At 42.8% G+C, this 72,089-nt stretch overlaps 3 protein-coding genes across 3 annotated transcripts; 2 read left to right on the forward strand and 1 right to left on the reverse strand.

Annotated features, from left to right (window-relative positions):
- Positions 1-5,604: 5,604 nt before the first annotated feature.
- On the forward strand, positions 5,605-17,228 carry LOC115178083 (gastrula zinc finger protein XlCGF26.1-like). The gene is made up of 2 exons (XM_029739121.1): positions 5,605-6,348; positions 15,442-17,228. The coding sequence occupies exons 1-2, from the start codon at positions 6,039-6,041 to the stop codon at positions 16,920-16,922; spliced, it is 1,791 nt and encodes a 596-aa protein (XP_029594981.1). The 5' UTR covers positions 5,605-6,038; the 3' UTR covers positions 16,923-17,228.
- A 3,822-nt stretch (positions 17,229-21,050) lies between these two features.
- LOC115178617 (gastrula zinc finger protein XlCGF57.1) lies at positions 21,051-34,706 on the forward strand. The gene is made up of 3 exons (XM_029739872.1): positions 21,051-21,067; positions 23,559-23,608; positions 32,724-34,706. Exons 1-3 carry the CDS (start codon positions 21,051-21,053, stop codon positions 34,406-34,408), a joined length of 1,752 nt encoding a protein of 583 aa, XP_029595732.1. The 3' UTR covers positions 34,409-34,706.
- A 14,473-nt stretch (positions 34,707-49,179) lies between these two features.
- On the reverse strand, positions 49,180-55,289 carry LOC115178084 (zinc finger protein 835). The gene is made up of 4 exons (XM_029739122.1): positions 55,156-55,289; positions 52,969-53,066; positions 52,085-52,277; positions 49,180-50,255 (listed from the first exon to the last, which is right to left on the reverse strand). The coding sequence occupies exons 2-4, from the start codon at positions 52,969-52,971 to the stop codon at positions 49,180-49,182; spliced, it is 1,272 nt and encodes a 423-aa protein (XP_029594982.1). The 5' UTR covers positions 52,972-53,066; positions 55,156-55,289.
- Positions 55,290-72,089: the final 16,800 nt, after the last annotated feature.

Raw genomic sequence — 72,089 nt, forward strand, 5'->3', positions numbered from 1 at the left:
GCGGGTAACTGAACCCTACTGTGATGGAATTTAGACCTCTATAATCAATGCACGGGCGCAAACCTCCATCCTTTTTCTTCACGAAAAAGAAACTCGAGGAGACGGGTGACATGGAGGGCCGTATATACCCCTGTCTCAGAGATTCCGTGACATATGTCTCCATAGCCAACGTATCCTCCTGTGACAATGGGTACACATGACTCCTGGGAAGTGCAGCGTTTACCTGGAGATTTATCACGCAATCCCCTCGTCGATGAGGTGGTAATCGGGTCGCCCTCTTTTTACAGAAGGCGATAGCCAAATCGGCATATTCTGAGGGAATGCGCACTGTGGAAACCTGGTCTGGACTCTCCACCGTCGTCGCACCGATGGAAACTCCCTTACACCTGCCTGAGCACTCCTCTGACCACCCTCTGAGAACCCCCTGTCTCCACGAAATATTGGGATTGTGATTGGCCAGCCAGGGAATCCCCAGCACCACTGGAAACGCAGGAGAATCAATGAGGAAGAGACTAATCCGTTCCCCATGATCCCCCTGCGTTACCATGTCCAGTGGCACCATGGCCTCCCTGACCAGTCCTGACCCTAATGGTCGGCTATCTAAGGAGTGCACGGGGAAAGGTTGGTCCAACGATACCAGGGGAATCCCTAGCCTTAATGCGAGCCCACGATCCATAAAGTTTCCAGCTGCGCCTGAATCGACTAGCGCCTTATGCTGGAAAGAGGGAGAAAACAAGGGGAAAGTTACTAAAACGAACATGTGACCAACAGGGGGCTCTGGGTGAGGTTGGTGCTTACTCACCTGAGATGGACGAGGAGTGCTCCGCCTTCCATCCCGATTCCCAGAGGAGCTCCCCCAGCACCGGTCGGTAGTGTGTCCTCTCCGACCACACTGGGGACAAGGGGAGCCTCCTCCTCCGGTTCCCTGGACGCGGCCCCCCCTAGCTCCATAGGTATGGGAGCTGGAGGACCTGGAGGTGGAACCAACAGGGCCCCGTCTGGACGCCCGCGCGCAGCCAGCAGATTGTCGAGACGAATGGACATGTCGATCAGTTCATCTAGTGACAGGGTAGTGTCCCGACAGGCTAGCTCACGGCAGACGTCCTCCCGGAGGCTACACCTATAGTGGTCCATCAGGGCCCTGTCGTTCCACCCCGCTCCAGCAGCCAAGGTCCGGAACTCCAGAGCAAAGTCCTGTGCGCTCCTCGTCTCCTGACGCAGGTGGAACAGCCGTTCACCCGCCGCCCGGCCTTCTGCTGGGTGGTCGAACACGGCCCGGAAACGGCGGGTGAACTCGGGGTAATGATCCCTTGCCGAGTCTGGGCCATACCACACTGCGTTGGCCCACTCCAGGGCACGTCCCGTTAACCTCTTACATCTAGGGGGCAGTAATTTCACGGCTGGATAAAAAACGTACCCGATTTAATCTGATTATTAGTCCTGCCCAGAAACTGGAATATGCATATAATTATTAGCTTTGGAGAGAAAACACTCCAAAGTTTCTGAAACTGTTTGAATGGTGTCTGTGAGTATAACAGAACTCCTATGGCAGGCAAAAACCTGAGATGCTTCTGTTCAGGAAGTACCCTGTCTGAACATTTCTTGCCCTTCTTGATTCTCTCTATCGTTTACAAAGGATCTCTGCTCTTACGTGACACTTCTCACGTCAACAATGGAGTCTCACAGCCCGGGAAAAACAGGAATGATGTCATTCAAAGCCCTGGCTGAAGCACACGAGAGCAAAAGCTGAGTGGTCAGTCAATGGACTAAGCCTTAGGCGCGTGACACGCCCCGCCCCCGGCTTTCGGTTTTTTCCTCAGTTTACAGACAGGCAGATTCCCGGTCGGAATATTATCGCTTCTCTACGAGATAAATTGCATAAATATTGGTTTTAAACAGCGGTTGACATGCTTCGAAGTACGGTAATGGAATATTTAGAAATTTTTTGTCATATTTTGCGTCATGCTCGTGGCCGAGATTTAGCGTTGGGATAGTGTCTAGAACGCACGAACAAAACGTCGCTGTTTGGATATAACGATGGATTATTTGGGACCAAACCTACATTTGTTATTGAAGTAGAAGTCCTGGCAGTGTATTCTGATGAAGAACAAGCAAGGTAAGAACATTTTTCTTATAGGAAATGTGATTTTGGTGAAGGCTAAACTTGCAGGGTGTCTAAATAGCTAGCCCTGTAACGCCGGGCTATGTACTTACATTATTGCAAAATGTGCTTCATCCGAAAAGCTATTTTAAAATCGGACATATCGAGTGCATAGAGGAGTTCTGTATCTATAATTCTTAAAATAATTGTTATGCTTTTTGTGAACGTTTATCGTGAGTAATTTAGTAAAATCACCGGAAGTGTTCGGTGGGAATGCTAGTTCTGAACGTCACATGCTAATGTAAAAAGCTGGTTTTTGATATAAATATGAACTTGATTGAACAGACATGCATGTATTGTATAACACAATGTCCTAGGTGTGTCATCTGATGAAGATCATCAAAGGTTAGTGCTGCATTTAGATATGGTTTGGGTTTATGTGACATGATATGCTAGCTTGAAAAATGGCTGTGTGATTATTCCTGGCTGGGTACTCTGCTGACATAATCTAATGTTTTGCTTTCGCTGTAAAGCCTTTTTGAAATCGGACAGTTTGGTTAGATAAAGGAGAGTCTTGTCTTTAAATAGCTGTAACATAGTCATATGTTTGAAAAGTGTAAGTTTTCGGATTTAGAGGAGTTTGAATTTCGCGCCCCGCCCATCATTGGATATTGGAGCAGACGTTCCGCTAGCGGAACGTGTAGATGTAAGAGGTTTTTAAGCAGGAGACGAGGACGCTTACGCTCTCCTCTCCCGAGGGAGCTGGATGAACGGTAGCCAGGTACAAATCCAACTGTAGCAGGAACCCCTGGCACCCAGCCGCCGCTCCATCGTACTCCCTGGGGAGAGCCAGGCGTAGGGCTCCGGGTCCGGACGTCGGTGGAGGGGTAGATGGTGGAGGGGGATTTGGGGCTGGGGATGCGGTAGGGAGGCCACTCCTCTCCCATCGGTCCATCCTTTCCATCATCTGCTCCATCGCTGAGCCGATTCGGTGGAGGATGGTGGTATGGTGAAGGACCCGTTCCTCCATCGATGGGAGAGGAGGGGAGGCTGCTCCTGCTGACTCCATAGCTGGTGCGGGATTCTGTCACAATGTTGCTAGGAGTGGTGGTAGGAGTCAGGCGCAGAGAGCAGAGGTACAGAACTTCGTGTTTATTTTGAACAAAAAAACAACACGATAAACGCCAACACAAACGGCGTGGGAAAATTGCCAAGTGCCCAAAACAGGTGCACAGCATGCAATTAATAATAAGTAATAAATCGCCAGCCCATCCAACGATCAAATACAACCTGACGCTAAAATAATCCCGCACAACACTGGGCGGGCTAACCAGGCTTAAATAACCAAAATCAAAAGACCAAATGAGGGACAGGTGCAAACAATAAGACATACCAAACGAAAAGGAAAAAGGGATCAGCGGCGGCTAGTAGGTCGGTGACGACGACCGCCGAGCGCCGCCCGAGCAGGCAGGGGAGCCACCTTCGGTGGGATTCGTGACAGATAATACAATAAAATACATTACAAACACCTACAGATGGATAATACATTAAAATACATTACAAACACCTACAGATGGATATTACATTAAAATACAGTGAAATACATCTGAAAACATCTCCATGGGCTCCTTTGAGATAAACTCCAAATAACTGTTTTCATAAACATCCCAATCAAATTAGAACACATCACCTGTTTCCAGATGTCTGGTACTATTCCATGTTAATCAGCATGGTAACACCACCGTGTCTGTTTCCATGGTAACACCACCGTGTCTGTTAATCAGTATGGTAACACCACCGTGTCTGTTTCCATGGTAACACCACCGTGTCTGTTTATCAGTATGGTAACACCACCGTGTCTGTTTCCATGGTAACACCACCGTGTCTGTTAATCAGTATGGTAACATCACCGTGTCTGTTTCCATGGTAACACCACCGTGTCTGTTTATCAGTATGGTAACACCACCGTGTCTGTTTCCATGGTAACATCACTGTGTCTGTTTCCATGGTAACACCACCGTGTCTGTTAATCAGTATGGTAACATCACCGTGTCTGTTTCCATGGTAACACCACCGTGTCTGTTTATCAGTATGGTAACACCACCGTGTCTGTTTCCATGGTAACATCACCGTGTCTGTTTCCATGGTAACACCACCGTGTCTGTTAATCAGTATGGTAACATCACCGTGTCTGTTTCCATGGTAACATCCCCGTGTCTGTTTCCATGGTAACACCACCGTGTCTGTTAATCAGTATGGTAACACCACCGTGTCTGTTTCCATGGTAACACCACCGTGTCGGTTTCCATGGTAACATCACCGTGTCTGTTAATCAGTATGGTAACACCACCGTGTCTGTTTCCATGGTGACATCATCGTGTCTGTTAATCAGTATTGTAACACCACTGTGTCTGTTAATCAGTATTGTAACATCACCGTGTCTGTTTCCATGGTAACACCACCGTGTCTGTTAATCAGTATGGTAACATCACCGTGTCTGTTTCCATGGTAACATCACAGTGTCTGTTAATCAGTATGGTAACATCACCGTGTCTGTTTCCATGGTAACATCACCGTGTCTGTTTCCATGGTAACATCACAGTGTCTGTTAATCAGTATGGTAACATCACCGTGTCTGTTTCCATGGTAACATAGAGCCGTGTCTGTTATTCAGTATGGTAACACCACCGTGTCTGTTTCCATGGTAACACCACCGTGTCTGTTAATCAGTATGGTAACATCACCGTGTCTGTTTCCATGGTAACATCACCGTGTCTGTTTCCATGGTAACATCACTGTGTCTGTTAATCACTATGGTAACACCACCGTGTCTGTTAATCAGTATGGTAACATCACCGCGTCTGTTTCTATGGTAACATCACCGTGTCTGTTAATCAGTATTGTAACACCACCGTGTCTGTTTCCATGGTAACACCACCGTGTCTGTTAATCAGTATTGTAACACCACCGTGTCTGTTTCCATGGTAACACCACCGTGTCTGTTAATCAGTATGGTAACACCACCGTGTCTGTTTCCATGGTAACACCACCGTGTCTGTTAATCAGTATTGTAACACCACCGTGTCTGTTTCCATGGTAACATCACCGTGTCTGTTAATCACTATGGTAACACCACTGTGTCTGTTAATCAGTATTGTAACATCACCGTGTCTGTTTCCATGGTAACATCACCATGTCTCTTAATCAGTATGGTAACACCACCGTGTCTGTTTCCATGGTAACACCACCGTGTGTGTGTGTGTGTGTGTGTGTGTGTGTGTGTGTGTGTGTGTGTGTGTGTGTGTGTGTGTGTGTGTGTGTGTGTGTGTTAATCAGTACGGTAACATCACCGTGTCTGTTTCCATGGTAACACCACCGTGTCTGTTAATGAAAGAAATGTAAATTAAAATAAAATGTTATCGAAATAAAATAAAACTTCTCTGAACTGCGTTAACCCCACTCCAGTCAACAGATGACGATGTGCGTCATTCAGGCGACGCTGCCAGAGTGTGACGTATAATCTAGTGGACGGAACGAGTCTTCAACAATAACAAGAACAGTTAGCCAGCCACCTCGGTAGCTTACTAGCCAACATAGCCGAAATATTGGAGCTCTTTAGAAGTTTTCGACGTATATATAAGCCACTGTGTTTTAAACATTAGTATTTATTTTGGTCATCACCCCCATTTAATGTAATATTTACGTTTTTAGACATCTAGCTAGCTGGTTAACTTAGCAGTAGGACTTGGCTAACGCTAACTAGCTAGCTAGCTAGCATCCCCCGAACATAAACTCACTAAGATACTCTCCCAGCTGCTAAAGAAGAGCTCAGCTGGACGGAGAAAGAAGGTTTCGTGAAAGAGGAGAAGGGAACAGGAGGCTGTTACAGTGAAAGAAGAATACGAGAAAGACGCTTTCAGAGTGAAAGAGGAGGAGGATGTTGACTACCGTGAAACAAGAGGAAGGTGCAGTTTTTGGCATAAAGGAAGAGGATGATATGACTGTCACAGTGAAAGAGGAGGGAGACGTTTTTGTAATGAAGGAGGAGGAAGGGGACATGACTGTCACAGTGAAAGAAGAGGGAGACGTTTTTGTAATGAAGGAGGAGGAAGGGGACATGACTGTCACAATGAAAGAGGAGGGAGACATTTTTGAAGAGAAGGATGAAGAGGGGGAGATTACTGTCACATTAGAGGAGGACGAAGAAGCACAGAAGACTGGAGATCTGATTAACACCAGTAAATACAGTGAGTACTATCTTACAAAACAGGGGCATTGATCTGATTAACACCAGTAAATACAGTGAGTACTATCTAATAAAACAGGGACATTGATCTGATTAACACCAGTAAATACAGTGAGTACTATCTAATAAAACAGGGACATTGATCTGATTAACACCAGTAAATACAGTGAGTACTATCTAATAAAACAGGGACATTGATATGATTAACACCAGTAAATTCAGTGAGTACTCTCTTAACAGGGGGACAAACTGCAGTTGTTGAACTAATGTGTGATTTTAAAAGGACATTATTGTCTTGGATATGTTGTTTCTGTACTGTAGGAATTGAAAAAGCTACAAAGAGTCAACAAAACGTTAATGGATCAAATGCTTTTATTTATTTTTAAACGTCTCTGAATATCTCTTTCTGTAGTGCTTTTGCTCAATATTACATGAGATAAAAGTTATTATTTAAAAAAAAAAACATGATTAAATATCAAAAAGTGTTTAGGTCCATAGTTGTTCAGTTATAATTTTCAGGCAGACTGACCTGATTTTAAACATCTATGATACCATATCATATATTACAGCCATCTCATGTCTGATTTCAAATGATGAAGAGGACAGAATCAAGACAAGGAGAGATCTGGAATGTTCTGTTAATGTTCTGGAATGTTCTGGAATGATCTGTTAATGTTCTAACACACTAAGGGCTGTTCTTAAGGATGACGTGGAGAGTTTCACAATAACATGGATTTGACTGTCTTCTTTCTTCATAAAACAGTTATATATATATATTTTTTAATTGTTTTAAAGATGAACAACATGTACGTCATGAACTTTTATTTTATTGAGTAAATGTATTTTATTCATCCTTCTATGACCGTTGTAGATTGCGTTGCGTTTTGATTGGGCCAACAGATGGACAAGAGACGTTGTTTCCAGAGGCAGTTTGGAACTCGGTAGTGAATGTTGCAACCGAGGACAGACTATTTTTTAGGGCGCTGCGAACTTTAGGACACCCAGACAGATTCCCTTCCTAGAGACACACAGGATAAATACAGGACCAATCAAACGTTTGGACACACCTACTCATTCAAGGGATTTTCTTTATTTTTGACTATTTTCTACATTGTAGAATAATAGTAGTGAAGACATCAAAACTACAGTGAGGGAAAAAAGTATTTGATCCCCTGCTGATTTTGTACGTTTGCCCACTGACAAAGAAATAATCAGTCTATAATTTTAATTGTAGGTTTATTTGAACAGTGAGAGACAGAAATACAACAACAAAAATCCAGAAAAACGCATGTCATTAATGTTATAAATTGATTTGCATTTTAATGAGGGAAATAAGTATTTGACCCCTCTGCAAAACATGACTTAGTACTTAATGGCAAAACCCTTGTCACTGTATGAAACACATGGAATCATGTAGTAACCAAAAAAGTGTTAAATCAAAATATATATTTTAGATTCTTCAAAGTAGCCACCCTTTGCCTTGATGACAGCTTTGAACACTCTTGGCATTCTCTCAACCAGCTTCATGAGGTAGTCACCTGAAAATGTTTTGGTTACTACATGAGTCCATATGTGTTATTTCATAGTGTTGATGTCTTCACTATTATTCTACAATGTAGAAAATAGTAAAGATAAAGAAAACCATTTAATGGTGTGTCCAAACGTTTGATTGGTACTGTATATATTCAGTACGGATAAGTATTCAGACCCCTTGACTTTTTCCACATTTTGTTATGTTACAGCCTTATTCTAAAATTGATTAAAAAAAAAAAATCCCCTCATCAATCTACACACAATATCCCATAATGATAATATTTCCAAATCTATTAAAATAAAAAACTGAAATATCACATTTTCATAAGTATTCAGACCCTTTACTGTTGGAGCATCTTTGGCAGTGATTACAGCCTGGAGTCTCCTTGGGTATGACGCTACAAGCCTGGCAGCGATTACAGCCTGGAGTCTCCTTGGGTATGACGCTACAAGCTTGGCACACCTGTATTTGTGGAGTTTCTCCCATTTCTTCTCTGCAGATCCTCTCAAACTCTGTCAGGTTGGATGGGGAGCGTCGCTGCACAGCTATTTTCAGGTCTCTCCAGAGATGTTCGATCGGGTTCAAGTCCGGGCTCTGTTTGCACTGTCTTGACTGTGTGCTTAGGGTTGTTGTCCTGTTGGAAGGTGACCCTTCACCCCAGTCTGAGGTCCTGAGCGCTCTGGAGCAGGTCTTTCATCAAGGATATCTTTGCACTTTGCTCCGTTCATCTTTCCCTCGATCCTGACTAGTCTCCCAGTCCCTGCTGCTGAAAAACATCCCCACAGCATGATGCTTCCACCAGAATCCTGTCTCGGAGCTCTACGGACAATTGCTTCGACCTCATGGTTTGGTTTTTGCTCTGACATGCACTGTAATCTGTGGGACCTTATATAGACAGGTGTGTGCCTTTCCAAAATCATGTCCAATCAATTGAATTTACCACAGGTGGACTCCAATCAAGTTGTAGAAACATCTCAAGGATGATCAATGGAAACAGGATGCACCTGAAAACGTGTTTTCTCTTTGTGTAGGGTTGCAAAGGGTCGGAAACTTTCCGGTAAATTTCCGGTATATTCTCCGGGAAGTTAAGCCCGGGAATTTGGGGAATTTTGCTTAAATTAATTTTAAAAAAGTTAGCTTATAACAAGTGAACCTTTTTTGTGGGATACACATAAGGCAATTCTAGGTCTTGTGGCATATTTTGGTTAAACTATCCCCAATTCAATGGAACTGCAACCCTCTGCATGCACAGTGCATTCTTCCATCACATGTACAGCGGATTCTCAAGATCTTGAACACTAATGAGATGCTATTGAGCCCACACTACTACACTGTCTGAGCCAAGGACTACATGCTTTCTGGTAAGTTTTGATTACTATACTGGGTGGGGTGAATATATTTTATAGGACATACATTATTTTTTGTTAACTAGTAAATAGTAGCCTGCAGCAAAATGTGTTTAAATCATTTCTAACTTTTTGCTAGTTAGTTTTTGTTACCATGTGGGTTTTAACTTGCTTGAGCCTGCTAACTGAGGAGTGTTAATTCACCTGTTTCCATACATGTTTCATTCTAAAACATTTATCTTACGAAGGAGTTGTTTAATCTAACTGCTTAACTATTTATCTGTACATGGAATTGTATTTGTTGTTTTTTTTACTCATTTTTGTCTTCATCTTTCCAGGAAAATGGCACGGGCCCCATCTGATGTGTGGAGACATTTCACTGCAGCTAATGTAGAAGGAAAAGCTGTGTACATCTGCAAATACTGCACCAAATCATATGTGAAGAATGCAACAAAGATGCAGAATCATCTGGCCAAGTGCATAAAGTTCCCTCAGCGCTCACAACAAGCAACCTCTGACAAAAGTCCCTCTACTTCTATTCGAGGTGAAAATGATGAATCAGACACCTTATCGATAGCAACAGCTCATGGTCCTCCTGGAATCAGATGTTTTTTTTGATTCAATGGAGGAACGCAGTCAGAGAAATGCTGATGAATGTCTTGCTCGAGCTGTGTATGCAACTGGTTCACCTCTGATGCTCACAGGCAATGTGTATTGGAAGAGATTTCTGAATGTTCTTCGTCCAGCAGACACCCCTCCAACCAGACATGCTTTATCTACTCATTTCCTGGATGCAGAGTTCAACAGAGTTCAAATGAAGGTCAAGCAAATCATAGAGAAAGCAGACTGTATTGCAGTCATCTCTGATGGGTGGTCGAATGTTCGTAGGTAAGGAATAATTAACTACATCATCTCCACCCCTCAACCAGTATTCTACAAGAGCACAGACACAAGGGACAACAGACACACCGGTCTCTACATTGCAGATGAGCTGAAGGCAAGTCAAAAGATCCAAGCAGAGGAAACTGCAGTTCTGAAATACCTCAGAAAGCGTGAAGACTTCTGCCTGAATCCCATACACGCCGCAGTGTACATGTTGGACCCCAGGTATGCTGGCAAGAGCCTCCTGTCTGGTGCAGAGATCAACAAGGCCTATGGTGTCATCACTACCGTGTCTCGCCACCTTGGCCTGGATGAGGGCAAGGTTCTTTATACTTCCAATCAAGGGCTTTGGGATGGAGATGCAATATGGCTGTCGTGCCAACATATTTCATCAGCCACCTGGTGGAAGGGACTTTGTGGATCGGAGGGTCTTTCCCATGTTGCCTCCATCATCCTCCAAATCCCACCAACATCAGCCGCCTCAGAGCGCAACTGGTCCTTGTTTGGGAACACACACACCAAATACCAATACAATGGTCGAAAAATGTGTGGCCATCCGGGCAAATTTGAGTCTTTTTGAGCCTGACAACGAGCCATCCTCAACAAGCTTGGAAAGTGACAGTGAAGATGAGGCCTTCAGAGTCTGATGTTCAAGAGGTGGACATTGAGGAGGTCCAGGGAGAAGACATGGAAGCCTGAGAGGAAGACAAGCAAAGATTTCTTTTCTAGACTATCGTTTTACAGCTGTATGTTGAAAATGTTTTTGGAGATGCGATGGATCATTGGGGATCATTCAATATTCCCTTTATTTTGTTGTTCAGTGAAATCATCCCAACTCATCTAATTAAAGTTCAATTTGTAACTAAATTGTTTTTTTGTTTTTTTCTATTGGAAGGATTTAATCATTTACAATTATGTCTACTTATGATAAGGTAAATGGTTTATGTTTCTGTCTCCATATGATATGGTAAATACACTGCTCAAAAAAATAAAGGGAACACTTAAACAACACAATGTAACTCCAAGTCAATCACACTTCTGTGAAATCAAACTGTCCACTTAGGAAGCAACACTGATTGACAATAAATTTCACATGCTGTTGTGCAAATGGAATAGACAACAGGTGGAAATTATAGGCAATTAGCAAGACACCCCCAATAAAGGAGTGGTTCTGCAGGTGGGGACCACAGACCACTTCTCAGATCCTATGCTTCCTGGCTGATGTTTTGGTCACTTTTGAATGCTGGCGGTGCTTTCACTCTAGTGGTAGCATGAGACGGAGTCTACAACCCACACAAGTGGCTCAGGTAGTGCAGCTCATCCAGGATGGCACATCAATGCGAGCTGTGGCAAGAAGGTTTGTTGTGTCTGTCAGCGTAGTGTCCAGAGCATGGAGGCGCTACCAGGAGACAGGCCAGTACATCAGGAGACGTGGAGGAGGCCGTAGGAGGGCAACAACCCAGCAGCAGGACCGCTACCTCCGCCTTTGTGCAAGGAGGAGCAGGAGGAGCACTGCCAGAGCCCTGCAAAATGACCTCCAGCAGGCCACAAATGTGCATGTGTCTGCTCAAACGGTCAGAAACAGACTCCATGAGGGTGGTATGAGGGCCCAACGTCCACAGGTGGGGGTTGTGCTTACAGCCCAACAACGTGCAAGACGTTTGGCATTTGCCAGAGAACACCAAGATTGGCAAATTTGCCACTGGCGCCCTGTGCTCTTCACAGATGAAAGCAGGTTCACACTGAGCACGTGACAGACGTGACAGAGTCTGGAGATGCCGTGGAGAACGTTCTGCTGCCTGCAACATCCTCCAGCATGACCGGTTTGGAGGTGGGTCAGTCATGGTGTGGGGTGGCATTTCTTTGGGGGGCCGCACAGCCCTCCATGTGCTCGCCAGAGGTAGCCTGACTGCCATTAAGTACCGAGATGAGATCCTCAGACCCCTTGTGAGACCATATGCTGGTGCGGTTGGCCCTGGGTTCCTCCTAATGCAAGACAATGCTAGACCTCATGTGGCTGAAGTGTGTCAGCAGTTCCTGCAAGAGGAAGGCATTGATGCTATGGACTGGCCCGCCCGTTCCCCAGACCTGAATCCAATTGAACACATCTGGGACATCATGTCTCGCTCCATCCACCAACGCCACGTTGCAGCACAGACTGTCCAGGAGTTGGTGGATGCTTTAGTCCACGTCTGGGAGGAGATCCCTCAGGAGACCATCCGCCACCTCATCAGGAGCATGCCCAGGCGTTGTAGGAAGGTCATACAGGCACGTGGAGGCCACACACACTACTGAGCCTCATTTTGACTTGTTTTAAGGACGTTTCATCAAAGTTGGATCAGCCTGTAGTGTGGTTTTCCACTTTAATTTTGAGTGTGACTCCAAATCCAGACCTCCATGGGTTGATAAATTGGATTTCCATTGATTATTTTTGTGTGATTTTGTTGTCAGCACATTCAACTATGTAAAGAAAAAAGTACTTAATAAGATTATTTCTTTCATTCAGATCTAGGATGTGTTGTTTAAGTGTTCCTTTATTTTTTTGAGCAGTATATATCAAATGCAAAAAAACATCTACATTTAAATAGTACAGTGCCTTGCAAAAGTATTCATCCCCCTTGGCGTTTTTCCTATTTAGTTGCACTACAACCTGTAATTTAAATTGATTTTTATTTGGATTTCATGTAATGGACAAAAACACAAAATAGTCTAAATTGGTGAAGTGAAATGAAAAGAAATAACTTGTTTCAAAATAAAAAGTGGTGCGTGTATATGTATTCACCCCCTTTGCTATGAAGCCCCTAAATAAGATCTGGTGCAACCAATTACCTTCAGAAGTCACATTATTAGTTAAATAAAGTCCACCTGTGTGCAATCTAAGTGTCACATGATCTCAGTATATATACACCTGTTCTGAAAGGCCCCAGAGTCTGCAACACCACTAAGCAAGGGGCACCACCAAGCAAGCGGCACTATGAAGACCAAGGATCTCTCCAAACAGGTCAGGGACAAAGTTGTGGGGAAGAACAGATCAGGGTTGGGTTATAAAAAATATACAAAACTTTGAACATCTCATGGAGCACCATTAAATCCATTATTAAAAAATTGAATGAATATGGCACCACAACAAACCTGCCAAGAGAGGGCTGCCCACCAAAACTCTCGGACCAGGCAAGGAGAGCATTAATCAGAGAGGCAACAAAGAGACCAAAGATAACCCTGAAGGAGCTGCAAAGCTCCACTGCGGAGATTGGAGTATCTGTCCATAGGACCACTTTAAGCCGTACACTCCACAGAGCTGGGCTTTACAGAAGAGTGGCCAGAAAAAAGCCATTGCTTAAAAATAAATAAAAGCAAACACGTTTGGTGTTTGCCAAAAGGTATGTGGAAGACTCCCCAAACATATGGAAGAAGGTACTCTGGTCAGATGAGACTAAAATTGAACTTTTTGGCCCTTAAGAAAAATATATGTATGGCGCAAACCCAACACCTCTCATCACCCCGAGAACACCATCCCCACAGTGAAGCATGGTGGTGAACCATGCTGGACTAGATGCACGGGGGGTAATAATGTCTAGATTATTTTGTCCAGTGGAGGTTAGTTTATAAATTGCCTGGCTTGGCTGTGGGACAGTGGAGATTAGTTTATAAATTGCCTGGCAGGGCTGTGGGACAGTGGAGATGAGTTTATAAATTGCCTGGCAGGGCTGTGGGACAGTGGAGATGAGTTCATGAATTTCATGGCAGGGCTGTGGGACAGTGGAGATTAGTTTATGAATTGCCTGGCAGGGCTGTGGGACAGTGGAGATGAGTTTATAAATTGCCTGGCTTGGCCTTGGGACAGTGGATGTATAGAGATAATTCAAATACAACTGTTAACTTTTTAGTGACAAGGGGCAGTATTCAGAAATTCAGGTGAATGACGTGCCAAAATTAAACTGCCTGCTTTCTCGGGCCCAGAAGGTAGGATATGCATATTATTAGTAGATTTGGATATCCAAATTCCCTATCCAGTATACAGTGACTTAGGGTTCATTTTGCACTTCCTAAGGCTTCCACTAGATGTCAACAGTCTTTAGAACCTTGTTTCATGCTTCTACTGTTACTGGGGAGAGAATAAGAGCTGACTCAACAAGTGGACTGCCTGAGGCCAATGAGTTGTTTACTGCGCAGGCACGCCATTCCTTCTTTTTCTTCAGTAATGAATACGCTATTGTCCGGTTGGAATATTATCGAATATTTATGTTAAAAAGACCCTAAGGATTGATTGTAAACATCGTTTGACATGTTTCTATGAACGGTAATGGAACATTTTGACTTTTCATCTAGGGTTTTGCGCTCGCTCATTTTGCCTTTGGATAGTGATCTGAACGCGCAAACAAAGGAGGTATTTGGACATAAATATGGAGTTTATCGAACAAAACAAACATTTCTTCTGGGAGTGCATTCCGACGATGATCAGCAAAGGTAAGTGAAGTTTTATAATACTATTTCTGACTTTAGTTGACTCCAGAACTTGGCGGGTAACTGTATAGCTTGCTTTGATGGATAAGCTCTGTACTCAGAATATTGAAAAATGTGCTTTCGCCGTAAAGCGATTTTGAAATCTGACACAGCGGTTGCATTAAGGAGAAGTGTATCTATAATTCTTTCAATAACTGTTGTAAATGTTATGATGAGTATTTTTCTAAATTGATGTGCTCATTCACCGGAAGTTTTGGAGGCAATACATTTTCTGAACATCATGCGCCAATGTAAAATGGGGTTTTTGGATATAAATATGAACTTTATCGAACAAAACATACATGTATTGTGTAACATTGAGTCCTGGGAGTGTCATCTGATGAAGATCGTCAAAGGTTAGTGATTAATTTTAGCTGTATTTCTGGTTATTGTGACGCCTCTCCTTGCTTGGAAAATGGCTGTGTGGTTTTTGTTGTCTCAGCGTTGTCCTAACATAATCTAATGTTATGCTTTCGCCGTAAAGCCTTTTTGAAATCGGACAATGTGGTTGGATTAATGAGAAGTGTATCTTTAAAATGGGATATAATAGTTGTATGTTTGAGAAATTTGAATTATGAGATTTTTGTTGTTTTGAATTTGCAGCCCTGCTATTTCGCTAGCGTCCCACATGTCCCAGAGAGTTTAACAGGCATTACCCAGGGTTCATCATGAATATCTAACGGCTATTAACCAATCAGTATCTACGATCCAAATGTACTGTTTTATAATGAGGGATCTAGTCTAGATTAAACCTCATAAGAAGACAGTTTTATTTAATGGAGGTTTCATTCAGGTCTCTGTTTAACTAGATACTGTTTGTCTTTGGCAGGAGAGAGACCAGACTCTCACTCTGACGGCAGGAAGAGTCCTTCAGAGGAAGGACAGAAGACAGGAGAGAAGACTTCACAATGTTCCCAATGTGGGAAGAGTTTTACACGGTTAGGGAACCTGAAAAGGCATGAGAGAATACACACAGGAGAGAAACCTTTCCAATGCTCCCAATGTGGAAAGAGTTTCACACGGTTAGGGAACTTGAAAGAACATAAAATAATACACACAGTAGAGAAACCTTTCCAATGCTCCCAGTGTGAAAAGGGCTTTAGGTGGTTAGGGAACCTGAAAAAGCATGAGAGAACACACACAGCAGAGAAACCGTTCCAATGCTCCCAGTGTGGGAATGGTTTTACACAGTTAGGGAGCTTGAAGGAGCATGAAAGGTTACACACAGGGGAGAAGCCTTTCCAATGTTCCCAGTGTGGAAATAGTTTTGCCCTGTTAGGGAGCCTGAAAAAGCATGAGAGAACACACACAGGAGAGAAGCCGTTCCAATGCACCCAGTGTGGGAAGGGTTTTACACGGTTAGGGAATCTGAAGGACCATGAAAGAGTACACACAGGAGAGAAACCTTTCCAATGCTCCCAGTGTGGAAATAATTTTACACGGTTACGGAGCCTGAACGAACATAAATTAGTACACACAGGAGAGAAACGTTTCCAATGTTCCCAGTGTGGAAAGGGTTTTACCCTGTTAGGAAGCCTGAAAAAGCATGAGAGAACACACACAGGAGAAAAGCCGTTCCAATGCTCCCACTGTGGAAAGATTTTTACACAGTTAAAGAGCTTGAAGGTGCATGAAAGGGCACACACAGGGGAGACATCTTACCATTGCTCTCTGTGTGGAAAGAATTTTACCAAGTTAGGGAACCTAAAAAAACATAAACAATTACACACCGGAGCGAAACCTTTCCAATGCTCCCAGTGTGGGAAGGGTTTTACACTGTTAGGGAACCTGAAGGATCATAAAAGAGTACACACAGGAGAGAAACGTTTCCAATGCTCCCAGTGTGGAATAGGTTTTACCCTGTTAGGGAACCTGAAAAAGCATGAGAAAATACACACAGGAGAGAAGTCTTTCCAATGTTCCCAGTGTGGAAATAGTTTTAAAAGTTTAGGGAGCTTGAAGGAGCATGAAATGATACACACATGGGAGACAGCTTACCATTGCTCTCTGTGTGGAAAGAATTTTACCAAGTTAGGGAACCTAAAAAAACATACAGAATTTCACACAGGAAAGAAGCCTTTCCAATGCTCCCAGTGTGGAAAGGGTTTTACACGGTTAGGGAATCTGAAGGACCATAAAAGAACACACACAAGAGAGAAACCTTTCCAATGCTCCCAATGTGGAAAGGGTTTTACCCTGTTACAGAACCTGAAAAGGCATGAGAGAACCCACACAGTTTTAACAATGACCCCAGGAGTTGGAACCAGTTCAGAAAACAGAACAGGAAACCGCATAAGAACAAAAAAATGAAGAAACAGAAGCCGAACCGGAAAGAAAGTGATCTCTACAGTTCTGGAACAGAACCTTTATTTTAAAAGTAACTGTCCGGTGGAAGATCTTATTAACTTTAAAAAGTGAATATTCTGTTAACTCATCGAAATAGCGTTGAGACATCCTATACTTGTATCTCAAACAGACTGTTTTAAAAAAAATACTATCTCCTCATAGAACATGTTATCTCCCTGCGGATGATGAGCTGGCCAATCTGTTGTTGGGGTACGACCCACACCATTCTGTTGTTGGGATACGACCCACACCATTCTGTTGTTGGGATACGACCCACACCATTCTGTTGTCGGGGTACGACCCACACCATTCTGTTGTTGGGATACGACCCACACCATTCTGTTGTTGGGGTACGACCCACACCATTCTGTTGTTGGGGTACGACCCACACCATTCTGTTGTTGGGGTACGACCCACACCATTCTGTTGTTGGGGTACGCCCACACCATTCTGTTGGGGTACGACCCACATCATTCTGTTGTTGGGGTACGACCCACGCCATTCTGTTGTTGGGATACGACCCACGCCATTCTGTTGTTGGGATACGCCCCACGCCATTCTGTTGTTGGGATACGACCCACACCATTCTGTTGTTGGGGTACGACCCACACCATTCTGTTGTTGGGGTACGACCCACACCATTCTGTTGTTGGGATACGACCCACACCATTCTGTTGTTGGGGTACGACCCACACCATTCTGTTGTTGGGGTACGACCCACACCATTCTGTTGTTGGGATACGACCCACACCATTCTGTTGTTGGGATACGACCCACACCATTCTGTTGTTGGGATACGACCCACACCATTCCTTTGTTGGGATACGACCCACACCATTCCTTTGTTGGGATACGACCCACACCATTCTGTTGTTGGGATAGGACCCACACCATTCTGTTGTTGGGGTACGCCCACACCATTCTGTTGGGGTACGACCCACACCATTCTGTTGTTGGGGTACGACCCACACCATTCTGTTGTTGGGGTATGACCCACACCATTCTGTTGTTTGGCTACGACCCACACCATTCTGTTGTTGGGGTACGACCCACAACATTCTGTTGTTGGGGAACGACCCACACCATTCTGTTGTTGGGATACGACCCACACCATTCTGTTGGGATACGACCCACACCATTCTGTTGTTGGGATACGACCCACACCTTTCTGTTGTTTGGGTACGACCCACACCATTCTGTTGTTGGGGTATGACCCACACCATTCTGTTGTTGGGGTACGACCCACACCATTCTGTTTTTAGGGTACGGGATACGCCCCATTCTGTTGTTGGGGTACGACCCACACCGTTCTGTTGTTGGGGTACGACCCACACCGTTCTGTTGTTGGGGTACGACCCACACCATTCTGTTGTTGGGGTACGACCCACACCATTCTGTTGTTGGGGTACAACCCACACCATTCTGTTGTTGGGATACGACCCACACCATTCTGTTGTTGGGATACGACCCACACCATTCTGTTGTTGGGATACGACCCACACCATTCTGTTGTTGGGATAGGACCCACACCATTCTGTTGTTGGGGTACGCCCACACCATTCTGTTGGGGTACGACCCACACCATTCTGTTGTTGGGGTACGACCCACACCATTCTGTTGTTGGGGTACGACCCACACCATTCTGTTGTTGGGGTATGACCCACACCATTCTGTTGTTTGGCTACGACCCACACCATTCTGTTGTTGGGGTACGACCCACAACATTCTGTTGTTGGGGATCGACCCACACCATTCTGTTGTTGGGATACGAGCCACACCATTCTGTTGGGATACGACCCACACCATTCTGTTGTTGGGATACGACCCACACCTTTCTGTTGTTTGGGTACGACCCACACCATTCTGTTGTTGGGGTATGACCCACACCATTCTGTTGTTGGGGTACGACCCACACCATTCTGTTGTTGGGGTACGGGATACGCCCCATTCTGTTGTTGGGGGTACGACCCACACCGTTCTGTTGTTGGGGTACGACCCACAGCATTCTGTTGTTGGGGTACGACCCACAGCATTCTGTTGTTGGGATACGACCCACACCATTCTGTTGTTGGGATACGACCCACACCATTCTGTTGTTGGGATACGACCCACACCATTCTGTTGTTGGGATACGACCCACACCATTCTGTTGTTGGGATAGGACCCACACCATTCTGTTGTTGGGGTACGCCCACACCATTCTGTTGGGGTACGACCCACACCATTCTGTTGTTGGGGTACGACCCACACCATTCTGTTGTTTGGCTACGACCCACACCATTCTGTTGTTGGGGTACGACCCACAACATTCTGTTGTTGGGGAACGACCCACACCATTCTGTTGTTGGGATACGACCCACACCATTCTGTTGTTGGGATACGACCCACACCATTCTGTTGTTGGGATACGACCCACACCTTTCTATTGTTTGTGTACGACCCACACCATTCTGTTGTTGGGGTATGACCCACACCATTCTGTTGTTGGGGTACGACCCACACCATTCTGTTGTTGGGGTACGGGATACGCCCCATTCTGTTGTTGGGGTACGACCCACACCGTTCTGTTGTTGGGGTACGACCCACATCATTCTGTTGTTGGGGTACGACCCACAACATTCTGTTGTTGGGGTACGACCCACACCATTCTGTTGTTGGGGTACGACCCACACCATTCTGTTGTTGGGATACGACCCACACCATTCTGTTGTTGGGGTACGACCCACACCATTCTGTTGTTGGGATACGACCCACACCATTCTGTTGGTGGGGTACGACCCACACCATTCTGTTGTTGGGGTACGACCCACACCATTCTGTTGTTGGGATACGACCCACACCATTCTGTTGGTGGGGTACGACACGACCCACACCATTCTGTTGTTGGGGTACGACCCACACCGTTATGTTGTTGGGGTACGACCCACACCGTTCTGTTGTTGGGATACGACCCACACCATTCTGTTGTTGGGGTACGACCCACACCATTCTGTTGTTGGGATACGACCCACACCATTCTGTTGTTGGGGTACGACCCACGCCATTAACCTACTTAATAATAAAAAAAGATTGTAAGGAAAGTATTTCACTCATATTAGAAATAACTATAAATAATTAAATAAATATAAATATTTATAGGTCATATTTCATTGAAATCTGGAAATACTGGGCACTTACTTTAAGTTCCAGGCAGTTACAGGGCCTTACAGAACTGTTTGGTCGTTGTTTTTGTATACGTGTTTGTTTTGGTTTTTCCTTCTTTCTGCCTAATAAAAAGAAGATGAGAAAACACATTCCCGCTGCATTCTGGTCTAATCCCTACGACAACCGGGACACATTAAATGGATAGTACTTACAGGACTGTAAATGACCAAAGTAACTTTGTTACTCTCCGGAATCTTTTTCCTTTAATTCATGAAATAATACAATTTAAATATTGAAGAGCGTGTGTGTGTGTGTGTGTGTGTGTGTGTGTGTGTGTGTGTGTGTGTGTAGGAGAGCTCATATCCTCTGAGGTGTTTACTGTAAAGGTTTTACTGTAAAGGTTTTACTGTAAAGATCAATGTCTATTGCCAGCTTACATTTCCCTCATTAAAATGCAAATCCATTTATAACATTTTAGACATGCGTTTTTCTGGATTTTTGTTGTTGTTATTCTGTCTCTCACTGTTCAAATAAACGTACCATTAAAATTAGACTGATCATTTCTTCGTGCTTCTACACCTGTATTGCTTGCTGTTTGGGGTTTTAGGCTGGGTTTCTGTAACAGCACTTTGAGATATCAGCTGATGTAAGAAGGGCTATATAAATAAATTTGATTTGATTTGTCAGTGGGCAAACGTACAAAATCAGCAGGGGATCAAATACTTTTTTCCCCTCACTGTACTTGCCTAAATATTCTGAAATAACATAAATATTTTTTTACAAATTTTTGATAAGCTTGAAACGGCCGTGGTCTGATTGATTCAACGACCCAACAATGCTTACCCTAATGTCGGGTTTTCCCTAATGAACCACAACATCAGTAATTTCTGGTGCGTGTATTTCATGATACCAGTTTGCAACAAACACAACCTGTAACTACCTGTTGCTATGGGAGTGGCCAACAGGTCTGATAGCCTATCAGAGGAGAACAGGACCCCATTCGAGGCGGAGCTTCATCACAACAACAGTTCTTTAATCTTCTCGAAACATTCTAGAACACTGTTTCATTGATCAAAGGAGTTCCTTTCATTACAACAGAAAATATAATTATTGGGGTATAGTATAACTTGTGTGCAGTGTGATGATATTATTATATATATATATATATATTTGTTTTTTTCTTAAACCTTTATTTAACTAGGCAAGTCGGTTATGAACAAATTCTTATTTTCACTGACGGTCTAGGAACAGTGGGTTAACTGCCTTGTTCTAGGGGCAGAACGACAGATTTTTTTTACCTTGTCAGCTCGGGGGATTCGATTTTGCAGCCTTTCGGTTACTAGTCCAACGCTCTAACCACTAGGCTACCCTGCCGCCCCAACTGTATATACCAGGGACTGGGGATGTAGTTGGGTTTGTACAGTCTGATGATATACCAGGGACTGGGGATGTAGTTAGGTTTGTACAGTCTGATGATATACCAGGGACTGGGGATGTAGTTAGGTTTGTACAGTCTGAAGATATACCAGGGACTGGGGATGTAGTTAGGTTTGTACAGTCTGATGATATACCAGGGACTGGGGATGTAGTTAGGTTTGTACAGTCTGATGATATACCAGGGACTGGGGATGTAGTTAGGGTTTGTATGCAGTCTGATGATATACCAGGGACTGGACATGCAGTTAGGTTTGTATGCAGTCTGATGATATACCAGGGACTGGGGATGTAGTTAGGTTTGTACAGTCTGATGATATACCAGGGACTGGGGATGTAGTTAGGTTTGTACAGTCTGATGATATACCAGGGACTGGGGATGTAGTTAGGTTTGTACAGTCTGATGATATACCAGGGACTGGGGATGTAGTTAGGTTTGTACAGTCTGATGATATACCAGGGACTGGGGATGTAGTTAGGTTTGTACAGTCTGATGATATACCAGGGACTGGGGATGTAGTTAGGTTTGTACAGTCTGAGGATATACCAGGGACTGGGGATGTAGTTGGGTTTGTATGCAGTCTGATGATATACCAGGGACTGGACATGCAGTTAGGTTTGTATGCAGTCTGATGATATACCAGGGACTGGGGATGCAGTTAGGTTTGTATGCAGTCTGGTGATATACCAGGGACTGGGGATGTAGTTAGGTTTTTACAGTCTGATGATATACCAGGGACTGGGGATGTAGTTAGGTTTTTACAGTCTGGTGATATACCAGGGACTGGGGATGTAGTTAGGTTTGTATGCAGTCTGGTGATATACCAGGGACTGGGGATGTAGTTAGGTTTTTACAGTCTGGTGATATACCAGGGACTGGGGATGTAGTTAGGTTTGTACAGTCTGATGATATACCAAGGACTGGGGATGTAGTTAGGTTTGTACAGTCTGATGATATACCAGGGACTGGGGATGTAGTTAGGTTTGTATGCAGTCTGATGATATACCAGGGACTGGGGATGTAGTTAGGTTTTTACAGTCTGATGATATACCAGGGACTGGGGATGTAGTTAGGTTTGTACAGTCTGATGATATACCAGGGACTGGGGATGTAGTTTGGTTTGCTTTGCACTATCATCCCACTCATTACAAATCAGGAACCAATCAATCAAACACGCGCTTTCCTTTGTACGTCTCAATACATTAATATTATTTAATAAAATAAATGTAAAATAAAAAAATGTTATCGAAATAAAATAAAACTTCTCTGAACTGCGTTAACCCCACTCCAGGCAGCAGATAGCGATGTGCGTCATTCAGGCGACGCTACCGGTGTGACGTATAATCTAGTGGACGGAACGAGTCTTCAACAATAACAAGAACAGTTAGCCAGCCACCTCGGTAGCTTACTAGCTAACATAGCCGAAATATTGGAGCTCTTTAGAAGTTTTCGACGTATATATAAGCCACTGTGTTTTAAACATTAGTATTTTTTTTGGTCATCACCCCCATTTAATGTAATATTTACGTTTTTAGACATCTAGCTAGCTGGTTAACTTAGCAGTAGGACTTGGCTAACGCTAACTAGCTAGCTAGCTAACATCCCCCGAACATAAACTCACTAAGATACTCTCCCAGCTGCTAAAGAAGAGCTCAGCTGGACGGAGAAAGAAGGTTTCGTGAAAGAGGAGAAGGGAACAGGAGGCTGTTACAGTGAAAGAAGAATACGAGAAAGACGCTTTCAGAGTGAAAGAGGAGGAGGATGTTGACTACCGTGAAAGAAGAGGAAGGTGCAGGTTTTGGCATAAAGGAAGAGGATGATATGACTGTCACAGTGAAAGAAGAGGGAGACGTTTTTGAAGAGAAGGAGGAGGAAGGGGACATGACTGTCACAGTGAAAGAGGAGGAAGACGTTTTTGTAATGAAGGAGGAGGAAGGGGACATGACTGTCACAGTGAAAGAGGAGGAAGACATTTTTGAAGAGAAGGATGAAGAGGGGGAGATTACTGTCACATTAGAGGAGGACGAAGAAGCACAGAAGACTGGAGATCTGATTAACACCAGTAAATACAGTGAGTACTATCTAATAAAACAGGGACATTGATCTGATTAACACCAGTAAATACAGTGAGTACTATCTAATAAAACAAGGACATTGATCTGATTAACACCAGTAAATACAGTGAGTACTATCTAATAAAACAGGGACATTGATCTGATTAACACCAGTAAATACAGTGAGTACTATCTAATAAAACAAGGACATTGATCTGATTAACACCAGTAAATACAGTGAGTACTATCTAATAAAACAGGGACATTGATCTGATTAACACCAGTAAATACAGTGAGTACTGTCTTATAAAACAGGGACATTGATCTGATTAACACCAGTAAATACAGTGAGTACTATCTAATAAAACAGGGACATTGATCTGATTAACACCAGTAAATACAGTGAGTACTATCTTATAAAACAGGGACATTGATCTGATTAACACCAGTAAATACAGTGAGTACTATCTAATAAAACAGGGACATTGATCTGATTAACACCAGTAAATACAGTGAGTACTATCTAATAAAACAGGGACATTGATCTGATTAACACCAGTAAATACAGTGAGTACTATCTTATAAAACAGGGACATTGATCTGATTAACACCAGTAAATACAGTGAGTACTATCTTATAAAACAGGGGCATTGATCTGATTAACACCAGTAAATTCAGTGAGTACTATCTAATAAAACAGGGACATTGATCTGATTAACACCAGTAAATACAGTGGGTACTATCTAATAAAACAGGGACATTGATCTGATTAACACCAGTAAATACAGTGGGTACTATCTTAACAGGAGGACAAACTCTGCAGTTGTTGAACTAATCTGTGATTTTAAAAGGACATTATACTCTTGGATATGTTGTTTTTGTACTGTAGGAATTGAAAAAGCTACAAAGAGTCAACAAAACGTTAATGGATTAAATGCTTTTATTTATTTTTTAAATGTCTCTGAATATCTCTTTCTGTAGTGCTTTTGTTCAATATCACATGAGAGAAAAGTTATTTTTTTTAAACATGATTAAATATCAAAAAGTGTTTAGGTCCATAGTTGTTCAGTTATAATTTTCGACAGACTGATCTGATTTTAAATATCTATGATACCATATCATATATTACAGCCAACACATGTCTGATTTCAAATGATGAAGAGGACAGAATCAAGACAAGGAGAGATCTGGAATGTTCTGTTAATGTTCTGGAATGTTCTGTTAATGTTCTAACACACTACTAAGAGGAATGTTCTGTTAATGTTCTGTTAATGTTCTGTTAATGTTCTGGAATGTTCTATTAATGTTCTAACGCACTACTAAGAGGAATGTTCTGTTAATGTTCTGTTAATGTTCTATTAATGTTCTAAAACACTACTAAGAGGAATGATCTGGAATGTTCTGTTAGTTAATGTTCTGTTAGTTAATGTGTATATATATATATATTATTATTTTTTAAAACAATTTTTAAAGATGAACAACATGTACGTCATGAACTTTTATTTTATTGAGTAAACGTATTTTATTTATCCTTCTATGACCGGTGTAGATTGCGTTGCGTTTTGATCGGGCCGACAGATGGACAAGGGACGTTGTTTCCAGAGGCAGTTTAGAACTCGGTAGTGAATGTTGCAACCGAGGACAGACTATTTTTTAGGGCGCTGTGAACTTTAGGACACCCAGACAGATTCCCTTCCTAGAGACACACAGGATATATACAGGACCAATCAAACGTTTGGACACACCTACTCATTCAAGGGATTTTCTTTATTTTTGACTATTTTCTACACTGTAGAATAATAGTAGTGAAGACATCAAAACTACAGTGAGGGAAAAAAGTATTTGATCCCCTGCTGATTTTGTACGTTTGCCACTGACAAAGAAATGATCAGTCTATAATTTTAATTGTAGGTTTATTTGAACAGTGAGAGACAGAATAACAACAAAAAAATCCAGAAAAACGCATGTCAAAAATGTTATAAATTGCTTTGCATTTTAATGAGGGAAATAAGTATTTGACCCCTCTGCAAAACATGACTTAGTACTTGGTGGCAAATCCCTTGTCACTGTATGAAACGCATATGGAATCATGTTGTAAGCAAAAAAGTGTTAAATCAAAATATAGATTTTAGATTCTTCAAAGTAGCCACCCTTTGCCTTGATGACAGCTTTGAACACTCTTGGCATTCTCTCAACCAGCTTCATGAGGTAGTCTCCTGAAAATGTTTTGCTTACTACATGAGTCCATATGTGTTATTTCATAGTTTGATGTCTTCACTATTATTCTACAATGTAGAAAATAGTAAAAATAAAGAAAACCCTTTAATGGTGTGTCCAAACGTTTGATTGGTGCTGTATATATATATACAGTGAGTGCGGAAAGTATTCAGACCCCTTGACTTTTTCCACATTTTGTTACGTTACAGCCTTATTCTAAAATTGATTTTTTTTTAAAATCCCCTCATCAATCTACACACAATATCCCATAATGACAATTTTTCCAAATCTATTAAAATAAAAAACTAAAATATCACATTTTCATAAGTACAGACCCTTTACTGTTGGAGCATCTTTGGCAGCGATTACAGCCTGGAGTCTCCTTGGGTATGATGCTACAAGCCTGGCAGTGATTACAGCCTGGAGTCTCCTTGGGTATGATGCTACAAGCCTGGCAGTGATTACAGCCTGGAGTCTTATTGGGTATGATGCTACAAGCCTGGCAGCGATTACAGCCTGGAGTCTCCTTGGGTATGACGCTACAAGCCTGGCAGTGATTACAGCCTCGAGTCTCCTTGGGTATGATGCTACAAGCCTGGCAGTGATTACAGCCTGGAGTCTTATTGGGTATGATGCTACAAGCCTGGCAGTGATTACAGCCTCGAGTCTTCTTGGTTATGACGCTACAAGCTTGGCACACCTGTATTTGGGGAGTTTCTCCCATTCTTCTTTGCAGAGCCTCTCAAGCTCTGTCAGGTTGGATGGGGAGTGTCGCTGCACAGCTATTTTCAGGTCTCTCCAGAGATGTTCGATCGGGTTCAAGTCCGGGCTCTGGCTGGGCCACTCAAGGACATTCAGAGACTTGTCCCGAAGCCACTCTTGCACTGTCTTGACTGTGTGCTTAGGGTTGTTGACCTGTTGGAAGGTGAGTCTTCACCCCATTCTGAGGTCCTGAGTGCTCTGGAGTAGGTTTTCATCAAGGATATCTCTGTACTTTGCTCTTTTCATATTTCCCTCGATCCTGACTAGTCTCCCAGTCCCTGCTGCTGAAAAACATCCCCACAGCATGATGCTTCCACCAGAATCCTGTCTCGGAGCTCTACGGACAATTGCTTTGACCTCATGGCTTGGTTTTTGCTCTGACATGCACTGTCGACTGTGGGATTTTGTATAGACAAGTGTGTGTAGGGTTGCAAAAGGTCTGAAACTTTCCGGTACATTTCTGGATATTCTCCGGTAAGTTAAGCCCGGGAATTTTGCTTAAATTCATTAAAAGAAAAAGTTAGCTTATAACAAGTGAACCTTTTTTGTGGGATACACATAAGGCAATTCTAGGTCTTGTGGCATATTTTGGTTAATTTATCCCCAATTCAATGGAACTGCAACCCTCTGCATGCACAGTGCATTCTACCATCACATGTACAGCGGATTCTCAAGATCTTGCACACTAATGAGATGCTATTGAGCCCACACTACTACACTGTCTGAGCCAAGGACTACATGCTTTCTGGTAAGTTTTGATTACTATACTGGGTGGGGTGAATATATTTTATAGGACATACATAATTTTTTGTTAACTAGTAAATAGTAGCCTACAGCAAAATGTGTTTAAATCATTTTTTAAACTTTCTGCTAGTTAGTTTTTGCTACCATGTGGGTTTTAGCTTGCTTGAGCCTGCTAACTGAGGAGTGTTAATTCACCTGTTTCCATACATGTTTCATTTTACAACATTTATCTTACGAAGGAGTTGTTTAATCTAACTGCTTAACTATTTATCTGTACATGGAATTGTATTTGTTGTTTTTTTTACTCATTTTTGTCTTCATCTTTCCAGGAAAATGGCACGGGCCCCATCTGATGTGTGGAGACATTTCACTGCAGCTAATGTAGAAGGAAAAGCTGTGTACATCTGCAAATACTGCACCAAATCAGAGTTCAAGTGAAGGTCAAGCAAATCATAGAGAAAGCAGACTGTATTGCAATCATCTCTGATGGGTGGTCGAATGTTCGTAGGCAAGCAATAATTAACTACGTCATCTCCACCCCTCAACCAGTATTCTACAAGAGCACAGACACAAGGGACAACAGACACACCGGTTTCTACATTGCAGATGAGCTGAAGGCAAGTCATCAATGACCTTGGATCACAGAAGGTATTTGCACTGGTGACGGACGATGCTGCGAACATGAAGGCTGCTTGGTCTAAAGTGGAGGAGTCTTACCCTCACATCACACCCATTGGCTGTGCTGCTGATGCATTGAATCAGCTCCTTAAGGACATCATGGCACTGAAAACAATGGATACACTCTACAAGAGAGCCAAGGAAGTGGTTAGGTATGTGAAGGGTCATCAAGTTATAGCAGCAATCTACCTCACCAAGCAAAGTGAGAAGAATAAGAGCACCACATTGAAGCTGCCCAGCAACACCTGTTGAGGTGGTGTTGTCATCATGTTTGACAGTCTCCTGGAGGGGAGAAGTCTCTCCAAGAAATGGCCATATCACAGTCTGCCGACATGGACAGCCCCATCAAGAGGATCCTCCTGGATGATGTATTTTGGGAGAGAGTGGTAAGCAGCCTGAAACTCCTGAAACCTATAGCAGTAGCCATTGCACAGATTGAGGGAGACAACGCCATCCGGTCTGATGTTCAGACTCTGCTTGCAGATGTAAGAGAAGAAATCCGTACTGCCCACTGCCCACTTCACTGTTGATCCAAGCAGAGGAAACTGCAGTTCTGAAATACATCAGAAAGCGTGAAGACTTCTGCCTGAATCCCATACACGCCGCAGTGTACATGTTGGACCCCAGGTATGCTGGCAAGAGCCTGCTGTCTGGTGCAGAGATCAACAAGGCCTATGGTGTCATCAATACCGTGTCTCGCCACCTTGGCCTGGATGAGGGCAAGGTTCTTGGCAGTCTGGCGAAGTACACTTCCAAGCAAGGGCTTTGGGATGGAGATGCAATATGGCAGTCGTGCCAACAGATCTCATCAGCCACCTGGTGGAAGGGACTTTGTGGATCTGAGGCTCTTTCCCCTGTTGCCTCCATCATCCTCCAAATCCCACCAACATCAGCCGCCTCAGAGCTCAACTGGTCCTTGTTTGGGAACACACACACCAAATACCAATACAATGGTCGAAAAATTGGTGGCCATCCGGGCAAATTAGAGGCTTTTTGAGCCTGACAACGAGCCATCCTCAACAAGGTTGGAAAGTGAGAGTGAAGATGAGGCCTTCAGAGTCTGATGTTCAGTAGGTGGACATTGAGGAGGTCCAGGGAGAAGACATGGAAGCCTGAGAGGAAGACAACCAAAGCTTTAGTTTCTAGACTATCATTGTTGAAAACGGGTTTTTTGGGAGATGCGATGGATCATTGGGGATCATTCAATATTCCCTTTCTTCTGTTGTTCAGTGAAATCATCCCATGTGAAGAGTCAACTAATTTAATTAAAGTTCAATTCATAACTAAATTGTTTTTTTATTTCTATTGGAAAGATTTAATAATTTGCAATTATGTCTACAGTACTTATGATAAAGGTAAAAGTTTATGTTTCTGTCTCCGTATGATATGGTAAATATATCCAATGCAAAAAAACATCTACATTTTAAATAGTACAGCGCCTTGCAAAAGTATTCATCCCCCTTGGCGTTTTTCCTATTTAGTTGCATTACAACCTGTAATTTAAATGGATTTCTATGTGGATTTCATGTAATGGACATAAACACAAAATAGTCCAAATTGGTGAAGTGAAATGAAAAAAAATTACTTATTTAAAATTATAAAAAATAAAAAGTGGTGTGTGTATATGTATTCACCCCCTTTGCTATGAAGCCCCTAAATAAGATCTGGTGCAACCAATTACCTTCAGAAGTCACATAATTAGTTAAATAAAGTCCACCTGTGTGCGATCTAAGTGTCACATGATCTCAGTGTATATACACCTGTTCTGAAAGGGCCCAGAGTCTGCAACACCACTAAGCAAGGGGTACCACCAAGCAAGCAGCACTATGAAGACCAAGGAGCTCTCCAAACAGGTCAGGGACAAAGTTGTGGAGAAGTACAGATCAGGGTTGGGTTAAAAAAAATATACAAAACTTTGAACATCCCACGGAGCACCATTAAATCCATTATTAAAAAATGGAAAGAGTATGGCACCACAACAAACCTGCCAAGAGAGGGCTGCCCACCAAAACTCACAGACCAGGCAAGGAGGGCATTAATCAGAGAGGCAACAAAGAGACCAAAGATAACCCTGAAGGAGCTGCAAAGCTCCACAGCGAACATTGGAGTATCTGTCCATAGGATCACTTTAAGCCGTACACTCCACAGAGCTGGGCTTTATGGAGGAGTGGCCAGAAAAAGCCATTGCTAAAAGAAAAAAATAAGCAAACACGTTTGGTGTTTCGCCAAAAGACATGTGGGAGCCTCCCCAAACATATGGAAAAAGGTACTCTGTTCAGATGAGACTAAAATTGGGCTTTTTGGCCATCAAGGAAAACGCTATGTATGCCGCAAACCCAACACCTCTCATCACCCCGAGAACAACATCCCCACGGTGAAGCATGGTGGTGGCAGCATCATGCTGTGGAGATGTTTTTCATCGGCAGGGACTGGGAAACTGGTCAGAATTTAAGGAATAATGGATGGCGCTAAATACAGGGAAATTATTGTGGGAAACCTGTTTCAGTCTTCCAGAGATTTGAGACTGGGACGGAAGTTCACCTTCCAGCAGGACAATGACCCTAAGCATACTGCTAAAGCAACACTTGAGTGGTTTAAGGGGAATCATTTAAATGTCTTGGAATGACCTAGTCAAATCCCAGACCTCAAACCACTTGAGAATTTGTGGTATAACTTAAAGATTGCTGTACACCAGCGGAACCCATCCAACTTCAAGGAGCTGGAGCAGTTTTGCCTTGAAGAATGGGCAAAAATCCCAGTGGTTAGATGTGCCAAGCTTATAGAGACATACCCCAAGAGACTTGCAGCTGTAATTGCTGCAAATGGTGGCTCTACAAAGTGTTGACTTTGGGAGGGTGAATAGTTATGCAAGTTCAAGTTTTCAGTTTTTTGTGTTATTTCTTGTTTGTTTGAAAATAAAAATATTTTGCTTCAAAGTGGTAGGCATGTTGTGTAAATCAAATGATACAAACCCCCTAAAATATATTTTAAATCCAGGTTGTAAGGCAACAAAATAGGAAAAGTGCCAAGGGGGGTGAGTACTTTCGCAAGCCACTGTATTAATATACATTTGCATACATTCCCGTTAATTCCCATATATTCCCACGGAAAGTTTCCACCTCTGAATATTCCCCAAAATGGGCAACCCTAGGTGTGTGCCTTCCAAATCAGGTCCAATCAATTGAATTTACCACATGTGGACTCCAATCTAGTTGTAGAAACATCTCAAGGATGATCAATGGAAACTGGATGCACCTGAGTTCAATTTCGAAGTATCGTAGCAAAGGGTCTGAATACTTGTGTAAAAAGGTATTTCTGTTTTTTATTTGTAATAAATTTGCAAAAATGTCTAAAAACCTGTTTTTGCTTTGTCATTATGGGGTATTGTGTTTAGATTGCTATGGATTTGTATTTATTTAATCAATTTTAGAATAAGGCTGTAACGTAACAAAATGTGGAAAAAAGTCTTGGGGTCTGAATACTTTCTGAAGGCACTGTATATCGGGGCATGGACTCTACAAGGTGTCGAAAGCGTTCCACAGGGTTGCTGCCCCACTTCCCACAGGTGTGTCAAATTTGTCTGGATGTCCTTTTGGGTGGTGGACCATTCTTGATAAACACAGGAAACTGTTGAGTTTTTAAAAACCCTGCAGCGTTGCAGTTCTTGACACGAACCAGTGTGCTTTGTGCCTACTACCATACCCTGTTCAAAGACACTTAAGTATTTAGTTTTGCCTATTCACATTCTGAATGACATACATACACAATCCATGTCTCGGTTGTCTCAAGGCCTAAAAATCCTTCTTTAACCTGTCTCCTCCCCTTCATCTACACTGATGATATTGATGGTAAAACAGGTTGTAATTGATATTGATGGTAAAACAGGTTGTAATTGATATTGATGGTAAAACAGGTTGTAATTGATGGTAAAACAGGTTGTAATTGATATTGATGGTAAAACAGGTTGTAATTGATGGTAAAACAGGTTGTAATTGATGGTAAAACAGGTTGTAATTGATGTTGACGGTAAAACAGGTTGTAATTCATATTGATGGTAAAACAGGTTGTAATTGATGGTAAAACAGGTTGTAATTGATGGTAAAACAGGTTGTAATTGATGGTAAAACAGGTTGTAATTGATGTTGATGGTAAAACAGGTTGTAATTGATATTGATGGTAAAACAGGTTGTAATTGATGTTGATGGTAAAACAGGTTGTAATTGATATTGATGGTAAAACAGGTTGTAATTGGTATTGATGGTAAAACAGGTTGTAATTGATGTTGATGGTAAAACAGGTTGTAATTGATATTGATGGTAAAACAGGTTGTAATTGATGTTGATGGTAAAACAGGTTGTAATTGATATTGATGGTATGCTGGACTAGATGCACGGGGGGTAATAATGTCTAGATTATTTTGTCCATTGGAGATTAGTTTATAAATTGCCTGGCAGGGCTGTGGGACAGTGGAGATTAGTTTATAAATTGCCTGGCAGGGCTGTGGGACAGTGGATGTATAGGGATAATTCAAATACAATTGTTAACAGGCATTACCCAGGGATCATCATGAATATCTAACGGCTATTAACCAATCAGTATCCACGATCCAAATGTACTGTTTTATAATGAGGGATCTAGTCTAGATTTAACCTCATAGGAAGACTGTTTTATCATGTGGAAATTTCATTTAGGTCTCTCTGTTTAACCAAATACTCTGTTTGTCTTTGGCAGGAGAGATACCAGACTCTCACTCTGACGGCAGGAAGAGTCCTTCAGCGGAACCAGACCCAGAGACGCCCAAACCAGCGAGACGACACCACTGGTCCCAGTGTAAAAAGAGTTTTAAGTGGTTATGGAACCTGAAAAGGCACGATAGAACAGACACAGGAAAGAAGACTTCACAATGTTCCCAATGTGGGAAGAGTTTTACACGGTTAGCGAACCTGAAAAGGCATGAGAGAATACACACAGGAGAGAAACCGTTCCAATGCTCCCAATGTGGAAAGAGTTTCACACGGTTAGGGAGCTTGAAAGAACATAAAATAATACACACAGGAGAGAAGCCTTTCCAATGCTCCCGGTGTGAAAAGGGCTTTAGGTGGTTAGGGAACCTGAAAAAGCATGAGAGAACACACACAGGAGAGAAACCGTTCCAATGCTCCCAGTGTGGGAAGGGTTTTACACAGTTAGGGAGCTTGAAGGAGCATGAAAGGATACACACAGGGGAGACATCTTACCATTGCTCCCTGTGTGGAAAGGATTTTACCAAGTTAAGGAACCTGATAAAACATACAGAATTACACACAGGAGAGAAGCCTTTCCAATGCTCCCAGTGTGGGAAGGGTTTTACACGGTTAGGGAATCTGAAGGACCATAAAAGAATACACACAGGGGAGAAGCCTTTCCAATGCTCCCAGTGTGGGAAGAGTTTTACAAGGTTACGGAGCCTGAACGAACATAAATTAGTACACTCAGGAGAGAAACGTTTCCAATGTTCCCAGTGTGGAAAGGGTTTTACCCTGTTAGGGAGCCTGAAAAAGCATGAGAGAACACACACAGGAGAAAAGCCGTTCCAATGCTCCCACTGTGGAAAGAGTTTTACGCAGTTAGGGAGCTTGAAGGTGCATGAAAGGGCACACACAGGGGAGAGATCTTACCATTGCTCTCTGTGTGGAAAGAATTTTACCAAGTTAGGGAACCTAAAAAAACATAAACAATTACACACAGGAGAGAAACCTTTCCAATGCTCCCAGTGTGGGAAGGGTTTTACACGGTTAGGGAACCTGAAGGATCATAAAAGAGTACACACAGGAGAGAAGCCATTCCAATGTTCCCAGTGTGGAAAGAGTTTTACGTGGTTAGGGAACCTGAAAAAGCATGAGAGAACACACACAGGAGAGAAGCCTTTCCAATGTTCCAAGTGTGGAAATAGTTTTAAAAGGTTAGGGAGCTTGAAGGAGCATGAAAGGATACACACATGGGAGACAGCTTACCATTGCTCTCTGTGTGGAAAGAATTTTACCAAGTTAGGGAACCTAACAAAACATGAAAAATTACACACAGGAAAGAAGCCTTTCCAATGCACCCAGTGTGGAAAGGGTTTTACACGGTTAGGGAATCTGAAGGACCATAGAAGAACACACACAAGAGAGAAACCTTTCCAATGCTCCCAATGTGGAAAGGGTTTTACCCAGATAGGGAACCTGAAAAGGCATGAGAAAATACACACAGGAGAGAAGTCTTTCCATTGTCCGCAGTGTGGAAAGGATTTTACCCAATTAGTGAACCTGAAAAGGCATGAGAAAACACACACAGTTTTAACCCCAGGAGTTGGAACCAGTTCAGAAAACAGAACAGAAAACCGCGTAAGAACAAAAAAAATGAAGAAACAGAAACCGAACCGGGAAAGAAAGTGATCTCTACAGTTCTGGAACAGAACCGTTATTTTAAAAGTATGGTAACCGGTTAATAACGTTATTTTAAAAGTAACTGTCCCGTGGAAAATCTTATTAACTTTAAAAAAAACTTTAATATTCTGTTAACTCATCGAAATAGTGTTGAGACATCCTATACTTGTATCTCAAACAGACTGTTTTAAAAAAAATACTATTTCCTCATAGAACATGTTATCTCCCTGCGGATGATGAGCTGGCCAATCTGTTGTTGGGGTACGACCCACACCATTCTGTTGTTGGGATACGACCCACACCATTCTGTTGTTGGGAACGACCCACACCATTCTGTTGTTGGGGTACGACCCACACCATTCTGTTGTTGGGATACGACCCACACCATTCTGTTGTTGGGGTACGACCCACACCATTCTGTTGTTGGGATACGACCCACACCATTCTGTTGTTGGGGTACGACCCACACCGTTCTGTTGTTGGGATACGACCCACACCATTCTGTTGTTGGGGTACGCCCACACCATTCTGTTGTTGGGATACGACCCACACCATTCTGTTGTTGGGGTACAACCCACACCATTCTGTTGTTGGGATGCGACCCACACCATTCTGAATGTGGGGTACGACCCACACCGTTCTGTTGTTGGGGTACGACCCAAACCATTATGTTGTCGGGATATGACCCACACCATTCTGTTGTTGGGGTACGACCCACACCGTTCTGTTGTTGGAATACGACCCACACCATTCTGTTGTTGGGGTACGACCCACACCGTTCTGTTGTTGGGGTACGACCCACACCATTCTGTTGTTGGGATACGACCCACACCGTTCTGTTGTTGGGGTACGACCCACACCATTCTGTTGTTGGGGTACGACCCACACCATTCTGTTGTTGGGATACGACCCACACCGTTCTGTTGTTGGGATACGACCCACACCGTTCTGTTGTTGGCGTACAACCCACACCGTTCTGTTGTTGGGATATGACCCACACCATTCTGTTGTTGGGGTACGACCCACACCGTTCTGTTGTTGGGGTACGACCCACACCGTTCTGTTGTTCCAACACAGAACCCACAGCATTCTGTTGTTGGGGTACGACCCACACCATTCTGTTGTTGGGGTACGACCCACACCATTCTGTTGTTGGGTTACAACCCACACCATTCTGTTGTTGGAGTACGACCCACACCATTCTGTTGTTGGAGTACGACCCACACCATTCTGTTGTTGTGGTACGACCCACACCATTCTGTCGTTGGGGTACGACCCACAGCATTCCAACACAGAGAACCGGCTTTTAACACATACTTAATAAATAAAAATAGATTGGAAGGAAAGTATTTCACTCATATTATAAATAATTATAGATCATATTTCATAGAAATCTGGAAACACTGGGCACTTACTTTAAGTTCCAGGCAGTTACAGGGCCTCCGGAGTGGCGCAGCGGTCTAAGGCATCGCACTGCTAGCCGTGTCACTAGATATCCTGGTTCTAGTCCAGGTTCTGTCTCAGTGCTAGCTGGTTCTAGTCCAGGTTCTGTCTCAGTGCTAGCCGTGTCACTCGAGATCCTGGTTCTAGTCCAGGTTCTGTCTCAGTGCTAGCTTTGTCACTAGAGATCCTGGTTCTAGTCCAGGTTCTATCTCAGTGCTAGCTGTGTCACTAGAGATCCTGGTTCTAGTCCAGGTTCTGTCTCAGTGCTAGCTGTGTCACTAGAGATCCTGGTTCTGTCTCAGTGCTAGCTGTGACACTAGAGATCCTGGTTCTAGTCCAGGTTCTGTCTCAGTGCTAGCTGTGCCACTAGAGATCCTGGTTCTAGTCCAGGTTCTATCTCAGTGCTAGCTGTGCCACTAGAGATCCTGGTTCTAGTCCAGGTTTTGTCGCACTAGCGACTCCTGTGGCGGGCCGGGCGCAGTGCACGCTGACACGGTCTCCAGGTGTACGGTGTTTCCTCCACCACATCGGTGCGGCTGACTTCCTGGTTAAGCGGGCATTGTGTCAAGAAGCAGTGCGGCTTGGCTGGGAGTTGCAGCGATGGGACAAGACTGTAACTACCAATTGGAAATTGACGTGGTCAAACTCATGAAATTGGGGAGAAAATATATGTATTAAAAAAAAAAAATTGAATAAAGGAAATAATATTTGTTAAAATTTTTATACGCCATATAAATGTATTATCTTATTATTATCGTCTTCAAGCCTCCTCCTCTCTCCTCCTCTTCCTCTCTCCTCCTCCTCCCCTTCCTCCTCCTCCTCTTCCTCCTCTCCTCCTCCTCTCTCCTCCTCCTCCTCTTCCTCCTCCTCTCTCCTCCTCCTCCTCTTCCTCCTCCTCCTCCGTAGGTATAATTCTGTGGGTCTAATTCAGATAATGATATGCTACAACAAGATGCTAGGCGCTTCAAGCCAAGCCTCCTCCTCCTTCCTCTCGCTCTCTCTCCTCCTCTCCTCCTCCTCCTCCTCTTCCTCCTCCTCCCTCTCTCGCTCTCTCTCTTCTTCCTCCTCGCTCTCTCTCCGATCCCCTCTACACGTGTCTCCATCACGCATGTAAACAACTAGCTTGCCTGCTCCATAGCAAGCTGCTCTGTCCACACTGATTGGTGCGGAATTAAATGAGCTAAATGTAAAAAAAATATATATATATATGATTTCACACCTTTTATCTTTTAATTGTGGTTTTGTTCAGAACAAAAAACATTTGTAATAACATTTTGGTTCCAACCCCTGGGGTGTATTCATTCCAACCCCTGGGGTGTATTCATTCCAACCCCTGGGGTGTATTCATTCCAACCCCTGGGGTGTATTCATTCCAACCCCTGGGGTGTATTCATTCCAACCCCTGGGGTTATTCATTCCAACCCCTGGGGTGTATTCATTCCAACCCTGGGTGTATTCATTCCAACCCCTGGGGTGTATTCATTCCAACCCCTGGGGTGTATTCATTCCAACCCCTGGGGTGTATTCATTCCAACCCCTGGGGTGTATTCATTCCAACCCCTGGGGTGTATTCATTCCAACCCCTGGGGTGTATTCATTCCAACCCCTGGGGTGTATTCATTCCAACCCCTGGGGTGTATTCATTCCAACCCCTGGGGTGTATTCATTCCAACCCCTGGGGTGTATTCATTCCAACCCCTGGGGTGTATTCATTCCAACCCCTGGGGTGTATTCATTCCAACCCCTGGGGTGTATTCATTCCAACCCCTGGGGTGTATTCATTCCAACCCCTGGGGTGTATTCATTCCAACCCCTGGGGTGTATTCATTCCAACCCCTGGGGTGTATTCATTCCAACCCCTGGGGTTTATTCATTCCAACCCCTGGGGTGTATTCATTCCAACCCCTGGGGTTTATTCATTCCAACCCCTGGGGTGTATTCATTCCAACCCCTGGGGTGTATTCATTCCAACCCCTGGGGTGTATTCATTCCAACCCCTGGGGTGTATTCATTCCAACCCCTGGGGTTTATTCATTCCAACCCCTGGGGTGTATTCATTCCAACCCCTGGGGTGTATTCATTCCAACCCCTGGGGTTTATTCATTCCAAGGCATTTATTAAACGGAAACAAATGGGAAGGGACTTACCAGAATTTTGTCCAATAGAAAATCCCCCAAATTTGCAAAATGTTTAGAATCAGCGAATGTTTTACCCAGTTAGGAAACCTGAAAACACATGAGAGGGAGAACACAGGGGAAAAGCCTTTCCAATGTTCCCAGTGTGGAAAGAGTTTTACCCAGTTAGGGAATCTGAAAACACATGAGAGAGAATACACAGGGGAAGATAAGACCTTCCACATTTTCCAGGACACAGGATCTACAATAAGATAATAGACGGGGCCTGTGTTCTGACATGTTTTCGACTGAGAATTTGTGTTTTTGTTGATGTCGCATTATTACAACAAAAAAAATCGTCCTACTTGAGTTTTTTTCCTCTCGAGATTTAGCATTTTAAAATGTGTATTTTATTTTGATTATGGATTTGGATTTGATTGAATACAAGTATGAACCCCTTAGATGTTCATGATTTGATTTGGAAAGTTGTAGATTTTATTAAATAGATGTATTAGAATGTGTATTTCTTGATTCTAACCTTGAAAAAAAACTTGTCAATTTAGTTGCTTTGTTTCATTGAGTTAATTTGTGTTGTCGTGTCTGTGACTATCATTAAAATACTTATTTATCAAATCAATTCTCTGTGTGTAATTATTATTACGTGATTAAACTAATCATGTAAACTTTAACTCGGAAGTCGGGGGCACCATGGAAAAATGTTGTTTATAGAATGTCAATTTCCCGAATAGAACTCATCAGGTATTTTAAATATCTTATCAAAACAGTTGCCTATTAATGAATTGTTATTATTACCTCATCAGTTCTCATTACTGAACGTCGCAAACCCTTGGATATCTGCTCGAACCCTAGCCTAAATCATGAATCAGCGATATACAAATTGGCTTCATTATTTATTTACTAACTAACTAAATAATCACACAGAATGACATAACAGACAAACAGTAGATATTTGGGTTACTAACATGATACAAAGAAAAAGGAAAAAGTCCCTAGCGGACCAAGCTTGGTAGACAAAGGAAAGGGGTGGGGACTTAGAAAGAGCGAGAAAGACAACATGGATTCACTATCGATAGACTCTATATCTATTCACTACACACAGTGGATAATTATACTCATGGACATGCTAGAACTTTGCACGTGAACGGGCCGCTCATTCTGAAAGAAATTGCAATGTACATATTTACGCTTTTATGTCGTCGTTGTTGTCTCGGTTGAAAACACTCGATCGTCCTGTAGAGATCATCAGAGTCTCTGGTTAACTTTCCCAGAAGTCACAATTTATTTCATGGTTGTAGGTGGTTAGAATGGATACTTCAGAGTACCATTCAGAAATGTTCCCATAGAATAGATGCTTCGACGGTTGTCCGTATTCTCGTTCTAGGTTTACGTCATTTCTAAGCTTCAGACTAGTAATTCGTGTCGTCTAGAATTTGCTCCTTCTTCTGTAGTGATCGATTAGTCTCAGAGTTTAACCCTTTCCAGCCGTGTAGCCAAAACTACAGCTGTCTAATGGTCTAATGGTCTATAGAATTGTATCCGTTCCAACGTCGGGACTCTGTCCCGGGGTTCTCTGACGGGGGTGTGGCCACTGACTAGCTAAAACTTTATAACTAAACAAGTATTTTTGTCCGTCTTTGAGGACATGTATTTAAATTGCTAGAGCGGTCACTCGACTATCTTGTCAATATAATAGATCTCTCTGCTTCCAATTACTACCAGTAAAATGGCCGCTAGTCCAAATAGTTTCATATTCAATCATATATTTTACACAACATTCAGGTAGAAAACTAATCACTGAGAAAATGTACACTTCCCAAAGCTACCGTTCTTCGGTGCTACCGTTCTTCCTGATGTCACAAAAAATAAAACAACTTTTGACAGGATTGTTCTTTAAATACCACGGACCATTCCCGCATTCTCAAAAATAGAAATATTGTTTAATCCTCCAATTTTGGGGAATAAGAGTTGCTCAGTTGGTAGAGCATGCAACGCCAGCATGGTGTGTGGTTTTGGGTTCGATTCCCACGGGGGGCCAGTACAAAAAAAATTAAAAATAAAATGTATGAAATGTATGCATTCACTACTGTAAGTCGCTCTGGACAAGAGTGTCTGCTAAATGACTAAAATGTAAAATGTTGAACAAATGGTGCGGCAGGTAGCCTAGTGGTTAGAGCGTTGGACCCGTAACCGAAAGATTGCTAGATCGAATCCCCCGAGCTGTCAAAGTAGAAATCTGTCCTTCTGCCCCTGAACAAGGCAATTAACCCACTGTTCATAGGCCGTCATTGAAAAAAGGAATGTGTTCTTAATTGACTTGCCTAGTTAAATAAAGATAAAAAAACCCAAAGAGAAGCTCTTTGTTCCATAGGTTTATTCCCCCTCTCTTTCTGCATGACCAGGAGGAGAGAGTCTCTGCCAGGAATTTATGATCATAAAATTTGTGGTGGGAGAGAATGAGAGGGGGGGCGGGGAACGATATCCACCCCCAAACGGCCACATCGTGACAGTGTACTAGTTTTCAAACTAAAGGTGTAATGTAATAAAAATGTATGCACTCTACTGTAAGTCGCTCTGGATAAGAGCGTCTGCTAAATGACTTAAATGTAAAATGTAATGTAAATGGGAGGTACTGATCTCTCTGGAGCAGGTTTTCGTCAAGGATCTCTCTGTACTTTGCTCTGTTCATCTTTCCCTCAATCCTGACTAGTTTCCCAGTCCTTGCTGCTGAAAAACATCCCCACAGCATGATGCTGCCACCACCATGCTTCACCGTAGGGATGGTGCCAGGTTTCCTCCAGACGTGACTCTTGGCATTTAGGCCAAAGAGTTCAACCTTGGTTTCATCAAGCCAGAGAATCTTGTTTCTCATCGTCAGAGTCCTTTGGGTGCCTTTTGGCAAAATTCAAATCAAATCAAATGTTATTGGTCACATGGTTAGGATGTTATTGGTCACATGGTTAGCAGATGTTATTGGTCACATGGTCACATGGTTAGGATGTTATTGGTCACATGGTTAGCAGATGTTATTGGTCACATGGTTAGCAAATGTTATTGGTCACATGGTCACAAGGTTAGCAGATGTTATTGGTCACATGGTCACATGGTTAGCAGATGTTATTGGTCACATGGTCACATGGTTAGCAGATGTTATTGGTCACATGGTCACATGGTTAGCAGATGTTATTGGTCACATGGTCACATGGCTAGCAGATGGTATTGGTCACATGGTCACATGGTCACATGGTTAGCGGATGTTAATGCAAGTGTAGCGAGATGCTTGTGAAAAAGTGGGCTCTCGTGTTTTTTACTGAGGCCATTTTACTGATGTTCCTGGTGGACCTTCAATGCTGCAGAAATGTTTTGGTACCCTTCCCCAGATCTGTGCCTCGACACAATCCTGCCTCGGAGCTCTACGGACAATTCCTTCTACCTCACGGCTCGGTTTTTGTTCTGACATGCACTGTCAACTGTGGGACCTTATATAGACAGGTGTGTGTGCCTTTCCAAAATCATGTCCAATCACTTGAATTTACCACAGGTGGACAATCAAGTTGTTGAAACATCTCAAGGATGATCAATGGAAACTATTTTTTTTTTATACATTTGCAAACTTTTCTAAAAATGTGTTTTCGCTTTGTCATTATGGAGTATTGTGTGTAGATTGATGAGGAAGAACATTTTATTTCATCCATTTTAGAATAAGGCTGTAACGTAACAAAATGTGGAAAAAGTGAAGGGGTCTGAATACCTTCTGAATGTACTGTGTATATATAGGGGCAGTACTCAGTGACATCACTTCCTGAAACAGGAGGTACAAATGTACTGGTATATATAGGGGCAGTACTCAGTGACATCACTTCCACTTCCTGAAACAGGAGGTACAAATGTACTGTATATATAGGGGCAGTACTCAGTGACATCACTTCCACTTCCTGAAACAGGAAGTACAAATGTACATAGAGCCATGAATACACTCTATTTTCACATCAGGTCATTTATACAGGTAGAATCACATTTTAAAAACAGATACAAATACACCTAATGGAACAGTGGGGACTGTGAAGAGACACACACACAAGTACAGACACACACTTACATTGTAATATTGTTGTATGGTGGTATTATACATTATGTATTGTAGATATGTAGTGGTGTAATAATGTTATATGATGTACTGTTTTATATGTAATGTTAAGTGCCTTAATGTGTTTGGACCCCAGGAAGAGTAGCTGCTGCCTTGGCAGGAACTAATGGGGATCCATAATAAACCCCAGGAAGAGTAGCCGCTGTCTTGGCAGGAACTAATGGGGATCCATAATAAACCCCAGGAAGAGTAGCTGCTGCCTTGGCAGGAACTAATGGGGATCCATAATAAACCTCAGGAAGAGTAGCTTCTGCCTTGGCAGGAACTAATGGGGATCCATAATAAACCCCAGGAAGAGTAGCTGCTGAATTGGCAGGAACTAATGGGGATCCATAATAAACCCCAGGAAGAGTAGCTGCTGCCTTGGCAGGAACTAATGGGGATCCATAATAAACCCCAGGAAGAGTAGCTGCTGCCTTGGCAGGAACTAATGGGGATCCATAATAAACCCCAGGAAGAGTAGCTGCTGCCTTAGCAGGAACTAATGGGGATCCATAATAAACCCCAGGAAGAGTAGCTGCTGCCTTGGCAGGAACTAACGGGGATCCATAATAAACCCCAGGAAGAGTAGCTGCTGCTTTGGCAGGAACTAACGGGGATCCATAATAAACAAATATAAATAAAAATACACTGAGACATTTTCTAAAATGATTTATGAGATTCTAGAACACGTTGCGAGGAATGGTTTATGAGATTCTAGAACACGTTGTGAGGGATGGTTTATGAGATTCTAGAACACGTTGTGAGGGATGGTTTATGAGATTCTAGAACACGTTGCGAGGGATGGTTTATGAGATTCTAGAACACGTTGCGAGGGATGGTTAATGAGATTCTAGAACACGTTGAGAGGGATGGTTTATGAGATTCTAGAACACGTTGCGAGGGATGGTTTATGAGATTCTAGAACACGTTGCGAGGGATGGTTTATGAGATTCTAGAACACGTTGCGAGGGATGGTTTATGAGATTCTAGAACACGTTGTGAGAGATGGTTTATGAGATTCTAGAACACGTTGCGAGGGATGGTTTATGAGATTCTAGAACACGTTGCGAGGGATGGTTTATGAGATTCTAGAACACGTTGAGGGATGGTTTATGAGATTCTAGAACACGTTGCGAGGGATGGTTTATTAGATTCTAGAACACGTTGTGAGGGATGGTTTATGAGATTCTAGAACACGTTGTGAGAGATGGTTTATGAGACTCTAGAACACGTTGTGAGGGATGGTTTATGAGATTCTAGAACAAATTGCGAGGGATGGTTTATGAGATTCTAGAACACGTTGTGAGGGATGGTTTATGAGATTCTAGAACACGTTGTGAGGGATGGTTTATAAGATTCTAGAACACGTTGTTCTAAGATTCGGAGATTTGTACCTTATAAGCTCGGGGATTCCAGGCTAGTGCCCTAACCCTAACTTAACCAGCCAGCTAACTGACTAACAACGTCAATACGAAATTAAATGGGAACACTAGTTATTTCCACAGAAGTGTGAATGTTAAAACATAGTTGCAAATTAATCAACAAAATTGTTTAAAAGAACTTGAATGTTCCGACTTTGTCGGCTAGCGAGCTACCGAGGTGGCTGCAGTTGGTGAAGAAGCGTTCCGTCCACGAGATTATACGTCACACTAGAAACATCGCCTGAAAGACACATATCGCCACCTGCTGTCTGGAGGGAGGAAACGCAGTTGAGGAGGGAAAACTATTTTTCTTCTTCATTGAATTATAATATTAGGAGGGACAACAATGCTCTAACTGACTTGCCTAGTTTTTTATTTATTTCAACCAGGTCGGCCAGTTGAGAACAAGTTCTCATTTACAAACTGCGACCTGGCCATCCCAGTTAAATAAAGGTTCAAATAAAAAATTATAAGTGATCATTTGAATCTGTTTAATATAATCCTTTCTCTCTCTCTCTCTCTCTGACCCCCTCGCTCTCTCCATCCCTCTTTCTCTCTCTCTGACCCTCTCTTTGACCCTCTCTCTGGTCCCGTCTCTATGTCTCTCTCTGATCCCGTCTCTCACTATGTCTCTCTATGACGCCGTCTCTCTCCATGACCCTCTCTTACTGTATCCCTCTCTCTCTAACCGTCTCTCCCTCTGACCCTCTCTCTCTCTGACCCTCTCTCTCTCTGACCCCTCTCTCCCTCTAACACTCTCTCTCCCTCTATATACAGTACACTCTCTCCCTCTAACCCTCTCTCCCTCTAACCCTCTCTCTCTCTAACCCTCTCTCCCTCTGACCCTCTCTCCCTCTATATACAGTACACTCTCTCCCTCTAACCCTCTCTCCCTCTAACCCTCTCTCCCTCTAACCCTCTCTCCCTCTGACCCTCTCTCCCTCTATATACAGTACACTCTCTCCCTCTAACCCTCTCTCCCTCTAACCCTCTCTCCCTCTGACCCTCTCTCCCTCTATATACAGTACACTCTCTCCCTCTAACCCTCTCTCCCTCTAACCCTCTCTCCCTCTAACCCTCTCTCTCTCTAACTCTCTCTCCCTCTGACCCTCTCTCTCTCTAACCCTCTCTCCCTCTGACCCTCTCTCTCTCTAACCCTCTCTCCCTCTAACCCTCTCTCTCTCTCTGACCCTCTCTCCCTCTAACCCTCTCTCCCTCTAACCCTCCCTCCCTCTAACCCTCTCTCCCTCTGACCCTCTCTCCCTCTGACCCTCTCTCCCTCTGACCCTCTCTCCCTCTAACCCCCTCTCCCTCTCTGACCCTCTCCCTCTAACCCTCTCTCCCTCTGACCCTCTGACCCTCTCTCCCTCTATATACAGTACCCTCTCTCCCTCTGACCCCTCTCTCCCTCTATATACAGTACCCTCTCTCCCTAACCCTCTCTCTCTCTAACCCTCTCTCCCTCTATATACAGTACCCTCTCTCTCTCTGACCCTCTCTCCCTCTAACCCTCTCTCCCTCTAACCCCCCCTCTCTCTCTCTGACCCTCTCTCCCTCTATACACAGTACCCCCCCTCTGACCATCTCTCTCTCTGACCCTCTCTCCCTCTATATACAGTACCCCCCCCTCTGACCCTCTCTCCCTCTATATACAGTACCCCCCCTCAGTCTCTCTAAACTTTTAGGAAAACAAACGGTGGGTAAACTGTTGGCTTACATTTACCATCCACCAGTAGATGTATTATAATGGAGTTGGTAGTGACAACCATCCCCATCCACCAGTAGATGTATTATAATGGAGTTGGTAGTGACAACCATCCACCAGTAGATGTATTATAATGGAGTTGATAGTGACAACCATCCACCAGTAGATGTATTATAATGGAGTTGGTAGTGACAACCATCCCCATCCACCAGTAGATGTATTATAATGGAGTTGGTAGTGACAACCATCCCCATCCACCAGTAGATGTATTATAATGGAGTTGGTAGTGACAACCATCCACCAGTAGATGTATTATAATGGAGTTGGTAGTGACAACCATCCCCATCCACCAGTAGATGTATTATAATGGAGTTGGTAGTGACAACCATCCACCAGTAGATGTATTATAATGGAGTTGGTAGTGACAACCATCCCCATCCACCAGTAGATGTATTATAATGGAGTTGATAGTGACAACCATCCCCATCCACCAGTAGATGTATTATAATGGAGTTGGTAGTGACAACCATCCACCAGTAGATGTATTATAATGGAGTTGGTAGTGACAACCATCCACCAGTAGATTTATTATAATGGAGTTGGTAGTGACAACCATCCCCATCCACCAGTAGATGTATTATAATGGAGTTGGTAGTGACAACCATCCCCATCCACCAGTAGATGTATTATAATGGAGTTGATAGTGACAACCATCCCCATCCACCAGTAGATGTATTATAATGGAGTCGATAGTGACAACCATCCCCATCCACCAGTAGATTTGTTATAATGGAGTTGATAGTGACAACCATCCACCAGTAGATTTATTATAATGGAGTTGATAGTGACAACCATCCCCATCCACCAGTAGATTTATTATAATGGAGTTGGTAGTGACAACCATCCCCCTCCACCAGTAGATTTATTATAATGGAGTTGATAGTGACAACCATCCACCAGTAGATTTATTATAATGGAGTTGATAGTGACAACCATCCCCATCCACCAGTAGATTTATTATAATGGAGTTGATAGTGACAACCATCCCCATCCACCAGTAGATTTATTATAATGGAGTTGATAGTGACAACCATCCCCATCCACCAGTAGATTTATTATAATGGAGTTGATAGTGACAACCATCCACCAGTAGATTTATTATAATGGAGTTGATAGTGACAACCATCCCCATCCACCAGTAGATTTATTATAATGGAGTTGATAGTGACAACCATCCCCATCCACCAGTAAATTTATTATAATGGAGTTGATAGTGACAACCATCCCCATCCACCAGTAGATTTATTATAATGGAGTTGATAGTGACAACCATCCACCAGTAGATTTATTATAATGGAGTTGATAGTGACAACCATCCCCATCCACCAGTAGATTTATTATAATGGAGTTGATAGTGACAACCATCCCCATCCACCAGTAGATTTATTATAATGGAGTTGGTAGTGACAACCATCCACCAGTAGATTTATTATAATGGAGTTGGTAGTGACAACCATCCCCATCCACCAGTAGATTTATTATAATGGGGTTAATAGTGACAACCATCCCCCTCCACCAGTAGATTTATTATAATGGAGTTGATAGTGACAACCATCCCCATCCACCAGTAGATTTATTAAAATGGAGTTGGTAGTGACAACCATCCCCATCCACCAGTAGATTTATTATAATGGAGTTGGTAGTGACAACCATCCCCATCCACCAGTAGATTTATTATAATGGAGTTGGTAGTGACAACCATCCCCATCCACCAGTACATTTATTATAATGGAGTTGATAGTGACAACCATCCACCAGTAGATGTATTATAATGGAGTTGGTAGTGACAACCATCCCCATCCACCAGTAGATGTATTATAATGGAGTTGGTAGTGACAACCATCCCCATCCACCAGTAGATGTATTATAATGGAGTTGATAGTGACAACCATCCCCATCCACCAGTAGATTTATTATAATGGAGTTGGTAGTGACAACCATCCCCATCCACCAGTAGATTTATTATAATGGAGTTAATAGTGACAACCATCCACCAGTAGATTTATTATAATGGAGTTGATAGTGACAACCATCCACCAGTAGATTTATTATAATGGAGTTGGTAGTGACAACCATCCCCATCCACCAGTAGATTTATTATAATGGAGTTGATAGTGACAACCATCCACCAGTAGATTTATTATAATGGAGTTGATAGTGACAACCATCCCCATCCACCAGTAGATTTATTATAATGGAGTTGATAGTGACAACCATCCCCATCCACCAGTAGATTTATTATAATGGAGTTGGTAGTGACAACCATCCACCAGTAGATTTATTATAATGGAGTTGGTAGTGACAACCATCCCCATCCACCAGTAGATTTATTATAATGGGGTTAATAGTGACAACCATCCCCCTCCACCAGTAGATTTATTATAATGGAGTTGATAGTGACAACCATCCCCATCCACCAGTAGATTTATTAAAATGGAGTTGGTAGTGACAACCATCCCCATCCACCAGTAGATTTATTATAATGGAGTTGGTAGTGACAACCATCCCCATCCACCAGTAGATTTATTATAATGGAGTTGGTAGTGACAACCATCCCCATCCACCAGTACATTTATTATAATGGAGTTGATAGTGACAACCATCCACCAGTAGATGTATTATAATGGAGTTGGTAGTGACAACCATCCCCATCCACCAGTAGATGTATTATAATGGAGTTGATAGTGACAACCATCCCCATCCACCAGTAGATTTATTATAATGGAGTTGGTAGTGACAACCATCCCCATCCACCAGTAGATTTATTATAATGGAGTTAATAGTGACAACCATCCACCAGTAGATTTATTATAATGGAGTTGATAGTGACAACCATCCACCAGTAGATGTATTATAATGGAGTTGATAGTGACAACCATCCACCAGTAGATTTATTATAATGGGGTTGGTAGTGACAACCATCCCCATCCACCAGTAGATTTATTATAATGGAGTTAATAGTGACAACCATCCACCAGTAGATTTATTATAATGGAGTTGATAGTGACAACCATCCACCAGTAGATTTATTATAATGGAGTTGGTAGTGACAACCATCCCCATCCACCAGTAGATTTATTATAATGGAGTTAATAGTGACAACCATCCCCATCCACCAGTAGATTTATTATAATGGAGTTGATAGTGACAACCATCCTCCAGTAGATTTATTATAATGGAGTTGATAGTGACAACCATCCACCAGTAGATTTATTATAATGGAGTTGGTAGTGACAACCATCCCCATCCACCAGTAGATGTATTATAATGGAGTTGGTAGTGACAACCATCCCCATCCACCAGTAGATGTATTATAATGGAGTTGATAGTGACAACCATCCCCATCCACCAGTAGATTTATTATAATGGAGTTGATAGTGACAACCATCCACCAGTAGATTTATTATAATGGAGTTGATAGTGACAACCATCCCCATCCACCAGTAGATTTATTATAATGGGGTTGATAGTGACAACCATCCCCCTAAATGTTATAGTTGCCAATCTAAATGTTACAGCTTCTAGGATCTCCAAAACATGATATTTATTGTCTGGATGCTCATTTTAAACGTACAAATTATACATTTGATCATGTGACATTAGAGCTTAATGGGGAAACAAGTTGAACCATCCATCCAGCAACATCAACAGTTATCACAAAGAGATCATTCTACACTCTTTGTTCTACTACCCAGGTCTGGTGTTGGAGATCATTCTACACTCTGTGTTCTACTACCCAGGTCTGGTGTTGGAGGTCATTCTACACTCTGTGTTCTACTACCCAGGTCTGGTGGTGGAGATCATTCTACACTCTGTGTTCTACTACCCAGGTCTGGTGTTGGAGATCATTCTACACTCTGTGTTCTACTACCCAGGTCTGGTGGTGGAGATCATTCTACACTCTGTGGATCTCCTGCATGTATTTTCTGATGTTTAATCAGGTATCTTGAATCAGAGTATCTTTTCCCACATACAGCACAGCCATAAGGTTTCTCTCCTGTGTGTGTTCTCTGGTGTGATATCAAGTTGCCTGATGTAGTAAAACCTTTCCCACATACAGCACAGCCATAAGGTTTCTCTCCTGTGTGGATTCGCTTGTGGCGTATTAAAGTCCCAATAAAAGTGAAACTCTTCCCACAGTCGGAGCAGTGGTGAGGCCTCTCTCGAGTGTGCGTTAGCTTGTGTATAGTCAGGCTTCCTGACTGAGTGAATTTCTTCCCACATTGATCACAGCTATAAGGTTTCTCTCCAGTGTGAGTTCTCTGGTGTGAAGCCAGAGTACCGATTTGAGTGAATCTGTTCCCACACTGATCACAGACATACGGCTTGGCTAGTGTGTGCGTTCTCTGGTGTGATTTTAAATGTTCTGACCTAACAAAACTCTTGCCACAGTCGGAGCAGAGGAAAGGTCTTTCTCCGGTGTGGGTTCGCCGGTGTACAGCCAGAGATGCTGACGTAACACAATAATTCCCACACACGTCACAGTTATAAGGCTTCTCTCCTGAGCATTTTCTCTGGTGTTGTTTTAGACTGCTCGATGAAACAAATCTCTTCCCACGGTCGGAGCAGTGGTATGGCTCTCTGGAATGCGTGTGGTTGTGTGTTCTCTGGTGTAAAATCAGTTCACTCGAGGTGGTAAAGGTCATTCCACATACATCACAGCCATAGGTTCTCTCTCCAGTATGAATTCCTTGGTGATATTGTAATGACTGTGGTGTTGAAAAACTCTTCCCACAGTCAGAAAAGAGGTGAGGTTTATTTCCTGTGTTTACTAGCTGGTGTATTTTAAGTTCCGATAAAGATTTGCAAAGTTTCCCACAATCAGAGCAGCAGTGAGGTTTCTTCCCTGTAGGTCTCTGCTGGTGTTTATTGAGGAGTTCTGATCTGGAGAGACTCTTCTCTGCCTCGTCAGCATCATGATGTTGTTGAGGCTCCCCGGAGGATCCAAGATAGTCACGTCTCTCACCTGTGTGAATGACAAAAGTCAGACAGTCGCTGTAATTTGTCATTGTCATTAATGTTTAAAACGCTTGTAAGAAAACGGTCTTCTAACATTAATAAGAAGGTGAAGTGAAAAACAGTTGTTTTTTTTGGTCTTCATTTTTCACGCATTAGTAATGTCGATGATTTTATTATTACAATAAAGTTATTATTATTATATAGAGGGAGAGAGGGGACTGTATTATTATATAGAGGGAGAGAGGGGACTGTATTATTATATAGAGGGAGAGAGGGGACTGTATTATTATTATATAGAGGGAGAGAGGGGACTGTATTATTATTATATAGAGGGAGAGAGGGGACTGTATTATTATATAGAGGGAGAGAGGGGACTGTATTATTATATAGAGGGAGAGAGGGGACTATATTATTATTATATAGAGGGAGAGAGGGGACTGTATTATTATATAGAGGGAGAGAGGGGACTGTATTATTATGATATAGAGGGAGAGAGGGGACTGTATTATTATATAGAGGGAGAGAGGGGACTGTATTATTATTATATAGAGGGAGAGGGGACTGTATTATTATATAGAGGGAGAGAGGGGACTGTATTATTATACAGAGGAGACTGTATTATTATATAGAGGGAGAGAGGAGACTGTATTATTATATAACAGACAGAAACACTGTAAATACAAATCAATAAATCATCACATAATTAAAGGGCCTATCCAGGATTGGGACATAACAAATTTTTCTTTTGAAATGAATACTATACAGTGCATTCGGAAAGTATTCAGACTTTTCCCACCTTTTGTTACGTTCCAGCCCTAAAATGGATTAAATTGGAATTTTACCACAGGTGGACTCTACAATCAAGTTGTAGAAACATCTCAAGGATGATCAATGGAAACCTGAGCTAAATTTCGAGTCTCATTGCAAAGGGACTGAATACTTACGTAAATAAATGTAAATAAGGTATGTTTTTTCTGGTTTTGCTTTGTCATTATGGTGTATTGTGATGTCATTATGGGGGTATTGTGATGTCATTATGGGGGTATTGTGATGTCATTATGGGGGTATTGTGATGTCATTATGGGGTATTGTGATGTCATTATGGGGGTATTGTGATGTCATTATGGGGTATTTAGTGTAGATTGATGATTTATCAATTTTAGAATAAGGCTGAAACGTAACTAAACGTGGGATCAGAATACTTTCCGAATGCCAATGTATATACTGTAGGTCTGTCTATTAATAAAGGGACCAATGAGAGACACTGGGATCTACATTTCAGTCCATCTATTAATAAAGGGACCAATGAGAGACACTGGGATCTACATTTCAGTCCATCTATTAATAAAGGGACCAATGAGATTGAAACCAAAAACTATTTTATGCATCGGCCTCACGGCCTTCGTCAGAGCTTTTGTGAGTTTCTTAAAATTAGCACCCTTTTTTTAAATTTATTTTTTAACCTTTATTTAACTAGGCAGGTCAGTTTAGAACAAATTCTTATTTTCACTGAGAACGACAGATTTGTACCTTGTCAGCTCAGGGATTTGAACTTGCAACCTTTAGGTTACTAGTCCAACGCTCTAACCACTAGGCTACCCTGCCGCCCTGCTACCCTTATGTAAACCTAGCCCCAGTCAAATCCGTTCCACGCATCAAAAAGGGGGTTGGAAGCGAAGGAAAAACAAATAAGTGCTACCAAATAAAACTAAAAGCATTTCATAAACATTAGAATAAAGTGTGTGAATAAGACTTATTACAGAACTCCCTCTTCCTCTTCCTCCTCCTCTTCCTCCTCTCCTCCTCCTCTTGAATAAGACTTATTACAGAACTTACTTTGATGTGTCAAATCTCCCTCTTCCTCCTCTCCTCCTCCTCCTCTTCCTCTTCTAGTTCCGCTCGGCCTCAGTGTTTTCCTGCAGTCCACCAGCAGCACAGACACCCTCTTCAGACCCAGCAGTAAGGTGATACCAGAAGAGGTACGACCCGGGGACTCTGGGAGGGTGGAGGGGGGCATGCTAGCGTTGTCCTGGTAACCATGAAGAGGGGAACACGGACACATATCACTACGGATTCTGTCATTCACTGTCCTTAACAACTTTACAGAAACCCGGTCTAGACCAGACCGAGCTGTACCAACTAGACCAGACCGAGCTGTACCAACTAGACCAGACCGAGCTGTACCAACCAGACCAGACCGAGCTGTATGCTAGACCAGACCGAGCTGTACCAACTAGACCAGACCGAGCTGAACCAACTAGACCAGACCGAGCTGTACCAACTAGACCAGACCGAGCTGTACCAACTAGACCAGCGAGCTGTACCAACTAGACCAGACCGAGCTGTACCAACTAGACCAGACCGAGCTGTACCAACTAGACCAGACCGAGCTGTACCAACTAGACCAGACCGAGTTGAACCAACTAGACCAGACCGAGCTGGACCAACTAGACCGGACCGAGCTGTACCAACTAGACCGGACCGAGCTGTACCAACTAGACCGGACCGAGCTGTACCAACTAGACCAGACCGAGCTGAACCAACTAGACCGGACCGAGCTGTACCAACTAGACCGGACCGAGCTGTACCAACTAGACCGGACCGAGCTGGACCAACTAGACCAGACCGAGCTGTACCAACTAGACCAGACCGAGCTGTACCAACTAGACCAGACCGAGCTGTACCAACTAGACCAGACCGTTGTGATGTTAGGTAAGTACCATGTGGTGTTCTGATCCGGATAAACTCTTCTCTGCCTCGTCAGCATCATGTTGTTGTTGAGGATCCCCAGAGGATCCACGATATTCACGTCTCTCACCTGTGTGAACAAGAAAGTCACACAGATTGCCATGTAAAAATGTTATTGCCACAGTAAAAAAATTCAGCCATTTTGTCCATGTGGTGTGTGTGACAGCTGTCACAGAATCCTACAGGGACTAAACAACTAGTGAATCAAGTTAAATAGTCAACTTTGGTTAGAAGCATTTGTGTTTTTTTGCAAAGTTTTCATTAATTTTTATAAGAAATTAGAAAACCCAACAAACAAAAAACCTTTAAACGGATGACAACTGATCTTGTCTCATCCTATCAAGCTTCAGAGATCATCTGCACAAAGGGAATACTTCTTTCCTAAATTCAAATTCAAGATTTTCTTCATCTCTAAATCCAGAATACTTCCTGATTTCTTTACAAAACATTTTTTATAAAAAAAAACATAAAAGCTCTCAAATCATCATATAAAAAGTACCATAAAATGTTCAGATGCAGTTTATTCTCTACCTCCTCTGAAATCACAGACCGTACGTAGGCGAATTAAGAGGGGGGACTATGCCATCGAACCGACCTCCTCCTATTACCAGGGGCAGTATCCCGGGTTCTCAACAAGGTCACACAAGGACCTTTGGTTTCAGGTTAGGTGAGAGGTGACAAGGTTCTGGAACGTTGCGGGTTTCGTTCTGGTTCTGAGTTGAGAGCTGAGAGTTGAGAGTTTTGAGAGTTGAGAGTTCTGAGAGTTGAGAGTTCTGAGTTCTGAGAGTTGAGAGTTCTGAGAGTTGAGAGTTCTGAGAGTTGAGAGTTTTGAGAGTTGAGAGTTGAGAGTTCTGAGTTCTGAGTTCTTGAGAGTTCTGAGAGTTCTGAGTTCTGAGTTGAGAGTTCTGAGTGACCATGTGACCAATAAAATTTGATCACTAACTGTTACTCAAAAAGAGTTCTGACATTCTTGACGAGGTCACTAGGTTTTGGGTTAAGGTTGCTACAATAGCTTTCTCTATGAATTTGAGAGAGTGGTTACATTTCTCCAGCCACCACTAACCTCAGTTGTTTACCAAAACATGTGACAGGGCAGCCATTTTGTTTCTATTCTAATCATGTATAACCAAACAAAAAACCATTGATTTACACTGACTGTGGTTTTCTACTGTAAAATGTGGTTTTCTACTGTAAAATGTATAACCAAACCAAAAAAACATTGATTTACACTGAGACTGTGGTTTTCTACTGTAAAATGTATAACCAAACAAAAAACCATTGATTTACACTGAGACTGTGGTTTTCTACTGTAAAATGTATAACAAAACAAAAAAACATTGATTTAAACAAACTCTAATTTTGATTTAAAAGTTTAACAAACCATACAACTCTGAACAGTAAATACATTAAAAAAAAAACAAAAAAAAACATTTACTGTAAAAACTGCAGATGAACAGTTTGGTTAACAGAACTACGGTAAAAAAGTCTCCTTTAGTTTTATTCTGTTAACAAACGTTGTATCTGCACAAACTAGTCCTTATAGCTTAAAATAGTTGTACAAAATGTATTATTATTATTATTATTTTTACTTTACCATGGAATTATCCATTCGTAATAACCTGACAGATGGAGCTGGAGAAATGTATCCACTCCAAATGCATAGACAGACCTATGGATGCAGGGACAGACCATCCACGACATCATTATAGTATAGTAATATAATACAGTAATAACATTTATAGTGTTTCCCCATGTTGAGCCAATACAGTGTTTGGGATACGACAGTTGAACTAAGGAATGTGCTAAATCCTTCAAGTATCAATGACTATAAGTCCAAATGTGGATGTAACAACAATCGCCCCTTTAAAACCCCACACATCAGTTCAACAACTGCAGATCGCCCCTTTAAAACCCCACACATCAGTTCAACAACTGCAGATCGCCCCTTTAAAACCCCACACATCAGTTCAACAACTGCAGATCGCCCCTTTAAAACCCCCAAACATTTTTCCCCCGTACTGGTCCCCCGTGGGAATCGAACCCACAACCCTGGCGTTGCAAACACCATGCTCTACCAACTGAGCCACAGGGGAGATTTAAACAACTGCAGTTTGTGCCTCTGTTTTTAAGATTAGTACTTCCTGGTGTGTTAATCTTACCTCCTGTCTCCTCCTGCTCTTTTTTCGATGTGACAGTTACCTCCCCTTCCTCGGCAAAAATTGCTTCCTCTTCCTCTTCTTTCACTGAAACGTCTTTCTCTTCTTCTTTCACTGTAACAGCCTCACCTTCCTCTTCTTCTTGTTTTACTGTGACATCCTCCTCTTCCTCCTCCTCTTTCACGACAACGTTCAGCCACAGACCCTCTTCCTCCGTCCAGCAGACCTCCTCCTCCTCCTCGTCGTCGTCTTTAACAGGAGAGTAGCTTAGTGAGCTCATGGTCGGAGATGTTAGTTAGCTAGGCTAATGCTAACTTAACCAGCCCGCTAGCTGACCAATAACAACAACACCGTAAATATGAAATTAAATCGGATAACTAACTAGACGACAGAAGTGGGTTTAAAACACAGTGGCTAATATACACTAAAGCGTCTAAAGAGCTTTATTGGTTCGGCTATTTTGTCTAGCAAGCTACGGAGGTGGCTGACGAACTGTTGTTGCTGTTGAAGGAAGAGTTCCGTCCACTACATTATACGTCACACCAACAGCGTCAAGCTACCGAGGTGGCTGAATAACTGGCTAACTTCTTCTTCTCTACTATAATATCGCTCAGCAAAACAAACGTTTGAGGTCCATACTGCCACCCGCTGGAGGATACGATCAAATATCACGGTTTGCTTAATAATTCTCTACCATTTTTGTCAAATTAAATAAAACAAATAAATCCCTACTAACTTCTTCTTACATACACCCCCCTCTCTCCCTCAACTACCAAACAAGTTCCCTCTAACATTTACATTTTAGTCATTTAGCAGACGCTCTTGTCCAGAGCGACTTACAGTAGTGAATACATACATTTCATGCATTTTGTTTTGTTGTACTGGCCCCCCGTGGGAATCGAACCCACAACCCTGGCGTTGCAAACACCATGCTCTACCAACTGAGCCACAGGCTTAGAAATGGTGACTAGAATCAGAGATTATGTTAATAGGACTGCTTTCCTATCGCTGATTGGAATATGTTTCGATGACTGCTGACAAAAGGACAGGGCTTCCACACACACAGGGCTTCCACTCACAAGGCTTCCACACACAGGGCTTCCACACACACAGGGCTTCCACACACACAGGGCTTCCACACACACAGGGCTTCCACACACACAGGGCTTCCACTCACAGGGCTTCCACACACAGGGCTTCCACACACACAGGGCTTCCACTCACAGGGCTTCCACACACAGGGCTACCACACACAGGGCTTCCACACACAGGGCTTCCACACACAGGGCTTCCACACACAGGGCTTCCATTCACAGGGCTTCCACTCACAGGGCTTCCACACACAGGGCTTCCACACACACAGGGCTTCCACACACAGGGCTTCCACACACAGGGCTTCCCACTCACAGGGCTACCACACACAGGGCTACCACACACAGGGCTTCCACACACAGGGCTACCACACACAGGGCTTCCACACACAGGGCTTCCACACACAGGGCTACCAAACACACAGGGCTTCCACACACAGGGCTACCACACTCACAGGGCTTCCACACACAGGGCTACCACACACACAGGGCTTTCACACACACAGGGCTACCACACTCACAGGGCTTCCACACACAGGGCTACCACACACAGGGCTACCCCACACACAGGGCTTCCACACACACAGGGCTACCACACACAGGGCTTCCACACACAGGGCTTCCACACACAGGGCTTCCACACACAGGGCTTCCACACACAGAGCTATCCCAGACAACCCTGAGGCTACCACACACAGAGCTATCGTAGACAACCCTGATGCTACCATACACAGAGCTACCACACACAGGGCTTCCCACACACAGGGCTTCCACACACAGGGCTACCACACAGAGCTATCCCAGACAACCCTGGGGCTACCACACACAGAGCTATCCCAGACAACCCTGGGGCTACCACACACAGAGCTATCCCAGACAACCCTGAGGATACCACACACAGAGCTATCCCAGACAACCCTGGGGCTACCACACACAGAGCTATCCCAGACAACCGTGGGGCTACCACAGACAGAGCTATCCCAGACAACCCTGGGGCTACCACACACAGAGCTATCCCAGACAACCCTGAGGATACCACACACAGAGCTATCCCAGACAACCCTGGGGCTACCACACACAGAGCTATCCCAGACAACCCTGGGGCTACCACACACAGAGCTATCCCAGACAACCCTGGGGCTACCACACAGAGCTATCGTAGACAACCCTGAGGATACCACACACAGAGCTACCACACACAGAGCTATCCCAGACAACCCTGGGGCTACCACACACAGAGCTATCCCAGTCAACCCTGGGGCTACCACACAGAGCTATCCCAGACAACCCTGGGGCTACCACACACAGAGCTATCCCAGACAACCCTGGGGCTACAACACACAGAGCTATCCCAGACAACCCTGGGGCTACCACACACAGAGCTATCCCAGACAACCCTGGGGCTACCACACACAGAGCTATCCCAGACAACCCTGGGGCTACCACACACAGAGCTATCCCAGACAACCCTGGGGCTACCACACAGAGCTATCGTAGACAACCCTGAGGATACCACACACAGAGCTACCACACACAGAGCTATCCCAGACAACCCTGGGGCTACCACACACAGAGCTATCCCAGTCAACCCTGGGGCTACCACACAGAGCTATCCCAGACAACCCTGGGGCTACCACACACAGAACTATCCCAGACAACCCTGATGCTACCACACACAGAGCTATCCCAGACAACCCTGGGGCTACAACACACAGAGCTATCCCAGACAACCCTGGGGCTACCACACACAGAGCTATCCCAGACAACCCTGAGACTAGAATGTCATTGTATGCTGTAGCGTTAAGATTTCCCTTCACTGGAACGAAGGGGCCCGAACCATGAAAAACAGCCCCAGACCATTATTCTTCCTCCACCAAACTTTACAGTTGGCACTATGCATTGGGGCAGGTAGCGTTCTCCTGGCATCCGCCAAACCCAGATTTGTCGGTCAGACACTAGCGGGGGGCAGGGGGGGCCAGTACCCCTGTGACAAAAATTTTGGACCCCCTTGTGGCCCCCCCTAAATGTGGAGTATGAAATAATTTTTACATAACACATTTTTGACCCTTAACCTCTAACCCCCTCTCTCTCTCTCATATAGAGGTCCTGTAACATACTGTATGACCCTTAACCTCTGACCCCCCCCCCTCTCTCTCTCTCTCTCATATAGAGGTCCTTTAACATACTGTATGACCCTTAACCTCTAACCCCCCCTCTCTCTCTCTCTCTCATATAGAGGTCCTTTAACATACTGTATGACCCTTAACCTCTAACCCCCCCTCTCTCCCTCTACAGTGGGGGGAAAAAAGTATTTGATCCCTGCTGATTTTGTACGTTTGCCCACTGACAAAGAAATGATCAGTCTATAATTTTAATGGTAGGTTTATATGAACAGTGAGAGATAGAATAACAACAAAAATATCCAGAAAAACAACAAAAATATCCAGAAAAACGCATGTAAAAAATGTTCTAAAAGGATTAGCATTTTAATGAGTGAAATAAGTCTCTCTCCCTCTAGGTGTACAGGTGCACTGCCTAGTGAACGTCTACACCCATTACAGGCTTCACATTTTGACCCCTTAAAATTACATTTAAAAAAAGAGATTAGTTAGGATTGTCTTCCTCCTACAGAACTATACAATATTTTATTTATTTATTTTACAAATATGAAACATAATTTGACTTAAGTCTCCACCCTCCTTAGTTAATACTAGGCAGCCATTAAACATTATTTTGAATAAGATTCTACCAACCTTGAACAACTCATATATATATATATATATATATTCATTGTTTTTGTCACAATTTGCTCAAACTTAAAATAAAATTTGGTTGGGAATCATTGATGGACAGTAATATTTCAACCTTTTCAGGTAGATTTAAAGTCAGGACTGAGACTGGAACATTCAGGACCATTCAGGAACATTCAGCACTTCTTGGAAAAGACATTCTGGTGTTTGGCATTTAAAATGTGTGTCATTGTCCCTACTGGAAAATAAGACTCAATCCCAGGGTTCCAGGGTTCCAGGGTTCCAGGGTTCCAAGGTCAGGGTCCCAGGGTCATGGTAAAATATCCATCGTCAACCTGATGAATTGTCTGCTTATCAGCTTTCCAATACAACTTGACAGTCTTGGCACTTTCTGCAGCAGTTTCCTCCTCGAACGTGTACACAGGGTCAGGGTCAGGGTTCCAGGGTCAGGGTCCCAGGGTCAGGGTCCCAGGGTCAGGGTCCCAGGGTCAGGGTCCCAGGGTCAGGGTCCCAGGGTCAGGGTCCCAGGGTCAGGGTTCCAGGGTCAGGGTCCCAGGGTCAGGGTCCCAGGGTCCAAGGGTCAGGGTCCCAGGGTCAGGGTCCCAGGGTCAGGGTTCCAGGGTCAGGGTCCCAGGGTCAGGGTCCCAGGGTCAGGGTTCCAGGGTCAGGGTCCCAGGGTCAGGGTCCCAGGGTCAGGGTCCCAGGGTCAGGGTTCCAGGGTCCCAGGGTCAGGGTCCCAGGGTCAGGGTCCCAGGGTCAGGGTCAGGGTCCCAGGGTTCCAGGGTCCCAGGGTCAGGGTTCCAGAGTCAGGGTTCCAGGGTCAGGGTCCCAGGGTCAGGGTTCCAGGGTCAGGGTTCCAGGTAGGGTCCAGGGTCAGGGTCCCAGGGTCAGGGTCCCAGGGTCAGGGTCCCAGGGTCAGGGTTCCAGGGTCAGGGTCCCAGGGTCAGGGTTCCAGGGTCAGGGTCCCAGGGTCAGGGTCCCAGGGTCAGGGTCCCAGGGTCAGGGTCCCAGGGTCAGGGTCCCAGGGTCAGGGTCCCAGGGTCCCAGGGTCAGGGTTCCAGGGTCAGGGTTCCAGGGTCAGGGTTCCAGGGTCAGGGTTCCAGGGTCAGGGTCAGGGTTCCAGAAGACTGAGGAGGGTTTTCTTAGATTAACTCTGTTTCTGAAGAGGGATGGAAAAGGTGGTTTGTTTTGGGAAAATGGCGTATAATCTCAGCCAATCAGCCACAGGTAATCAGCCAATCAGCCAATCAGCCACAGGTAATCACACGGCTCTCATACCAACTTGTCCAACATGAACTTCCTCAGGCTTTAGGAACGTCAGTGAAACGTGGAGCCAAGGCTACGTGACATTATAAACTCGTTCTTCTGTTTATATACAGCAACATCTGGAATGTGAAAGCTTCTAGTGTCTCCAACTAAATCAAAAACATCACATTTATTGTCCCGATGCTCCTTCTAAAACATTTTCTATAAATGTTCCATCATTTACAAAAATTCAAAATGTGATCATTTGACATTAGAGCTGTCGAAAGTTGTAGGAATTTACAATATTATAAATTCTATTATTTTGTATTATTATGAAACAAGTTGAACACAAACACTACGACATCAACAGTTAGATTACAAATAGATCATTACTCTGTGTTCTACTTCCCAGGTCTGGTGTTGGAGATCATTCTACACTCTGTGTTCTACTACCCAGGTCTGGTGTTGGAGATCATTCTACACTCTGTGTTCTACTACCCAGGTCTGGTGTTGGAGATCATTCTACACTCTGTGTTCTACTACCCAGGTCTGGATCTCCTGCATGAATTTTCTTGTGTTTTGCCAGGGAGTCTGATCGAATAAAACTCTTCCCACACTGATCACAGCTGTAAGGTTTCTCTCCTGTATGTTTTCTCTGGTGTCTTCTCAGGTCGCTTGAGGAAGTAAAGCTCATGCCACAGTCGGCGCAGTGGTACGGTTTCTCGCCGGTGTGGATTCGTTTGTGTGTAGCCAGGGCTGTCCAGGTGGCAAAACTATCCTCACATACATCACAGCTGTAAGGTTTCTCTCCAGTGTGTGTTCTCTTGTGGACAGTCAAGTTTCCTGGCAAAGCAAAATGCTTCCCACATTCATCACAGCTGTAAGGCTGCTCTCCTGTGTGGGTTCTCTGGTGTACAGTCAGGTGCGCCGACTGAGTGAATCTCTTCCCACATTCATCACAGCTGTAAGGTTTCTCTCCCGTGTGTGTTCTCTGGTGAACGATCAGATTTGTTGCCGCAGCAAAGTTTTTCCCACATTGATCACAGCTATAAGTCCTCTCTGTGTGTAATCGCTGGTGTATAGTCAGTTTGTCTAATCCAGCAAAACTCATCCCGCAATCTGAGCAGTGGTATAGTTTCTCTCCGGTGTGGATCCTCTGGTGTGATATCAGTCCACTTGAGGTGGTAAAACTCATCCCACAGTCTGAACAGTGGTACGTTTTCTCTCCAGTGTAGCTTCTCTGGTGTACAGTCAGAGCAACCGTGTGTTCTCTCTGGTGTGATATCAGGTTCCTTGCGGCAGCAAAGCTCTTCCCACACTGATCTCCTGTGTGTGTTTTCTGGTGCGATATCAGTCCACCCGAGGTAGTAAAACTCATTCCACAGTCAGAGCAGTGGTAAGGCTTCTCACCCGTGTGTGTTCTCTGGTGAATTGTCAGGTTGCCTGACTGAGCAAAACTCTTCCCACATCGATCACAGCTGAAAGGTTTTTCTCCCGTGTGTGTTCTCCGATGAGATATCATCTGGCTTCGTGTCGTAAAACTCCTTGCGCAGTCGGAGCAGCTATAAGGTTTCTCTCCTGTATGGATTCTCTGGTGTATTTTAAGATCTGATGAAGAGGTGAAACTCTTCCCACAATCAGAGCAGCAGTGAGGTTTCTTTCCTGTGGGTCTCTGCTGGTGTTTATTGAGGAGTTCTGATCTGGAGAGACTCTTCTCTGCCTCGTCAGCATCATGATGTTGTTGAGGCTCCCCAGAGGATCCACGATAGTCACGTCTCTCTCCTGTGTGAATAACAAAGTCAGACAGATGGTTAAAGTCCCACAACATCAGAAATCCACTGTTCCTTTTAGCTGAAAGGTGACAGTGCTGTACGTCTGTAATGAATGTTTAAATGCTGTTAATTACTTATTTGACAATTGATTTGATTAGACAGTCAAGTGACCAACCAGATTCTGTCTTATTTTTCGCCCCACATTAGTAGTAACATCGATGATTGTAGGCTAGAAATAAGTTATTCATGTTGTTGAAACTCTAAGCAGTGTGCCAGACGATTTTTGGTTTCCAATAGAGGCCCCTTTCTGTGTTTGCTAAAATTGCGGCACGAGTGCAATTTGATTGTAGAAACTCCTCCCTGCTAATGAGGAAACCGATATTTATGGATGTAGTATATCTGCCTGGAGCAAAAATGGTGAGCAAAGATTTTAGTTTTTCACAATGTATTCTGAATATTACAGCACTAGATCAGGAGTGCTGCCCAAGGAAACTCACATTAAGCTCTGAGTCTATTCACTAATTCAGCACCGTGGGGGAAAACTCAGGGGAGTTCTCATAGGCTGACAGCAAAAATAGCCTCCATTTCCAGGTTGCTTATGAGTGCATTTCACATTACTTTTGGATTATAATTGCACAGGCTCGTTTGAATGTCCTGCTTAATATAATGTTTGTGTTATTGTCACAAATCAACTGCTTTATACTTTAAAAATACTTCAACCAGTAAAATGCCCTTTGGCTAGCTTTGCTACCAGCCTATGTCAATAAGCGTTAGCATTCAAGCTAACAGCTTTGCTACCATCCTATGTCAATAAGCGTTAGCATTCAAGCTAACAGCTTTGCTACCATCCTATGTCAATAAGCGTTAGCATTCTAGCTAACAGCTTTGCTACCAGCCTATGTCAATAAGCGTTAGCATTCTAGCTAACAGCTTTGCTACCAGCCTATGTCAATAAGCGTTAGCATTCTAGCTAACAGCTTTGCTACCAGCCTATGTCAATAAGCGTTAGCATTCAAGCTAACAGCTTTCCTTCCAGCCTATGTCAATAAGCGTTAGCTTTCTAGCTAACAGCTTTGCTACCAGCCTAGCGCGTCAGCATTTAAGCTAACAACTGCTGCATCCAAAATAAGTATTTTTTCAACTATCACAACCAAATATAATGATTGATAATCAATCAATAATCATAACATTATAAACCTATAAGAACCTAGCCTGCTTCAAGTCTTGGGTGTTACTGAATATAGGATATGAGATTATACTAGCCTGCCTCTTAATGCTGATTATAGGATATGACATTATTCTAGCCTGATTATAGGATATGAGATTATTCTAGCCTGCCTCTTAATGCTGAATATAGGATATGAGATTATTCTAGCCTGCCTCTTAATGCTGAATATAGGATATGAGATTATACTAGCCTGCCTCTTAATGCTGAATATAGGATATGAGATTATACTAGCCTGAATATAGGATATGAGATTATTCTAGCCTGCCTCTTAATGCTGAATATAGGATATGAGATTATTCTAGCCTGAATATAGGATATGAGATTATTCTAGCCTGAATATAGGATATGAGATTATACTAGCCTGAATATAGGATATGAAATTATTCTAGCCTGAATATAGGATATGAGATTATACTAGCCTAATTATAGGATATGAGATTATTCTAGCCTGAATATAGGATATGAGATTATACTAGCCTGATTATAGGATATGAGATTATTCTAGCCTGAATATAGGATATGAGATTATTCTAGCCTGAATATAGGATATGAGATTATACTAGCCTGATTATAGGATATGAGATTATTCTAGCCTGAATATAGGATATGAGATTATTCTAGCCTGAATATAGGATATGAGATTATACTAGCCCAATTATAGGATATGAGATTATTCTAGCCTGAATATAGGGTATGAGATTATACTAGCCTAATTATAGGATATGAGATTATTCTAGCCTGAATATAGGATATGAGATTATTCTAGCCTGAATAAAGGATATGAGATTATACTAGCCTGAATATAGGATATGAGATTATTCTAGCCTGCCTCTTAATGCTGAATATAGGATATGAGATTATACTAGCCTGCCTCTTAATGCTGAATATAGGATATGAGATTATTCTAGCCTGAATATAGGATATGAGATTATACTAGCCTGCCTCTTAATGCTGAATATAGGATATGAGATTATACTAGCCTGAATATAGGATATGAGATTATTCTAGCCTGCCTCTTAATGCTGAATATAGGATATGAGATTATTCTAGCCTGAATATAGGATATGAGATTATACTAGCCTGAATATAGGATATGAGATTATTCTAGCCTGAATATAGGATATGAGATTATACTAGCCTAATTATAGGATATGAGATTATTCTAGCCTGAATATAGGAAATGAGATTATACTAGCCTGATTATAGGATATGAGATTATTCTAGCCTGAATATAGGATATGAGATTATTCTAGCCTGAATATAGGATATGAGATTATTCTAGCCTGAATATAGGATATGAGATTATACTAGCCTGATTATAGGATATGACATTATACTAGCCCAATTATAGGATATGAGATTATTCTAGCCTGAATATAGGATATGAGATTATACTAGCCTGATTATAGGATATGAGATTATACTAGCCCAATTATAGGATATGAGATTATTCTAGCCTGAATATAGGGTATGAAATTATATTAGCCTGATTATAGGATATGAGATTATTCTAGCCTGAATATAGGATATGAGATTATTCTAGCCTGAATATAGGATATGAGATTATACTAGCCTGAATATAGGATATGAGATTATTCTAGCCTGCCTCTTAATGCTGAATATAGGATATGAGATTATACTAGCCTGCCTCTTAATGCTGAATATAGGATATGAGATTATTCTAGCCTGAATATAGGATATGAGATTATACTAGCCTGCCTCTTAATGCTGAATATAGGATATGAGATTATACTAGCCTGAATATAGGATATGAGATTATTCTAGCCTGCCTCTTAATGCTGAATATAGGATATGAGATTATTCTAGCCTGAATATAGGATATGAGATTATTCTAGCCTGAATATAGGATATGAGATTATACTAGCCTGATTATAGGATATGAGATTATTCTAGCCTGAATATAGGATATGAGATTATTCTAGCCTGAATATAGGATATGAGATTATACTAGCCTGATTATAGGATATAAGATTATTCTAGCCTGAATATAGGATATGAGATTATTCTAGCCTGAATATAGGATATGAGATTATACTAGCCCAATTATAGGATATGAGATTATTCTAGCCTGAATATAGGGTATGAGATTATACTAGCCTGATTATAGGATATGAGATTATTCTAGCCTGAATATAGGATATGAGATTATTCTAGCCTGAATATAGGATATGAGATTATACTAGCCTGAATATAGGATATGAGATTATTCTAGCCTGCCTCTTAATGCTGAATATAGGATATGAGATTATACTAGCCTGCCTCTTAATGCTGAATATAGGATATGAGATTATTCTAGCCTGAATATAGGATATGAGATTATACTAGCCTGCCTCTTAATGCTGAATATAGGATATGAGATTATACTAGCCTGAATATAGGATATGAGATTATTCTAGCCTGCCTCTTAATGCTGAATATAGGATATGAGATTATTCTAGCCTGAATATAGGATATGAGATTATTCTAGCCTGAATATAGGATATGAGATTATACTAGCCTGAATATAGGATATGAGATTATTCTAGCCTGAATTTAGGATATGAGATTATACTAGCCTGAATATAGGATATGAGATTATTCTAGCCTGAATATAGGATATGAGATTATACTAGCCTGATTATAGGATATGAGATTATTCTAGCCTGAATATAGGATATGAGATTATTCTAGCCTGAATATAGGATATGAGATTATACTACCCTTATTATAGGATATGAGATTATTCTAGCCTGAATATAGGATATGAGATTATTCTAGCCTGAATATAGGATATGAGATTATACTAGCCCAATTATAGGATATGAGATTATTCTAGCCTGAATATAGGGTATGAGATTATACTAGCCTGATTATAGGATATGAGATTATTCTAGCCTGAATATAGGATATGAGATTATTCTAGCCTGAATATAGGATATGAGATTATACTAGCCTGAATATAGGATATGAGATTATTCTAGCCTGAATATAGGATATGAGATTATACTAGCCTGAATATAGGATATGAGATTATTCTAGCCTGCCTCTTAATGCTGAATATAGGATATGAGATTATACTAGCCTGCCTCTTAATGCTGAATATAGGATATGAGATTATTCTAGCCTGAATATAGGATATGAGATTATACTAGCCTGCCTCTTAATGCTGAATATAGGATATGAGATTATACTAGCCTGAATATAGGATATGAGATTATTCTAGCCTGCCTCTAATGCTGAATATAGGATATGAGATTATTCTAGCCTGAATATAGGATATGAGATTATTCTAGCCTGAATATAGGATATGAGATTATACTAGCCTGAATATAGGATATGAGATTATTCTAGCCTGAATATAGGATATGAGATTATACTAGTCTAATTATAGGATATGACATTATTCTAGCCTGAATATAGGATATGAGATTATACTAGCCTGATTATAGGATATGAGATTATTCTAGCCTGAATATAGGATATGAGATTATTCTAGCCTGAATATAGGATATGAGATTTATACTAGCCTGATTATAGGATATGAGATTATTCTAGCCTGAATATAGGATATGAGATTATTCTAGCCTGAATATAGGATATGAGATTATACTAGCCCAATTATAGGATATGAGATTATTCTAGCCTGAATATAGGGTATGAGATTATACTAGCCTGATTATAGGATAATAGATTATTCTAGCCTGAATATAGGATATGAGATTATTCTAGCCTGAATATAGGATATGAGATTATACTAGCCTGAATATAGGATATGAGATTATTCTAGCCTGCCTCTTAATGCTGAATATAGGATATGAGATTATACTAGCCTGCCTCTTAATGCTGAATATAGGATATGAGATTATTCTAGCCTGAATATAGGATATGAGATTATACTAGCCTGCCTCTTAATGCTGAATATAGGATATGAGATTATTCTAGCCTGAATATAGGATATGAGATTATACTAGCCTGCCTCTTAATGCTGAATATAGGATATGAGATTATACTAGCCTGCCTCTTAATGCTGAATATAGGATATGAGATTATACTAGACTGAATATAGGATATGAGATTATACTAGCCTGATTATAGGATATGAGATTATACTAGCCTGCTTCTTAATGAAACTCACCAAGTCTCGGAAACTTGCTCTTTGCTCAGTATCTTCTTGAATGTCACATGCAGCTGATCTCCACTTTGTCTCTGAGTTTTGGAGATGGTTATTATCATGTTGTATAATGTATTAAATCTCTGTCATCTACATGGATATCTTCCATCACATTAACACAACCCGCTCAGAAACAACACATAGACAGAGCCTTACCATCTCTAATGGGTGACCAGTCCAGAGCCTTACCATCTCTAATGGGTGACCAGTCCAGAGCCTTACCATCTCTAATGGGTGACCAGTCCAGAGCCTTACCATCTCTAATGGGTGACCAGTCCAGAGCCTTACCATCTCTAATGGGTGACCAGTCTAGAGCCTTACCATCTCTAATGGGTGACCAGTCCAGAGCCTTACCATCTCTAATGGGTGACCAGTCCAGAGCCTTACCATCTCTAATGGGTGACCAGTCCAGAGCCTTACCATCTCTAATGGGTGACCAGTCCAGAGCCTTACCATCTCTAATGGGTGACTAGTCCAGAGCCTTACCATCTCTAATGGGTGACCAGTCCAGAGCCTTACCATCTCTAATGGGTGACCAGTCCAGAGCCTTACCATCTATATCTCTAATGGGTGACCAGTCCAGAGCCTTACCATCTCTAATGGGTGACCAGTCCAGAGCCTTACCATCTCTAATGGGTGACCAGTCTAGAGCCTTACCATCTCTAATGGGTGACCAGTCCAGAGCCTTACCATCTCTAATGGGTGACCAGTCCAGAGCCTTACCATCTCTAATGGGTGACCAGTCCAGAGCCTTACCATCTCTAATGGGTGACCAGTCCAGAGCCTTACCATCTCTAATGGGTGACCAGTCCAGAGCCTTACCATCTCTAATGGGTGACCAGTCCAGAGCCTTACCATCTCTAATGGGTGACCAGTCCAGAGCCTTACCATCTACATCTCTAATGGGTGACCAGTCCAGAGCCTTACCATCTCTAATGGGTGACCAGTCCAGAGCCTTACCATCTCTAATGGGTGACCAGTCCAGAGCATTACCATCTCTAATGGGTGACCAGTCCAGAGCCTTACCATCTCTAATGGGTGACCAGTCCAGAGCCTTACCATCTCTAATGGGTGACCAGTCCAGAGCCTTACCATCTCTAATGGGTGACCAGTACAGAGCCTTACCATCTCTAATGGGTGACCAGTCCAGAGCCTTACCATCTACAACTCTAATGGGTGACTAGTCCAGTGCCTTACCATCTACATCTCTAATGGGTGACCAGTCTAGAGCCTTACCATCTACATCTCTAATGGGTGACCATTCCAGAGCCTTACCATCTCTAATGGGTGACCAGTCCAGTCCACATGTAAACAGGTACCTTCCAGGGTCCATATGTAAACAGCTACCTTCCTGGGTCCATATGTAAACAGCTACCTTCCTGGGTCCATATGTAAACAGCTACCTTCCTGGGTCCAAATGTAAACAGCTACCTTCCAGGGTCCATATGTAAACAGCTGCTACCTTCCAGGGTCCACATGTAAACAGCTACCTTCCAGGGTCCACATGTAAACAGCTACCTTCCAGGGTCCACATGTAATCAGCTACCTTCCAGGGTCCATATGCAAACAGCTACCTTCCAGGGTCCATATGGGTGTTGGGAAGCCAAAGAGGCTCCTAGCTTTGACTACTAATTGCGTACTAATTGGTTGATGATGTCATTGGATACACCTTAATATTCCTCTGTCTTTTTTTTACTACAAAACATAGAAACTCACCAATTATACAGTTGTTATAATTACAATCCTTCCCTCTCAGATGTTCCCCCTAACAGGTGTTATAATTACAATCCTTCCCTCTCAGATGTCCCCCCTAACAGGTGATATAATTACAATCCTTCCCTCTCAGATGTTCTCCCTAACAGGTGATATAATTACAATCCTTCCCTCTCAGATGTTCTCCCTAACAGGTGATATAATTACAATCCTTCCCTCTCAGATGTTCTCCCTAACAGGTGATATAATTACAATCCTTCCCTCTCAGATGTTCCCCCTAACAGGTGATATAATTACAATCCTTCCCTCTCAGATGTTCCCCCCCTAACAGGTGATATAATTACAATCCTTCCCTCTCAGATGTTCCCCCTAACAGGTGTTGGGATTGTTAATTATATATTATACTATAGTATTATTTAGTTGTTGTAAATAGAGACTGTTGATCCTTTGTTAATATCAGAGAGGTTGACGAGTGATACAAACAAACATTGTTGCAGTTTCTTCCATAATGTGGTTGATGTGTGTTCAATTCAGGCATTTGTTAAGTCCTTAAAGGTAATATCACTTTCTCAGGTCATAGGATTTGGTTGGAGTTTCATCAACCCCCCCCCCCCCCTCCATCCAGTCGTGGTTCTAGACCATTTCAACTGGGGGGCCCAAGCTGGGGCCCAGTTGTACTGTTAGAGGGGGGGACCAGTTACATTAGATGTTATTGTGGTCATATCGTTTTGCACGTAGTACGATACTGTTGTGTTCCGTCTAAAGCCGTCCCTCTAGAAAATGTGTGGGTTAAATTAGTGTTCCGCGTTGCCACTGTCTAATAACGGAGGTAAAAAAAAAGAACGATAGCAAAAATGAGTTATGTAAAAATTATTTCATAATCCACATTTAGGGGGGGTCCACAAGGGGGTCCAAAATTGTTGTCACTGGCTCCCCCCTGGCCCCCCTCCCCTGACATTATAAAAACTGCCTCCTGAAAAACGATCGACCTGCATCCTAGAATCTGAGAAATATGGAATACGAGATACATTGGAATCTCCCACTATAACAAATAGGCTTCTCTATTCTTATTTCCCACTCTTTCTCATTGTGTGTGTGTGTGTGTGTGTGTGTGTGTGTCTGTCTTTGTGGTGTGTAAATGATTTTAATAACTGCCGGGTGAAAAATGACCCTAAGACAATCTTTATACCCTTGTGGTGTACAGCTTTCATGGAAATATGAACAAAGACGATGTTTCACTCTTTTTTCTAATGTTGTGGGTCACCTCTAGGAAAAGTAATCAAATTTCAATTTGAAAACAAATTTATATATAATTTAGGGAGTTTTTCTCTGTTGTTAAACATAGTGGAGGGTCTTTTTCATTACCTTATTAATAAGACAAGACAAGGGTTAAGACAGGACTTACCGGTGTTAGTCAGATCTCCTGTCTCATCTTCCAATGTGACAGTTATCTCCCCCTCTTTCTCCTCCTTCACTGCAAAAACGGCATCTTCCTCCTCTTCTTCTTTAACTGTAACATCCTCCTCTTCCTCTTTCACTCTGAACGCGTCTTCCTCTTCTTTCTTCACTGTAACAGCCTCACCTTCGTCTTCTTCTTGTTTTACTGTGACATCCTCCTCTTCCTCCTCCTCTTTCACGACAACGTTCAGCCACATACCCTCCTCCTCCTCCTCCTCTTCTTCAACAGGAGGCGAGTAGCTTGGTGAACTCATGGTCGGGGATGTTAGCTAACAGTTAGCTAGCTAGGCTAATGCTAACTCAACCAGCCAGCTACGTTAGCTAGCTAGGCTAATGCTAACTCAACAACCAGCCAGCTACGTTAGCTAGCTAGGCTAATGCTAACTCAACCAGCCAGCTACGTTAGCTAGCTAGGCTAATGCTAACTCAACCAGCCAGCTACGTTAGCTAGCTAGGCTAATGCAAAATCAACCAGCCAGCTACGTTAGCTAGCTAGGCTAATGCTAACTTAACAAGCTAGCTAGCTGACCAATAACAACGTAAATAGGAAATTAAATGGGGTAACTAGTTAGACGATAGAAATGTGTTAAAAACACAGTGGCTCATATATCAGAAAACGTCTTAAGAGCTTGAACGTTTCCGCTATGTTGGCTAGCAAGCTACCGAGATGGCTGACCAGCTGTTGTTGTTGTTCTGCTTTTAGTTTTTATTTAACCGACCGAGAGGTGCCAACACCGCCCCCTACTGTACCGGAGTGGGAGACCGGTTACGACCTACCAATACCGCTATATTCTTCTCTTAACTAACCCTGCATTTCTATCTCAATACAAATAATTCCCTTATAAACTAAACTACTCCCATCACCACCCACCCAATCCCCATTCTCCCAGTCCAAACGGTCTCTGACCCTGTCATACAACCTCTCCCTGTCTAAATCATTACATTTCCTCTACCATACAACCATTACCCATTCCAGTACCCCCCTTGTTTCTCTATCAGTTCCTAAGAGGAATTGAATTCCGTCGGCCCTCATCTCATCCTGGACCACATAACTCCATCCCCTTTACTGTTACCGTGACACTATCAGGGGGTGGCAGGGTAGCCTAGTGGTTATAGCGTTGGACTAGTAACCGAAAGGTTGGTGGATTGAATCCCCCTGAGCTGACAAAGTAAAAATCTGTCGTTCTGCCCCCTGAACAAGGCAGTTAACCCACAGTTCCCCGGTAGGCAATCATTCTAAATAAGAATTTGTTCTTAACTGACTTGACAAGTTAAATAAAGGTAAAATAAACGTAAAAAATTGCCCATACAGATTTCCTTGTATCACCGGGGGACGACCAGTACGAAAATAAATGCACTCACTAAGTTAATGACGCAAATGTAAAAAATAAACATTTCTGCTCTTACTACTTTCCTCCCGTTATCTCTGACAAAAATCTAACCCTTTTTTTTCCTGAATCGACGTTTTAATTTCTACACAACTCATTTTTACGTTTTTAATATTAATAT

This window comes from Salmo trutta, chromosome 38, assembly GCF_901001165.1.
Source record: "Salmo trutta chromosome 38, fSalTru1.1, whole genome shotgun sequence".
Taxonomy (NCBI): Eukaryota; Metazoa; Chordata; class Actinopteri; order Salmoniformes; family Salmonidae; genus Salmo; species Salmo trutta.

Excerpts from the sequence above, each read along its gene's own strand:
- LOC115178617 (XM_029739872.1), top strand. Across the intron at positions 23,609-32,723 it reads GATTAACACCAGTAAATACA|GAGAGATACCAGACTCTCAC; the intron begins GTGAGTACTATC and ends TGTCTTTGGCAG.
- LOC115178083 (XM_029739121.1), top strand. The coding sequence starts at position 6,039 with ATGTTGACTACCGTGAAACAAGAGGAAGGTGCAGTTTTTGGCATAAAG. Across the intron at positions 6,349-15,441 it reads GATTAACACCAGTAAATACA|GAGAGAGACCAGACTCTCAC; the intron begins GTGAGTACTATC and ends TGTCTTTGGCAG.
- LOC115178084 (XM_029739122.1), bottom strand. Across the intron at positions 50,256-52,084 it reads GGGAGATTTGACACATCAAA|GTGAGAGACGTGACTATCTT; the intron begins GTAAGTTCTGTA and ends TCATTCACACAG.